Genomic DNA, 72,089 nt, shown 5'->3' on the forward strand with positions numbered 1-72,089 from the left:
CGTATTGGGCTGGGCCTATTTCAAATTTTCTTCTTTTCTTTAATTTTTCTGGTCTTTTTGCTTGTTACACCTCCAATTTTTATATCTGCAGCCAAAATTCAACAAAACATCAATTCTTTAATATTTAAGTGCAAATAACTGCTAAATAATTATTTTTAAAGATAATTTTTGCCTTATTTTCTATTATCAAAATACAATTATTTAGCAGTTATCAGTGTGGCTGGTTAACGGTCATGTGAGCAAATAATAGATTTTGACTAATGATAAGGATTTCAAACAAAACTTTTTAAATATTAGGAACCTATCCCAAAGCAAAAATTTATTAAAGATCAAATGCTATCCATTCTATTATGCCAACCTATGTTCCTTTTCCACTTCAGCTAGTGAAACTTGTACGGCTGATTCTTTCTGCTGTCATACACAAGCAGGTCTTGTTTCTGAGGCCCATTTGTCCTTTCTTTTTCTATTCCCCACCCCCTCTTTTCCCTATCCTTTTATATACCTTCATTATGGACCTATCAAGTTCTAACCAGGAAAATTCCAAAAACATTTCTAACCCAAATCTCCAAATTTACATGATGTCAAATCAGAAACAAACTAATAAATAAGAAAATGTGATTAAAAATAATATATAACACTACAGAGAAAAAAAATCAGAAAATTCATTTTCCATGCATACTATAAAGAGATTACAAAGTCAGAAAATATATATTTTCATGGGAGAAATGTTCATGTGAACACAATAATTACCTTGACTCCGTATAGTGATATTTTGTTGCATATCATTGCAGCAACTTTTTCAAGAGAATGACTTGAGTATTTCCCACCTCTAGCTTCTTCTTCAATTTTATTTGCAGAACTGTTGGAATTTGAATCAGTGGAACTTGCAGCAAGCAAGCAACAGAAGCAAGGGGGTGCAATTAGAAAACAAGACCAAGAGAGTAATTACAAGGCCCACTTACCTCAAGGATTAGGTGTGAAACAAGGAGGTGCATCATATCTGGAAGAATGATGCTGGTTGTGTAGGAGTAGACAAACTTAACCATTTCCTGATATTTTGTAGCACAAAAAGACAAATTCGATTATTGAGAAATCAATATAAATAATACTATGTAATAACAACATCAATCAATGGAATATACAATTGTTCCTCCCCTTATTCTTCTCATTCTTCTCTCCATGGAGGCCTTGGTCCTCGAAAACCAGCTTCTATCTTCTTCCCTATCAACAAGTATATAACATATATAATTATGTATGATAATTTTAAGAAAAAAAACAACACTAATATAAAATATATAGAATGGTAAAATACAAAAAAAAAAATCATATCTGCATTTCCAGAAGTATCTTATGGAATCTAGATTACCCAGGAAGAGAAATTAAAAACTTGAAAGAAGAAACAGAGAAAAAAGAAAATATTTTAAGATATGTTGTAACCCGGAATCAAAATAAAAGTTTATAAATAATTCAAGCACATATATATATTTTGGTGTCTTGATCTTATTGATGTATTTTGCAGACATTGATATACTTTTATTACCCTATAGAGCTGGAACAAGATCAACTAATTGAAGGTTTAGTGACATTGTCACAAAGCAAAGAAAATGCTCGACTTATGAATATTCACCTTGAATCTACGTGAGTCAGAACAATTTCGTTCACCAAAATATGCCATTGCAGTTGAGGTGGTCGGTCGTATGTGAAAGAGTCTGTTATGAGATGATGATCTTTTCATGCATTTCGGTATTGTTTTTTGCATTAACACTACCTGACAGTTTGTCAGTAGTGAAACCCTCCTTGTCCAACAATTCCATATGAGGAACACTACCTGACAACATTGCTGATTTCAAAAGCCTTGAATTCTTGGATATCTCTTATAAACTCTTTTCCTCATCCTTGCCATTGGGAATTGGTAAATTAGGGAGCTTGCAGAATCTCTCGTTGGCTGAAAATAACTTCTCCTGACTCTATTTCATAAATGGCCTCCATCAAGTCCCTCAACTTGACTTGCATGGGAATATGCTTCAAGGCAATTTGGATTAATAAATTACTCTAGAACCTGAAAGGTTAGTTAATTCACATTTTTTAAAAAAAAAAATTATTATTACCAACATTTTATGATATCATCGATGTTTATATTTTTATTTCTTGTATATATATATATATATAAATTATTACATTACTTAAAATTATTTATGAAAAGTAAATTTAATTAAATATAATATTCAGTAACTATTCAAGTATATATAAATATAATTATCAACTTGTATAACAGAGATATACTTTTAACTTCTTTTTTGAAAATATTACTATTAGCTTTAAAATGATTTATATATGTGTGATATTTTAAATTACATTTTTTGGTGAAATATTTTAAATTACTTTGTATCACAGTTATTATATATCTTAAATATTTTTTTAAAAAAATAGAAATAAAATTAAAACTTAAGATCGAGATCAATCCAGACTTATTAAATCATATTTAAATTTTAAACTACGTACATCAATTGAACAATGAATTAAGAAAACCAAAAATTGTATCAGATGATATTTCTCTTTTTCAAAACCAATCTAATCTACTCCATAAACTCCTCTTAATCGAACAACTATTAGGAAAGTGAAAAGGAAAATATAAAAAATTAAAAAAGTAAATAATTTGACTTTGTAGAAGTCATAACCACATTCTTTATCATCCTTCTCTTCTCCGTCCCCTCATTGTTGCACCTGACACATTTGTTTAACACGTTGCCGTATTGTCTGATCAATAGGAACATAATATATCGCCTCTTTATTTTCTGATCATGCAATTGCACTGATTTATTTTCTGTTCTTATCATGATTGGTTCCACATTATTATTATGTCATGCACTTCATCATGGTGCGTTGCACTAATATTAATGATCGTTCTACAAATCTTTGTTGTACCCCTTAAATTTCATTGGCTTCTGCCTTTTTTCTGATGGAAATTAATTAATTAACATTGGTTTTTGAAGGGCTTGTTAATTACAGCACCATGGAGGAAAGAGTGGGGCTTTTGTTTATGATTTTGTCATGCAAAAGAGGTAACAATTGTTAGATTGGCCTTTTTCTTATCTTTTTGCTTTTAAATTTAATTATCGTGCTAAGTGAGATGGATATAACGTAGTTACAACCTCACACCAAATTTACTGTACCATAATAAAGTTTATCTGGTTCTTGTAATAATATAAATAGTGATGAACCACTAGGGGTGGGTAAGCGGGCTGGTCCGTCCCACGTAAGGCCTGCCCGCATAAGCCCGCATTGGCAGTGGGCCGGGTTAGTCCGCCTCGCTTCTTGCATGGACCAAATAAATTGGTCTGCCCTCGTCCCGCGGACCCCGCGGGTTAAACGGACCAATCTGCAGGCCTAATTTTAAAAGAATTTCAATTTTAATAAAAATACAATACAATCAAATTAAGTTCAATACAGATGTAAATAAAATCTCAATAATTAGTCAATTACATCAATAAAATAAATAATGTCTTAACAAAAGAAAATCCAAACAATAAATCTAAAATATGAAATTTAAACATCTCCAACAACAAATGATTTCATATTTGAACTAACTTGAGTCTTCTCTATCTCCACATTTAAGAGTACAACAACAATGAATCAGCCCCAACAAAAATAGGATAAAAACAAATTCTAGATTGAGAAGAGATGTACTTTGCGTGGTGGCGCGGTGGTGGGCCGAGGCTGTGCCGCTATGGTGTGTCACGTGACTGCGTGAGTGTGAGTCGCGTTTTGTTTTCCTTGTAAGGAAAAGAGTCGTATGACTTGCGCGCGTGTGTGACTGTGTGGTGGAGAAAAATCATGAGGAGAAAAAGTGTTCTTAATCTGTTACAATAACTGCTAAATATGATGTGAACTATTTTTTATAATAAAAAAATATTGAAATATCTTTAAAAATATTTATTTAACAATTATTTTTAGCTTAAATGATAAGAATTAATATTTTTATTATTTATGGCTTGTAGATATGAAAATGATAGATTAAAAGAAAAAAAGATCGAGAAAATGTCAAAAAGGAAGATTTTTAGCATGTTATCACTTATCTTTTTATATCTTAATCTTTTATTTCTGTTATCTTTTATTTTTCTTATCTTATCTTTTTTATCTTTAAATCTTTATTTTATCTAAAGTGAAAAAGAGAAAATCAAACCTAATATAATTGAGTGAAGGTCACACAAATCAAACCTATTGTGAGTTGCGGGCAACCCGCGGACCCCGCGGGCTAAACCTGTATAGTTCGCGGGTTAAGCGGACGCGAGCCCAAATATATGACATAACCATGGATCATTTAAAAAAATTGGTTCCTAACCCGCACGGACTGTGGATCCCACGGGCCTGTCCATGGACCTGGGCCCGTTTACCCATCCCTATGAACCACATCCCTTCTAAAACCAAATACCCATACCTGTTTCATATACCTAGTACCTTAGAGATAGAATGCAAGGCTTGTATTATTCAATCTCCTATATATTTATTTACCAAACTTTGGTGGAAATTTTAAGGAGTGACAGGTTCATATTAGCTTTTAACCATCAATGGAAAACTGGAAAAAAGAAAAGGCTGGCACTAACAACCAGTTATTTGTCAATAGGAAAGGAAGCTTGGGCCCAATTGAAGGATGTTGTGGAAAATTAGTGTCTCTTTGATTTCAGAAGCTTTACTTTTTTTTTCCAATACTTACAAAAATATCATCTTATTTTTTTACCTCATGTCATGATTTGAAGAATGTGTTTTGCTACAAAGTATTGATACTTTAATTTGCTTCATGCATCTATATCTGATACCAATATATTGATATATTTCACTGGTACATATATGTGAAGTGACCAATTCTTTAAAAAAAAATTATGATAATCAAATATAGTGACATGTAACATAGAAGTAAGTATAATATAGAAATATAAAAAGTATTGTTTCTTGATGAACCAAATATGAAAATTGTTTTGTTTATAGATAATTTCAAGAAAGAAATGAGATTGATCATTGATAGTACCATTCTTATTTGTGATCAATAGGAAAAAATGATCTACAATTTTTTGATTTTATTTTTAGCAATGTCTAAGAAGTATGTATGTTCTTCAATTTACCGAATTGCAATTGTATATTTATTATGCTTTTATCAATTCTTACATATCTATCATATTTTTAGAATAATCATACCACTATTAATTTATAGTACAGGGGATAAGAGATAAGCTGAAATCATCCAATCTTCTGAAGTTCACTTGTACACCTTTTCATCCTTCACATTGTACCCAACGAAAAACCTCACAAATAAAAATTTAGCTATTGAGAAAGTGTCAATTTCACGTCAATTAAATCAAAAGTTACATTCAGCACTAGTTCAAATTTGAACTTAGATTCATGGGTAGGTACAGTTTCTCCGGGCCAATCAACCATATCTGAAAAACAAAAATAAGTTTCCCACTGTCATTTTCACTCTGGCCTCAATAATCTTAAGGAGAAATTAAGTTAGAATATAACAACACTGATGTGTAACATTTTTCCGGAGAATCATTATATTTAAGTATTTATCAATGTTGTTACTTAATACCTGTATGTTACTTCTTCGAAACATATATACAAGGTCAATTTCCACGTTGCCTTTGATAATTTGTTGATTCTCTGTAGATTCAGTAACATATATACAAGGTCAATTTCCATTTCAGAAACAATTGGATTTAGTAAAACGTAAAAGGAGAAAGACATGAAATGAAACATATCCTTGACAGAAATAGTTTTGTAGTTGGTTAGACTTAGAAGATACCTGTTGATCATCCTTGGTGGCTAAATCCATCTATCGTCAACCTTAATGCCAGGGATGTGACAAATTTTAGGCCAAATTTGATGGTGCTTCATGCGGCATAGTTTTTCCAGCAAAGGACAATTCTCTATGGTTAATTTTATTAGAGAGTCAGGAAGCCTTTCTCCCACCATATTTTCCAGCAAAGGACATCTCTGTATGGTTAATTGTTGCCCCGTGCAGTCCAACATCTCCAGATTTATTAACTTAATTAGATACAGAGACGTAAGGGAGGGAGGCAGCAAACCCTCCTTAGGGAAGGACTTGATGCCATCACATCGACCCCCAACATAGACATGGGTAACTGGTGGCCATGCTAGGCCGCTCAGTAGTTTCTCACAATTCTCAATCCCAACTGTTCTCAGGTTAGGTGGCATACCCCCTTCTGGAAACGACTCAATTTCTGGGCAGTTGGATATGTAGAGATATTCTAACTTTGGGAGAAGAGTACTCATCTCTTCAGGCAATCCTTCTCTCCCGAATGATACAAAGTTGGGGCATTGGTAAATACTCAAAGAACACAGACTCTTAAATGACTCTGCCCCTGAAACCAAAAGATATTCCATATTTTCACACTTTCCGATTGTGACAACTCTGAGATTTGGAAAGGTAACCAATGGAAGAGATGTGAGTGAATCACAACTGCTTTCTATTGACAGTGTTTCCAGTAACTCATGTTTGTGTTGCGTCGGGAATTCCAGTTTTTTAAGATCCTCGATATACAGAGTCTTCAGTGATTCAGGTAAACGACCACCCGGAAATGACACGGCTGACGAGCAATCCCTTAATGTTAAAGACCGGAGACAAGTTGGTTGGATGTTTGTGATGGCCTCTATCATAGACTCCACCATTGGGCTTCCTTCTACTTCTATAGTCTCTACTAAGAGAGGTAACGCATGCAGTGCTACTTTATTGCTTTTACATATCTCCAAACTTTGGGAAACATTCTCCAAGTTCCTAAGTTCAAGTTGACCACGAAGATTTGAAAGTGCTCCCAATTCTTTGATTCCATTCTCTTCGTGCTTGCCCACAACAAAGAAATCCAGATGTTGTAAATGATTTAATTTACTCATTCCTCTCGGCATCTCTTTTATAGGAGTTTCTTGTATCTCAAGATGACGCAAGTTAACAAGATTGCACATGTCACTAGGCAACTTAGTCAGCTTTCTGCAACTACAGAACTTCAAAGTTTGCAGATTGTATAAATTACACAATGACTTTGGCAGTGTTTCTACACTTGAATGAGAGAGATCTAAATAGCGCAGATGGATCAATTTACCTATTGAATCAGGCAAAGAATCCAGACTTCGGAAGTCATGAAATGATAAAACTCTCAAGTACATAAGCTTCGACACTATGATACATTGTGCCTCCTCATTCTTGAATGGAGAAGCTTCAAAATTGATAATGGACAAGAAAGTTCTCAGAAATTTTACTCTACCAACAACATCAGGGTTGTCCAAGAATGAAGAATTGAATTTGGAAAATGACAAATGACGAGTCTTGGTGTCGATCTTTGTTTCTTTCCCAAGTTCTTCTGATCTAAAGTAAAAATCTCCACCGAGTGACGTCGCTAGATCATGCATGAGGTCATGCATCACAAACCATTTCCGATCATGCTTGAGGTCAGGCATCAAAAACCATTTCCGATCAGACCAACTACTTCTATTTGAACGTTGGAAAAATGATCTCGAAACCAAATCATCAAAATACTCATGACCAACCTCTTCTAAAGTCCTACCATTTCTTGGTTTCTTCAAAAGATCTTCGGCCATCCACAACAAGATTAATTCATTTTTTTCAAACTCGTAATCTTGAGGATACAAGGAACAATAAACAAAGCACCGTTTTAAATGTGGAGGGAGGTAATGATAACTAAGTCTCAGTGCTGGAATAACTTTACACTCACTTTCAGAAAGTTCCCAAATGTCACTATTCAGAATATTATTCCAATCCACGATGTCATGCTTTCTTCTCAACATGCCTCCAAGCGACTCTGCTGCTAAAGGCAGTCCATCGCACTTTTTAACAATCTTCTTTCCAATTTTTTCTAGTGTTGTTGTGTTCCCGATCGATTCGGAGTAAAGACACGCATGGTTCGCAAACACTGACCAGCAATCTTCATTCGACAATTGGTTTAGATGATAGGTGTGAACAGTTTGGACTACAGATGCTGTTTTTTCACTGCGGGTTGTTAGAAGAATTTTACTTCTCCTAATAATCCCACGGTTAAATGGTTTCTTAAGAAGACGCCAATCAACATAATCCTCTGTCCAAACATCATCCAAAACAATTAAGAATTTTTTATCTTTCAGTTTGTCCATCAATTCAAGATGAAGTAAATTCAGATCATTCAAGTTACAAGGCTTTCCAGTCACCGCCTCTATTATAGTTTTTGTGACCTTCAGAACATCAAATTCTTGAGAAACACAAACCCATGCCTTAAAGTCAAATATCTGTTTCAAATTCTCATCATTGTACACCAATTGGGCCAAAGTAGTTTTTCCAACCCCACCCATGCCCACAATAGGAACCACAGACACTTCACTACCGTCACTGTTATCCTCCGACAACAACTTGATTATGGCCTCCTTATCTTTCTCCCTACCATATATATGAGATCCATCTTCCAGAGATGTTGATGGAGCTTTCCATGATAAGTTCTCCACTGCGCTCTCTTTCAAATCAAGATTCTCCTTGAGTTTTAAATGAGACTCAAGTGTGACAACTATGTCTTCCAACTTACTAACGATCTTCCTATCGGAAAAGCGAGAAATCAAGTCTCTTACCTTGTTTTGGGTGGCAGCTTTGGTGAAAACATGGTCGAGTAAGTCATCGGCTTCATAGACAGCATCTTTGAGATCATCGAGCCAGTGTTTGACATTGGTGTTTGTGATCTGTTTCTTCTCGGCATCATCAAGCACAGCTCCAACCACTCTGAGAGTGGTCTCCAACTTTTGAAGCAACTTCTTGCTAAGCTTCTTTCCACGGATCAGGTCAACAAAGTCAGGTGAAGCCAGCCTGTCGAAAAGCACATCAAGGAAAGCAGAGAGAAAGGCACCACCTACCACTGCTGCAGCCATTATCTCAAGAACAAAAGATGATCAGAGTAGAAAGACAAAGGCAAGGGAATTGGTTGCTATGAACTGGGTTGGTTCTTGGTAAGGTTAACTGATTTGATGAGATTTGGCTTAAGTCAACTCTCTTCACCTTCACTCGTTCTGCTGTGCAAGACAAAAGTATGGTCTTTTTTATTTTTATTATTTGTATTATTATGGTGGTGGGTGACTTCTCACGTTGGGAGTCTCTTTACTTTTGATCCCCACATGTTGCTTTCTTGATATTTCTATTTTGAATTTAGCTCCTCTAAACTAAACACTCAAGAGATTTAAAGAGTGATGATATTTCTACCGTTAATTTTAAAAAAATGGATTATATTTCTAAAATGCTATAATTAAAGTTAGTGATGGCCAGCTTTCTCGCTTTCCAAAACGTGTGGAGCAGTGGTGTGTGTTTTTTTCTTGGTGATATGTGTGGATGGCTGCAAGGTTACTGTGCTTAATTATGTTCCTGTGCTTTAATGTTGTGAGACAAGTTGTATTGAAGCAGTTTGCACATGTGTTTTGGATATTTTTATTTAAAAAATAAGTTAATAGTAAAATTGAAAATGAATTTTTTTTGTTAAATCCAAAAGTTATGTAAAGATCCTCAACTTAGAATTTTTTTCTAAAGTTAAAATTTAAAATCAATTTTTCAATGTGAAAGTAAATAGTGAAATATTTATTTAAATTCGTGTTAGTTTATATTTCAACCTAATCATTAAAATTGTCATAGAGATATGATATTTTATAAAGATTTAATACTGAATCATGATTTTATAAATTTAAAATAATTGATAATGATTTATGTTTTTTAATCAAGTGATAAAAGATTTAAATTTTTATTAATTCTTATATATAGAATAAATTTTGTTAGGAGGAAAATAAAAAAATGAGATTAAAAAATTATTAAGACAAAAAAAATGTTGAACAAATTAAAAGAGAAAGAATTAAAGAAAGGGCACATGCTAATTGATCCCTAAAAACATAATATTAATGAATTCAAGATTTGAATATCTTTATATGTACGTTAAAGATGTGTGCAAAAAGAAAAGTGTGTGATTTTTTATTAAATAAAATCAATAAAATAAATAATAGATACTAATAAAATAAAGAATATTGTGAAGATGTTATAATAATGATAATAATAATAATAATATAGAGTGATTAAAGTAATTTGGCATGAAAAATTATTATTCAATTCAACTCTTTTTTTATGTTATATATCTATTGTAATTATTTGATAAATACTTCCATAAAATTTTTTGGTTGGTGATTATCCTTTGAATCTTATCTATATAAAATTTTTATTATTAGTCAAGTAAAATATATTTAGTGAGATCATCTCAAACAACAATACTAAAATGAGAGATAAAGAAAATTTAAGTCCAACAAATGAAAATATTTTACTATATGTAAAAAATATTTTTCTCCTATCATATTTAATAAATATAATTTTTATAAAATATAATTTTATTTTAAATCAACAGGTATAAATTTTTATCAATAGTGAAAATAGATTTAAGTGAACTTTCTAGGAAAACTTTTTTATTTGTTTGTTTAAGTGTTGAAGATATTTATCCTCTAACTTATTTTTTCTCATCACAATTATTTTTTTCTTTTTAGTATCAAACAAAATCTTATAGGATTTTTTTACTCCACTACACTTGCTCTCTCCTCAATTTTTTTCAAAATACACCTGCCTCAAAATTGTTTCCTAAACAACACTCCTTTTTAGCTTGCAGAGAGAAGTCGGGGTTAGGGAACCCAACTTCTCTTTGCTCCTATTATTTTTTAATTTAAAAAAATTATTAAATTCATTTTTTATATATTTTTTAAAATAAAAACCCTTGAGCTTCCTTCTACTTCTATAGTCTCTACCAAGAGAGGTAACGAATGCAGTGCTACTTTATTGCTTTTAATTATCTCCAAACTTTGAATGGCGGGAGCCGTTGGGAGAGAAGAGACAAGCAGCTCGCAATTACTAATATAAAGTGATATTAGAGATTCATATAATAATTAATTAGTTTTAAGAAATATTTAATTTCAGTTTTTTGCATTTAATTTAATTAATTTATATGTAAAATTATTCAAAATATTATTTATAAACTTTAAATATTATAAAAATCAATTTTTATTTAAAAATTAAAGTATAATAATTGAATCATTTTATCATTCATATTTTAAAATTACCATAACATTTTAATTTAATATAATTTATGTGTTTAAATTTTTATACAAAAAATCCTCATATAATTTTATAAATACGCGCGTGAATTTATTATTAAATATATGTTTCGTGCATAACAAGAGAGTTGAATAAGTACCGAGTGTCATTGTTATTCTTTCAAAAATTAGAGTTCAACTCTTGACATCTTTCCATCACCTCACTTAGTCGCAGCATCTGACAATATTTAATTTATAAGTAATGTTTTCAGTATTCTAATTAATAAGAATTTTAGCTTATATAAATATTGGATTTAATAAATAGCATACAAATTTAAATATTTTAACCCAATAATTTAATTAAAATCGTATACAAATGACTCAAATCAACTCATTCTTAAGTCATAGGTATGATGAAACTCAATCCAAACTTACCTGCATACACCTCTATGTCGCTGGCTGAATTTTTAAAACAAAATTTTCTTGTATTTTAAAAGTGGATTTGTGCAATTCGTAAAAGGAAGGTTGTGTTAAATAATTGACGAAAAAGAATTCGTGGCGAATTATCTTTTGTCAAAACCCATTTTATATTTGTAATTAATATTTTATTTTAAAATTTATTGTTACAGTTCGTACGTATACAAGTTAGTGACTATATATAGTTTACAGTTCGTGTGTTTCATGCCAATATATAATTTTCGTAAATAAATTGCACGAATCCTTTGCATCACTCATATATACAAGTGCTGCAACTTGTTATCACCTACTTGACTAGTCACATATATTTAATTTTAACACCAATTTGAGGAAAAATAAATTGTAAGAATTCTTTTTTGTCAAATCTGCACGAGGTGTGATTATGTCAAAACCTATTTGGTATTTTTAATGAATATTAGTTTTTAAAAAGTTGTTAATAAGTCAGGTATACCCTTTAGAATCTATAGTTTACGGTTTGTGTATGGAAAATATAATGCTGTGTTAGGAAAGAGGATTTTGTAAAAGTCGCACGAAGTTTGATGTCTGTAAATCTCTTTTTACATGCTTTTTAAATTTTTTTAATCGATATTCATTTTATAAAATCATAACCGTCCATTCTATATTTCGTGTAATTCGTGTGGATTTACCTTTCATAACAGATAGCATCATTCTGTTTGTATTTTGTGCAAATAATTTTCGTACTAAGTAGCAACGTTGATAAATAAAACGAAAAAGAGATTATGATGATGATGATGATGATTGGTACAAATTGTATTGCATGAATCACAAATTAATTCCGTCACTAAACTGCATATTTTCGCCAGGTATGATTTTGTCAAAACCCATTTGTAATTATTATTATTATTATTATTATTAATGAAAAACATGTGTTGTCACGCTTTATATTTATATTTCTATTTTGCAAACACATTTTTATTATATTAAATTTAAAATTATATATTATAACAACATTTTTTATTTATGCTCTTACTAAATCTTTATAGTTACAAGTGAATAAGTGAATAAATATGTAAGTATTTAAAATCATATAGTTTGTCTCAAGTAAATCAACAAACTTGCATAATTCATCAAGGTATCAATATCCACTCCCAAGGCACCACAAAAGTCTTGATGGAAATTCATTTTGAGGCCCGAAACAAGTTCAAAGTCTCTCAAAACGCTTTTTATGGTAAGCACCTTAGAAAGGGTTGCTTCTCCTGTAAAGAGTGCGTCATGCGTCATTTGCATATTGAAGCAAGTTTACATCCTCTCTCCCACTACCCACTAAGAAATTAGAGAATTTGTTCCTTTCAAGTGCTTGCCTCATGTTTTTATGAGACATTCATCATCATAATATAATCTCAAAATAATATCTATTCCTTATCAGAAAAGGATACTACCAAGATACTTACAAAATTAACATTTAAATGTTGAAAATTGTCTCATATAAGATAATATATATTAATAATGATTGCCAACAAATAAGTAGCATGAAGTACATTAAGAAGAAAAAAATCCCTTCTTTTTATTCAATTTTTTTTCTCTCGTTCTAGTGACTAAATATTTTATATCGAAGCGTCTTGAATTAGACAACATTGTTTTCAAAGAAAATGAAGTATGGGAGAATATGTTGAGTTTAATTAGTGGAGGTACTTTACAAATTTTTTAGAAGGAAGGTAATTGTTTAGACATTTTTGTTAATGGGAGCGAGGAAATCTTTGGAGGTGATGATCCCCTCTCAATTTCGGAATAAATAACCGAAGAACAATTAAAACTATAGGAAAATCAAGATTCCTTAAGGAAGAACCCATAAATATTAAATGATAACTGAAATAAATCAAATAAAAAAAAGTTAAAGGACAAAAGTGAAACCAAGCCTTACATTAAAAGATAAAAATATTACTTTTACCTTCATGAATTTGATATAAATCTTTTTTAGTAAATTGAGTTTAATATTTTGTATAAAAAATCATATAAAATTGATTTATTAACTAAGAAATTCAAACCGAACTAATTGGTTTTGTTTCGATAAGCAAAACAATATAGCTTTTAAATAGGGTTTTCTAACTAAACCTAAGTAAAAATTTCACTGAAAAATTCAAACTTGCTTCTTATGATTTTTAATGAAATTCAAATAACATTCTAGAAAATATGTAGCGGTAAACATGGCAGGAGATAGGTAAGTACAGGAATATGTTGGGCCGTTCACAGCAGGAACTTGAGCCACTGATACAACTATTGAGGAAGAGCAAAGAGGTTGTTTACAAGTGTTCAAAAATAGGGAAATACAATTTTGTGGCTAATAATTCTTACCGTGGAAAACTAAAATTAAAGATCTTGCAGACTCAATTGAGAGGTTTTTCAATATTGAAATGCTAGCTCTTATTGCACGCGATCAACTTGAGATCTTGCTTAGGGTTAGTGAAATAGAATACTTCAATGATGAAAAGTTTTCCGATTCGGTGATCGCGGCATTAGCTATAGCTGCTGCTGTTACTGTTGCTATAGTTATTCAATTTCTTCTGTTCTAATTTTTGCATGATTAATTAGGGTTATTTGGATAGTCTGGATAAGGTTTTAGTTTCAAACTTTGTTGTCTTTATTGTATATTAGCAACCGATTTGTCACGCCTATTATGTTTTTGCTTTTTTATTGTACTTTCGCATTTCTATTAAGCTAATTAAATATGTTATATATATAGTTAAAAACAATCTCTTATTATATATATATATATATATATATATATATATATATATATATATTAGTTTCATATGTTTTTAAATTCATGTTTATCTTTAGAATTTTCTTTACTTCTTATACTCTACTATTTATGATAATATATAGTAATTCAATTTTATTTTGTATATTGCATGTAGGCTACCGTAGTTTTTTTTCCAACAAAATGATTTGTATTAAATGGTACCAAAAGTACCTAAGATCCAAAAACATATACACCAGTGACAGTAGAAAGAAAGCAAATTCCATGGTTAGATTATATTTCTATCTCGACAAAGATAGCTAGCTTCGAACATGGACCATTACACCCAAAGTCATGGTTTTAAAATGTAGTCAGCAACCATAATTGCAGTCATAACGCTAATGTATTTTGACTCTGTAATCACATCACAATTATAATTATGATCACATCAGTTTGTATTTTTCCATAATTATCCACAATGTAAGATTTTTAGGTTCGTTGCATGCAACGCAATCATAATTGCAATTTAAAATCATGTCTAAAGCCATGCAACATTGATGCGCATCACTAACCAGCCCCCACCATCGTGCACATAAACATCGGTTGCATTTGGGATGATCCCACTCGAAGAGCAGCTACCACCGAATCAAATTAACTTCACATTTCATTCAAAATTGTCTCTTCATGAAACAAGCTCCAGGTGCCATATATCATTAAGTAAAACAATAATTAAAATTAGGGACTCTGGCTTTTATTAATCCACGATCGTGCAAAGAATAATATATTCTGCGTAATTTTCTCAGCATTGAAAGAGCCATTAATTCCTTAGCATACACTCATTCCTAGCATTCCATACACACCAAAATTTCTGATGCCCACACCGCCCTCCATACATCTGCCTCCTTCTTTGAACTTACGAATACAGAATCTTGCCAAAAATGTGATTCTGGTCATTGTGGCAACACCACATTTACATGCAGCCAGCAGCCAAGAGTAACATTGCCTCCAAATTAGTACCAAGAATTTTTTGACATGAGAAGAAACAGTGAGATACCGACTCATCTACCTCAAGGCAAAAGGGACATAAGCACTCATGAGGATTATAAATGGTGTTTCTCCTTTTTAGATTATCCTTCGTTGGTAGTCAATCAATCAAGCATCACTCTCCAAATTAAGAAACACGCCTTAGGTTGTATATACCTTAGTGTAGTAGTATGAGAAAAAATATCCAAGTTAAATAGAAAATTATTTTTATAAATATGAACACTTTTTTTAAGGCAAAATGTAAAAAGAAAAGTTGCAATTTCTCCCCAATCTCTGCAAGAGGTACATGTGTTACCGTATTACATACATAAAAAAATGGTTTCTCCTAAGTTAACTTTCAGTCCTAAAAAATGCCACTGTTAACTTCTCTAACATCAATCACATTTGAAGTGGCTCCAAACACCAGCAAGAGAAGAAAGTTCATGGTTTTTTGCCTTATATAACAACCACTGCCATGAGATATGTTTTACGGCTGTCAAAATACCCCCTGGTTCACACTTTTTGCAACTAAAGGCTATCATATAAAATATTTCTGTTGGCCGAAATCGGTTACGTTTCTTTTGATCGACCTCGGTCGAAGTTATTTTTTGATCAATGTCGGTTAGAAATTTTTTTGTTAACCTTAGTCAATGATGTTTGTGATCGATATCAACCGATTATATTTTTTTACCAACATCTTGTCAGGACTATTTTTTGGTCAACGTCACCTTGGTTTTTTCGGTCAATGCGACAAAGCTTGTTACCAGGAACAACTTGAGGCACTTGCGGACTCGCTTGTCAGGTTTTTCATCATTGACATGCAAGCTCAGATGGCAAGAGACCAGAAGGAGATCCTGCTTAAGGTTAGGAGAATACTTAGCGCTGTTAATAAATTTCCCTCCCACACAGTTGATGCATCTAACCCTGAAGAAAATGCAATTCTAGTATGGAAGCAACAAATACAAGTTTGTCTTTGTCCTGCTATTCTGATCCTCTCTCTATCCAGATGTATATATGTTTGTTAGTGCATATATATATATATGCATCCATGTATATATGTTTGCATATACATACATATATGAATGTACGTAGATATATTCATATATATATATATATATATATATATATATATATATATATATATATATATATATATATATATATATATATACACACGTGCTTTGTGCATGTAACCATTTGCATTTAAAGAGTTTGTATCATTATCTTTGAAACATCTTTTTACGCTATTTTCAATCAATGCAAGAATTTTAGATCATTATCTTATTCGTTACTTCTCTTTAATTATATTTGTTAAGTTAAAAAATATTAATGCTTTAAGATGAATTAAGACTCCTAATTGTAACCACATCAGCCATACTTTCCTGTGATAATTCATTTCTGGTTTGGCAACATTTCCCACCTCAACTATCTGTGTCTCTTTTAGTAAATTCAGTAGGGATTGTAAGATTATGTGCTTAGTTTGCTTTGTTTTTTTAGTTTTATGATGTATAAAAAATTATAGATCAGTTAGTAGTTTGGTTTTAGGTTTTGTTCTGGTCTAGATCGGATCATGTTCCGATCTTCTACATCTTTAGCTTTTACGCACTGTGTGCTTGAAGCTAAGGGGTTATCTTTTGGTTCAGATTGGAATGTATTGGATTATGTTCCGATCTTCTATCACGCATCAAGCCCATAAAAGAGGCTTAGGTCAATTCACTTTCAAAGTTGGGCCTTGCCAAGCGGGATCAAACGACCACCTTAAGGGGGATTGACGAGAATCCGACTATTTCTGCAGAATAAGGGATTAACTGATTGTTTATGATATGCTGATTAGTCATGTATCATGAAGGGACAACTAACATAAACTTAATAGCACGAAACATTTGCGGGATATGATGGAATATTTTGATGCAGCATAAAGACCCCAACTTGTAAAAATTGTGGGGGGACTGAATGTGCTTCATTTTGAGGAGGCTTTTTCCGGAACAGGTTTGTTATATTTTTATTGCATGTTATTTAGAATTAAAATCTATTATGTCAGTTGTGCATATAGCTTGCGTCAAGTGAATCAATAAAGATTGAACTCGTAACATATTATATTGATTTGATAGTTATATTTCTTAAGTGGGAAAATATTGAGATTCTTAGAACATTTTTGTCAAAGAATCCATTTTAGGTTCTTGGATTATTTTTTGTGAGTCCCATGATGTTATATAGGATGCAAGAACTTCTATCATTTGTTATTCTAATAGTAGAATCCAATTTGGATTATTAGATTTTACTAGCACAAGAAAAAATAATATTTTTGTAAAAATAGTAGTTCTTTTCCTAGAACCCAATCTCCATCTTAAAAAACTCTTAATAAGAATAATAGTAGATCTAGTGGATAGTGTTCTTGAGTTCAAGAATCCCATTAAAGATGCTATTGGGCCTTTGACAAACTGTCCATGTTGTGCTACTCATTAACAAACCTGTGCTTACATTTCATAGGCTCTGGTGAAATAATAGATAAAAGTTATTTATATACAAATATTTCTAAACATTATTAAATGTATTACATAAAAACTATAGACCAATAATATCATTAAAAATGACGCATTTTAATATGTTAAGCAAATAAGATAATTTCAATCAATCTCGAACAGAAAATATATATAGAGAGAGATATCGAGTTTAATACTTATGTATTGATGATACATTATTATAAATTATTGTTTGAATTACTTTAAAATAATTATTTTAAAAGTCAACAAACTTATCACATAGTGAGTTGCAATTAGGTAATGGTTTAAATATATTTTTGGTCTCTGATAAATACTCATTTTTTGCATTTGGTCCCTAATAAATTTTTGCTTTGTGATGGGTCCCTAATATTTAAAAAGCTTTGTTCGAAGTTCCTGCCGTTAGTCAAAATCCATTATCTTCATATGTGATCGTTAACCGATCACGTAAGATTTTTTATTTTTTTATAGAAAAAAGTAAAAAAACGACATCATTAAGTCCCCGAATCCTCCAAACCACCCCGACCAGTCCCCAACCAACTCCTCCACTAGCTCCACACCACCGCTATTGTGTCTCCAAAACCCCCCAAACCTCCCTTGAAACCCCATGGCAGCAACACAACAATAATTCTAACCCATTTTCTTTTTTTCTTCTCTTGAACCATGGCTCCCCATGGCAACAACAAATCTCCTTCTCTAAAAAATCACTCATGGACCCCCCTTCCCCAAAGAAAACCCTCCTCTTTGTTTTCATCATTTCCTTCTCTTCACCTACGACACACAAGTGGGTTTGAGGGCCAAGTGTGAGAGAGAGACTGGGAGAGAAGTGAGGTTTGTGAGTTGAAGGAAGTTACTGGTGGTAGCTGGCGTTGGCACGAGCAGTGGCACGACTGGCAACACCAGTGGTGGCCGATGGCTGGGTTGGTCGTGACCTTTAAGAAGGGAGAACAAGAAGAGACAACCATGAAAGCAAGGGTTTGCAAAAAGAGCTCGCAACTATGAAAGGTCGACGACAAGTTCAGACATCGCTATCCCACTCATTTTTTCGTGCTCTATGCAATGGACCGAGCGGAATCGCATTTTAGGGTAAGGTTTTGTTGACCTTCTTCTACCCATGAAACTATTTTGATGTGTTCTCTTAGAAACCTTATCCATGTGAATTTCTTGAGTTGGGAGTTGGCTTGGTTTGATTTGAAAATGTAAAATTGATTGCAAGGTCCTAAAAATCGTTGGTGAGGACCACTTCACCTTGGATCTTCACGAGTGACGAAGTCATAGTGACAAATCCATAAGAAAGGTATAGAAGAAACTATAATGGGTTGTGTGAAAACGTAGAGGAATGCTGAAGAATGATTTTTTGATGCCCAAGGGATTTTGACTATAGTTTCTTATCATTAGTCAAAATCCGTTATTTGCTGAAGAATGATTCTTTTATGCCCAAGGGATTTTGACTATAGTTTCTTATCATTAATCCTAATCTCAGTCAGACAAAAATCACACATGACATGTCTGTGTGGCTGGTTAACGATCGTGTGAGCAAATAACAGATTTTGACTAATGATAAGTATTTCAAACAAAACTTTTTAAATATTAGGAACCTATTACAAAGCAAAAATTTATTAAAGATCAAATGCTATCCATTCCATTATGCCAACCTATGTTCCTTTTCCACTTCAGCTAGTGCAACTTGTACGGCTGATTCTTTCTGCTGTCATACACAAGCATGTCTTGTTTCTGAGGCCCATTTGTCCTTTCATTTTCTATTCCCCACCCCCTCTTTTCCCTATCCTTTTATATACCTTCATTATGGACCTATCAAGTTCTAACCAGGAAAATTCCAAAAACATTTCTAACCCAAATCTCCAAATTTACATGATGTCAAATAAGAAACAAACTAAAATAAGAAAATGTGATTAAAAATAATATATAACACTACAGAGAAAAAAATCAGAAAATTAATTTTCCATGCATACTATAAAGAGATTACAAAGTAAAAAAATATATATTTTCATGGGAGAAATGTTCATGTGAACACAATAATTACCTTGACTCCGTATAGTGATATTTTGTTGCATATCATTGCAGCAACTTTTTCAAGAGAATGACTTGAGTATTTCCCACCTCTAGCTTCTTCTTCAATTTTATTTGCAGAACTGTTGGAATTTGAATCAGTGGGAACTTGCAGCAAGCAAGCAACAGAAGCAAGGGGGTGCAATTAGAAAACAAGACCAAGAGAGCAATTACAAGACCCACTTACCTCAAGGATTAGGTGTGAAACAAGCAGGTGCATCATATCTGGCTGGTCGGGTAGGAATAGACAAACTTAACAATTTCCTGATATTCTGTAGCATAAAAAGACAAATTCGATTATTGAGAAATCAGTATAAATAATACTATGTAATAACAACATCAATCAATGGAATATACAATTGTTCCTTCCCTTATTCTTCTCATTCTTCTCTCCGTGGAGGCCCTGGTCCTTGAAAACCAGCTTCTATCTTCTTCCCTATCAACAAGTATATAGCATATATAATTATGTATGATAATTTTAAGAAAATAAACAACACTAATATAAAATATATAGAATAGTAAAATACAAAAAAAAACAAGATCATATCTGCATTTCCAGAAGTATCTTATGGAATCTAGATTACCCAGGAAGTTAAATTAAAAACTTGAAAGAAGAAACAGAGAAAAAAGAAAATATTTTAAGATAAGTTGTAACCCGGAATCAAAATAAAAGTTTATAAATAATTCAAGCACATATATATATTTTGGTGTCTTGATCTTATTGATGTATTTTGCAGACATTGATATACTTTTATTACCCTATAGAGCTGGAACAAGATCAACTAATTGAAGGTTTAGTGACATTGTCACAAAGCAAAGAAAATGCCTGATTTATGAATATTCACCTTGAATCTACGTGAGTCAGAACAATTTCGTTCACCAAAATATGCCATTGCAGTTGAGGTGGTCGGTCGTATGTGAAAGAGTCTGTTATGAGATGATGATCTTTTCATGCATTTCGGTATTGTCCTTTGCATTAACACTTACACAACATTCTCCAACTGAGGTAGCAGTTTGTCAGTAGTGAAACCCTCCTTGTCCAACAATTCCATATGAGGAACACTACCTGACAACATTGCTGATTTCAAAAGCCTTGAATTCTTGGATATCTCTTATAAACTCTTTTCCTCATCCTTGCCATTGGGAATTGGTAAATTAGGGAGCTTGCAGAATCTCTCGTTGGCTGAAAATAACTTCTCCTGACTCTATTTCAGAGATGGCCTCCATCAAATCCCTCAACTTGACTTGCATGGGAATATGCTTCAAGGAAATTTGGATTAATAAATTACTCTAGAACCTGAAAGGTTAGTTAATTCACAATTTTTTTTTAAAAATTATTATTACCAAAATTTTATGATATCATCGATGTTTATATTTTTATTTCTTTTATATATATATATATATATATATATATATATATATATATATATATTATTACATTACTTAAAATTATTTATGAAAAGTAAATTTAATTAAATATAATATTCACTAACTATTCAAGTATATATAAATATAATCATCAACTTGTATAACAGAGATATACTTTTAGCTTCGTTTTAGAAAATATTACTATTAGCTTTAAAATGATTTATATATATGTGATATTTTAAATTACATTTTTTGATGAAATATTTTAAATTACTTTGTATCACAGTTATTATATATCTTAAATATTTTTTTTTGAAAAAATAGAAATAAAATTAAAACTTAAGATTGAGATCAATGCAGACTTATTAAATCATATTTAAATTTTAAACTACATCAATTGAACAATAAATTAAGAAAACCAAAAATTGTATCAGATGATATTTCTCTTTTTCAAAACCAATCTAATCTACTCCATAAACTCCTTTTAATAGGAGAACTATTAGGAAAGTGAAAAGGAAAATATAAAAAATTAAAAAAGTAAATAATTGGACTTTGTAGAAGTCATAACCACATTCTTTATCATCCTTCTCTTCTCTATCCCTTCATTGTTGCACCGGACACATTTCTTTAACACGTTGTCCTATTGTCTGATCAATAGGAACATGATATATCGCCTCGTTATTTTCTGATCATGCAATTGCATTGATTTATTTTCTGTTCTTATCATGATTGGTTCCACATTATTATTATGTCTTGCACTTCATCATGGTGCGTTGCACTAATATTAATGATCGCTCTACAAATCTTTGTTGTAACCCTTAAATTTCATTGGCTTCTGCCTTTTTTTTCTGATGGAAATTAATTAATTAAGATTGGTTTTTTAAGTGCTTGTTAATTACAGGCACCATGGAGGAAAGAGTGGGACTTTTGTTTCTGATTTTGTCATGCAAGAGAGGTAACAATTGTTAGATTGGCCTTTTTCTTATCTTTTTGCTTTTAAATTTAATTATCGTGCTAAGTGAGATGGATATAAAGTAGTTACAACTCACACCAAATTTACTGTACCATAATAAAGTTTACCTGGTTCTTGTAGTAATAATATAAATAGTGATGAACCACATACCTTCTAAAACCAAATACTCATACCTGTTTCATATACCTAGTAACTTAGAGATAGAATGCAAGACTTGTAGTATTCACTCTCCTATATATTTATTTACCAAATTTTGGTGGAAATTTTAAGGAGTGACAGGTTCATATTAGCTTTTAACCATCAATGGAAAACTGGTAAAAAGAAAAGGCTGGCACTAACAACCAGTTATTTGTCAATAGGAAAGGAAGCTTGGGCCCAATTGAAGGATGTTGTGGAAAATTAGTGTCTCTTTGATTTCAGAAGCTTTACTTTTTTTTTCCCCAATACTTACAAAAATATCATCTTATTTTTTTACCTCATGTCATGATTTAAAGAATGTGTTTTGCTACAAAGTACTGATACTTTAGTTTGCTTCTTACATCTATATCTGATACCAATATATTGATATATTAATTTCACTGGTACATATATGTGAAGTGACCAATTCTTTTTAAAAAAATTATGATAATCAAATATAGTGACATGTAACATAGAAGTAAGTATAATATAGAAATATAAAAAGTATTGTTTCTTGATGAACCAAATATGAAAATTGTTTTGTTTATAGGTAATTTCAAGAAAGATATGAGATTGATCATTGATAGTATCATTCTTATTTGTGATCAATAGGAAAAAATGATCTACAATTTTTTTATTTTGTTTTTAGCAATGTCTAAGAAGTATGTATGTTCTTCAATTTACCGAATTGCAATTGTATATTTATTATGCTTTTATCAAATCTTACGTATCTACATATCTATCATATTTTTAGAATAATCATACCACTATTAATTTATAGGACAGGGGATATGAGATAAGCAGAAATCATCCAATCCTTCTGAAGTTCACTTGGTCCACCTTTTCATCCTTCACATTGTACCCAACAATAAATCTCACAAATAAAAATTCAGCTATTGAGAAAGTGTCAATTTGACGTCAATTAAATCAAAAGTTACATTTAGCACTAGTTCAAATTTGAACTTAGATTCATGGGTAGGTACAGTTTCTCCGGACCAATCAACCATATCTGAAAAACAAAAATAAGTTTCCCGCGGTCATTTTCACTCTGGCCTCAATAATCTTAAGGAAAAATTAAGTTAGAATATAACAACACTGATATGTAACATTTTTCCGGAGAATCATTATATTTAAGTATTTATCAATGTTGTTACTTAGTACCTGTATCGTTACTTCTTGGAAACATATATACAAGGTCAATTTCCACGTTGCCTTTGATAATTTGTTGATTCTCTGTAGATTCAGTAACATATATACAAGGTCAATTTCCATTTCAGAATGAATTGGATTTAGTAAAACGTAAAAGGAGAAAGACATGAAATGAAAGATATCCTTGACAGAAATAGTTTTGTAGTTGGTTAGACTTAGAAGATACCTGTTGGTCATCCTTGGTGGCTAAATCCATCTATCGTCAACCTTAATGCCAGGGATGTGGGAAATTTTAGGCCAAATTTGAGGGTGCTTCATGCGGCATCGTTTTTCCAGCAAAGGACATTCCACCATGGTTAATTTTATTAGAGAGAAAGGAAGACTTTCTCCAGCCATATTCTCCAGCTTTGGACATCCCAATATGGTTAATTCTTGCAGGGATGTGAGATGGAGAAGCCCCGTGCAGTCCAACATCTCCAGATTTGACAAGTCATATAGAGACAGAGTCGTAAGGGAGGGAGGCAGCAAACCCTCCTTAGGGAAGGACTTGATGCCATCACATGGACCCCAAACTGTGAGATGAGTAAGCATGCCCATGGATGGCCATGCTAGGCCGCTCAGTAGTTTCTCACAATTGTAAATCTCAACTCTTCTCAGGTTAGGTGGCATACCACGTTTTGGAAAGGACTCAATTTCTGGGCAGTGGGATATGAGGAGACGTTCTAACTTTGGGAGAAGACTACTCATCTCTTCAGGCAACGACTTCAACTTGTCAGAGCCCGAAACCGTGAATTCAATCAAGTTGGGCGCAGGCAATCCTTCTCTCCAGAATGATACAAAGTTGGGGCAGTGATAAATTGTCAAAGAACACAGACTCTTAAATGACTCTGCCCCTGAAACCAAAAGATATTCCATATTTTCACACTTTCCGATTGTGACATCTCTGAGATTTGGAAAGGTAACCAATGGAAGAGATGTGAGTGAATCACAACTGCTTTCTATTGACAGTGTTTCCAGTAACTCATGTTTGTGTTGCGTCGGGAATTCCAGTTTTTTAAGATCCTCGATACTCAGACTCTTCAGTGATTCAGGTAAACGACCACCCGGAAATGACACGGCTGACGAGCAATTCCTTAATGTTAAAGACCGGAGACAAGTTGGTTGGATGTTAGTGATGGCCTCTATCATGGACTCCACCATTGGGCTTCCTTCTACTGTTATAGTTTCTACCAAGAGAGGAAACGCATGCAGTGCTACTTTATTGCTTTTAAGTATCACCAAACTTTGAATGGCGGGAGCCGTTGGGAGAGAAGAGACAAGCAGCTCGCAATTACTAATATAAAGTGTTGTCAGAGCAGGAAGGTGATTCGGCAAACTTCCCTCTAGTTTGGGGCAGTCACCAATGTAAAGACTTTTAAGCACAGGAAAAGCTTCTGACTCGAAGGAACTCCACACCTCCCAACAAGGCATGTCATCAATGGACAGAGATTCAAGGGAGGGAAAGGACGTCCCAGAACGACATTCTTCATTCTTGTAGAAACCTGCATCAATAGTCTTCAGCCTATTCAATCTTGAAATTTCAAGGACCTTGAGAGAAGGTAGTTGTCCAAGTGAAGGAAGCATACTACAGTTGTCACAATCACGCAATTTTAGACTAATCATATTGCAGTAGGAAGAATTTCCCATCCAATCTGGAAATCTGGTTCCTTCATAACCTTTTATTTCCAACGATTCAATGTTAAAGTGAGGCTGTAACTTGCAAAGCACATCTATTTCAAGTTGGAAGTTGGTACTGTTGTTGTTACATCCAGACCATCCCAACTGTAAACTATTAATGTGTTTTTTATCCATCATCCTTGCCTCCAACGCTTCATCACTTTGGGAAACATTCTCCAAGTTCCTAATTTCAAGCTGACCATGAAGATTTGAAAGTCCTCCCAATTCTTTGATCCCATTCTCTTTGTGCTTGCCCACAACAAAGAAATCCAGATGTTGTAGATGATTTAATTTACTCATTCCTCTCGACATCTCTTTTATAGGAGTTTCACGTATCTCAAGATGACGCAAGTTAACAAGATTGCACATGTCACTAGGCAACTTAGTCAGCTTTCTGCAACTACACAACTTCAAAGTTTGCAGATTGTACAAATTACACAATGACTTTGGCAGTGTTTCTACACTTGAACGAGAGAGATCTAAATAGCGCAGATGGATCAATTTACCTATTGAATCAGGCAAAGAATCCAGACTTTGGAAGTCATGAAATGATAAAACTCTCAAGTACATAAGCTTCGACACAATGATACATTGTGCCTCCTCGTTGTTGAATGGAGCAGCTTCAAAATTGATAATGGACAAGAAAGTTCTCAGAAATTTTGCTCTACCAACAACATCAGGCTTGTCCAAGAATGAAGAATTGAATTTGGCAAATGACAAATGACGAGTCTTGGTGTTGATCTTTGTTTCTTTCCCAAGTTCTTCTGATCTAAAGTAAAAATCTCCACCGAGTGATGTGGCTAGATCATGCATGAGGTCATGCATCACAAAACATTTGCGATGAGGCCAACTACTTGAACTTGAACGTTGGAAAAACGATCTCGAAACCAAATCATCAAAATACTCATGACCAACCTCTTCTAAAGTCCTACCTTTCCTTGGTTTCTTCAAAAGATCTTCAGCCATCCACAACAAGATTAATTCATTTTTTTCAAATTCGTAATCTTGTGGATACAACGAACAATAAACAAAGCATCGTTTTAAATGTGGAGGGAGATAATGATAACTAAGTCTCAGTGCTGGAATAACTTTACACTCACTTTCAGAAAGTTCCCAAATGTCACTATTGAGAATATTATTCCAATCCCCAATGTCATGCTTTCTTCTCAACATGCCTCCAAGCGACTCTGCTGCTAAAGGCAGTCCGTTGCACTTTTTAACAATCTCCTTTCCAATTTTTTCTAGTGTTGCTGTGTTCTCGTTAGATTCCGTGGAAAGACATGCATGGTTCGCAAACACTGACCAACAATCTTCATTCGACAATTGGTTTAGATGATAGGTGTGAACAGTTTGGACTACAGATGCTGTTTTTTCACTGCGGGTTGTTAGAAGAATTTTACTTCTCCTAATAATCCCACGGTTAAATGGTTTCTTAAGAAGACGCCAATCAACATAATCCTCTGTCCAAACATCATCCAAAACAATTAAGAATTTTTTATCTTTCAGCTTGTCCATCAATTCAAGATGAAGTAGATTCAGATCATTCAATTTACAAGGCTTTCCAGTCACCGCCTCTATTATAGTTTTTGTGACCTTGAGAACATCAAATTCTTGAGAAACACAAACCCATGCCTTAAAATCAAAATCAAATATCTGTTTCAAATTCTCATCATTGTACACCAATTGGGCCAAAGTAGTTTTTCCAACCCCACCCATGCCCACAATAGGAACCACAGACACATCACTACCGTCACTGTTATCCTCCAACAACAACTTGATTATGGCCTCCATATCTTTCTCCCTACCATATATATGAGATCCATCTTCCAGAGATGTTGATGGAGCTTTCCATGACAAGTTCTCCACTGCACTCTCTTTCAAATCAAGACTCTCCTTGAGTTTTAAATGAGACTCAAGTGTGACAACTATGTCTTCCAACTTACTAACGATCTTGCTATCGGAAAAGCGAGAAAACAAGTCTCTTACCTTGTTTTGGGTGGCAGCTTTGGTGAAAACATGGTCGAGTAAGTCATCGGCTTCATAGACAGCATGTTTGAGATCATTGAGCCAGTGTTTGACATTGGTGTTTGTGATCTGTTTCTTCTCGGCATCATCAAGCACAGCTCCAACCACTCTGAGAGTGGTCTCCAACTTTTGAAGCAACTTCTTGCTAAGCTTCTTTCCACGGATCAGGTCAACAAAGTCAGGTGAAGCCAGCCTGTCGAAAAGCACATCAAGGAAAGCAGAGAGAAAGGCACCACCTACCAGTGCTGCAGCCATTATCTCAAGAACAAAAGATGATCAGAGTAGAAAGACAAAGGCAAGGGAATTGGTTGCTATGAACTGGGTTGGTTCTTGGTAAGGTTAACTGATGTGATGAGATTTGGCTTAATTCAACTCTCTTCACCTTCACTCGTTCTGCTGTGCAAGACAAAAGTATGGTCTTTTTTATTTGTATTATTATGGTGGTGGGTGACTTATCACGTTGGGAGTCTCTTTCCTGTTCCCCACATGTTTCTTTCTTGATATTTCTATTTTGAATTTAGCTCCTCTAAACTAAAGACTCAAGAGATTTAAAAAGTGATGATATTTCTACCGTTAATTTTAAAAAAATGGATTATATTTGTAAAATGCTTTAAGTAAAGTTAGTGATGGCCAGCTTTCTCGTTTTCCAAATCGTGTGGAGCAGTGGTGTGTGTTTTTTTCTTGGTGATATGTGTGGATGGCTGCAAGGGTACTGTGCGTAATTAAGTTCCTGTGCTTTAATGCTGTGAGACAAGTTGTATTGAAGCAGTTTGCACATGTGTTTTGGATATTTTTATTCCAAAAAAGTTGTATTGAAGCGGATTGCACATGTGTTTGGATATTTTTATTTAAAAAATAAGTTAATAGTAAAATTGAAAATAAATTTTTTTTTTAAATCCAAAAGTTATGTAAAGATGCTCAAGTTAGAATTTTTTTCTAAAGTTAAAATTTAAAATCAATTTTTCAATATGAAACTAAATAGTCAAATATTTACTTAAATTCATGTTAGTTTATATTTCAACCTGATTTTTTATAATCAAATATGAAATCAAACACACATCATTAAAGTTGTCATAAAGATATGTTATTTTATAAAGATCTAATACTGAATCATGATATTATAAATAATTAAAATAATTGGTGGTGATTTGTGTTTTCTAATCAAGTGGTAAAAGATTTAAATCTTTATCAATTCTTACATATAAAATAAATTTTGTTAGGAGAAAAATAAAAAAAATGAGATTAAAAAATTATTAAACCAAAAAAAATGTTGAACAAATCAAAAGAGAAAGAATTGAAGAAAAGACACATGCTAATTAATCCCTAAAAACATAATATTAATGAATTCAAGATTTGAATATCCTTATATGTACGTCAAAGATGTGTGCAAAAAGAAAAGTGTGTGATTTTTTATTAAATAAAATCAATAAAATAAATAATAAATACTAATAAAATAAAGAATATTGTGAAAAGTTATAATAATAATAATAATAATATAGAGGGAGTGATCAAAGTAATTCTTTCGAAATGGTGGTATGAAAAATTATTATTCAATTCAACTCTTTTTTTATATGTTATATATTTATTGTAATTATTTGATAAATACTTCCATGAAATTTATTGGTTGGTGATTATCCTTCTAATCTTATCTATATAAAAATGTTATTATTAGTCAAGTAAAATATATTTAGTGAGATAATCTCAAACAACAATAGTAAAATGAGAGATAAAGAAAATTTAAGTCAAGCAAATGAAAAGATTTTATTATATTTAAAAAATATTTTTTCTCCTATCATATTTAATAAATATAATTTCTATAAAATATAATTTTTATTTTAAATCAACAGGTATAAATTTTTATCAATACTTAAAATAGATTTAAGTGAACTTCCTAGAAAAACTTTTTTATTTGTTTGTTAAAGTGTTGAAGATATTTATCCTCTAACTTATTTTTTCTCATCACAATTTTTTTTTTCTTTTTACTACCAAACAAAACCTTACGAGAATACTGGATTTTTTTACTCCACTACACTTGCTCTCTCCTTATTTTTTTCCAAAATACACCTGCCTCAAAATTGTTTCCTAAACAGCACTCCTTTTTAGTTTGCAGAGAGAAGTCGGGGTTAGGCAACCCAACTTCTCTTTGCTCCTATTATTTTTTAATTTAAAAAAATTATTAAATTCTTTTTTTTATATTTTCTTTAAAATAATTTACTTGTTTTTTAAATATTATTTTCAGATAAAAAAATAACTAAAATTTTTAATATTATTATTTTTTTAAATAATGAGAATATTTTTTGTTTAATTATTTATTAATAGTTTGAAAATAATTAATTAATAATCTTAAAATAAATTTAAAAAACAAAGTGATTAAAAAAATAGATTGATTAAAAACACAGTTAATATATGATTATCACATCTTAATTATATTATATTAAGAAATTAGAATACTCAAATAACATAAAATACTAAAAATTAAAAAAACAAACATCATAAATAAAACATATAATAAAACAAAAATAGCAAAATGGACTAACAATAATAATTGAAACATGAAAATAATGAAAGCATAAACAACTAACACATGAATCATCCCCATTACCAACCTCATTTGATTATTAATCCTTGGGAAGGAAACATGTTACAACCTACCATAGTTTTTTACCTAACAACTATGGTATTCATATTAGAAAAAAAATGTGAGATTTTTCCGTAATAAAGACATAACAGAAAAAAGTATTCCAATATACTTTCATCTTCAATTTTTTCTTAGATAAATATTATTGTGCATGTATATTCTTTATGATGTAATGTATTTTAGTACAAATAAATTGTTAAAAAAATATATAATTAGTTGTTATACATCTTTTTAAAAAAATACTATAAAAAAAAATTAATTTATTAATTTAACTTGTTAAATAAAAATTTAATTTTTTTAAAAATAAAAATTAATTCCTTTATTTTTTAAATATTATTTTTACATTAAAAATAAATTAATTTTTTAATATTATTGTTTTATTAAATATATTTTTAATATAAAAATAATATTTTAAAACAAATAAAGGAATTAATTTTTCTTTTAAAAAATAACAAAAAGTTAAATTTTTATTTTAAATTTAAAAATAAAAGGGACCAAAGAGAAGTGAGATTCTCCAACCCGGACTTCTCTATCCGGACTTCTCTCTCTGGACTCAAAACAAATGTAGTTTAGGAAATACTTTCTCAATAGGTGTATTTTGAAAAAAAAAATGAAAAAATAGAAGGTGCAGTGTGAGAAAAAAACCCAACTAGATACTGGCTTAGTAGAATTCAGTTAAGTATCATCTCTCTCCTAAATATTTGTTAGAGTCTTGTTAATAAAAAAAATATTTTTTTAAATTTTTTTAATCAATACTTTTAAAACAAAGATGAAATACACTTAATAAAAGTACCTCATTTTTTTGTTTTATGAATAAGGAATATTAAAGTGTATTTCACTAAAAAAATTCAAAAATGAAATACACTAAATTTTTTAATAAGACGAAGAAAACCAAGTGGAAAAAAAAATCTATATATATCATTTTCATAAATTTAATAATAAAAAAAATGGAAGATTATTTACTCCTCATTCAATTCAATGATTCGAGTCTTATCATTGATGCAAGCAACACAACACGGGAAGGCTTTAACTGGCTGCCAATATTCACCCGCCACTTGTCGTTAGGTGTTTTAAAAAAGAGCAACTTATTTGAATGATAAATTAAAATTCAAACACTTTTAATATACTAATATTGTATTTTTATGTAATATTTTTAAGCTTTAAGATTTATTAATATTTAATAATATTTATTAACAAGACCTTAAAAGAATTTTATAGCTATTTTTTATGGAATAGCTAGTTTTTTTAACTAATGGGAATTTTGCATTTCCTTTCAATTACTATAATAATAATGATAACAATTGAGTTAAATTCAATTGAGACGGTTTTATATACGTGAGTGTAAATTAGTTTAATTAGTTGATCGGACTTTTCTTATCATTAACAAAGGTTGTTATAGAAATTCAATGTATCTAATTTAAGTATATTAATGCATTAAAATCTATTTTTATATATAAGATATATTTGTTAAATTCTAATCGTAAGAAAGATAAAGAAAAAATAAACAAGCATGCAAATATCAAATTAAATTCAGATTCTATCATTCATGAGAAAAATCTGCCCATCATAATATTGAAATCTCACGCGCGATTTTATTTGTGAGAAAGATTTTGTTACAATTTTACTTATTCAATACTACTATAAAGTGGATAGTGCAAAATTTCAAAACAATATAATACAATGTTTTAATACTACAAAAAGTAGATAATCAAATGTATTTTTATTGAAATTCAGAATCTTTTATTATTATGAAAATCCCCGTTATTAAATGTAACACGTATTTTACTTTATTATTTTAACATATACTAGTCAATGCTTAAATAACATTCAATAAAAAAAAATATTTATTATTTTGAACACATAAAGATAAAGAATATACCATACTATAATATTTGGTCTTTAAAATGATTAAACACATGCTTGAGACAACATTTTTATATCCTAATAAGGTGGGTAAGTGAAACAGCTTAGAAGTTAGAAGTAGAAGGTGTTAGAATATTCTCTTATGCTCTAATTTGTTAAACTTGACAGCAACTTCTCTGTCTTTTCTTCCTCTTTCTTAGTTATAACGCCTCCATCATCATCATTCCTCTCATAGCACCATAAAACAAATAACCAAAAGGCCTTTAAAAAAAAAAACACAAAGAGAAAGAGGATTTCTCAAATCATCTTACAAGTAAATTGAGACTTACCCATTTCAATTTTCATCTATATTTTTCCGAGTTTTTTTTTATCTTCATTCTTGTTCAAAAGTTTTGAAATCTGGATTCATTTCTTCCTTTAAAGTAGAAAGACAACTCCAAAAGTTAGCTCAAGAAGTGAGGGTTGTTCCTCATTTATATTCTAATGTAGTTTTATTTGTAGACAATATGAGACTTGGGTATTTTCCAATACTTCCGTTAATTTTAAAAACATGGATTATATTTCTAAAATGCTTTATTAAAGTTAGTGATGACCAGCTTGCTCACTTTAAATGTTTCCCTCACTTTAGACGAGTTTCATTTCTGTTTCCAAACGACCAGTGGTGTATGTTTTTATCTTGGTGATATGTGTGGATGGCTGCAAGGGTACTGTGCGTAATTAAGTTCCTGTGCCTTAATGCTCTGAGACAAGTTGTATTGAAGCAGATTAATTGCACATGTGTTTGGATATTTTTATTCCAAAAATTAATTAGTTGTAAGACTTGAATGAAATTTTTGGTCTAATCCAAAAGTTACCTAAAGATGCTTAACTTAGAATTAGTTCTAAACTTGAAAATTAAAATCAATTCCTCGATGTGAAAGGAAATTGTTGAATATTTACTTAAATTGATGTCTGTTTATATTTTCAGCTTGATTCTAGATAATCAAACATGAAATCAAATACAACACAATAATGTTGTCATAGAGATTTATTGTTCTAAAAGGGTCTAATCATGAATCACAATATATTTTACGAACACATAATATTTGATGAACACAAATTTTTACTCAATTTTCTACTCATAGAACTTAACAACACATAATGACATTAGCATGAACCGAGTGTTAAACATGTTCTCAAGAATTTGTTCGCATAAAATTAAAATCTTTTCAAATTTAACAAATTTTTCCTATGAAGAGGGAATAGAAATGAATTTTTTCCATGAATATACTCTCTCTCTCTTATTTTTTTTCTCAATGTACACCATTTTGTAATTTAATTTCCAATTTACACTACTTTAGATTTTGTGTTTTGATTCACATCACTTTGTAAATGAACGTGTTTTTTTTTTTTTTTTTAATTTAAAATATTATAAAATATAAATATTATATTATATAATTTTTTTAATTGGTTTTAAAATTATTTATTTATTAAATTAAATTCTATAAATATTTTTATTTTTTTAAAAGAAAATGATATTATTAAATATAATTATTTTTGTTTTATTATTTAATTTACTTAACATATTTTTTAGGTGAACATTTTTATTTAAAATATGAATTTTCTAATATAATTATTTTTAATATAATTATATTACTAAATATAATTAGTTTTTTTATGTCATTAGATTTAATTAAAAATGATAAGACTTTTTGTTTAACAATTTATTTATAAAAGAATATTATATTACATTATCAAAAAAATACTTAAACAATTACACTTGACTAAGAAAAAACTTAAGATGGAGATATGTTAGGACAATTGTTTCTATTATGATCATGTTATCGGTAAATTTTATATTTTTTTCTATTTTCCCATTAATTTTCTTCTTAGTAGGAATGCGAGTTGAAACGGGACAAACCCTTTGCAGTATTTAATAATACAAAAATAATATTATTTTCTTTAAGTAAAAAACAAAAATATGTTAAGTAAATTAAATAATTGTATTTAATAATATGTTAAGTAAATTAAATAATAAAAAAATAATTGTATTTAATAATATTATTTTCTTTAAAAAAATAAAAAATTTATACAATATAATATTTATATTTTATAATATTTTAAATTAAAAAAAAACAAAAAAAGTCACGTTCATTTGCAAAGTGATGTTAATCAAAGAACAAAGTCTAAAGAAGTGTACATTGGAAATGAAATTACAAACTGATGTATATTGGAAAAAAACATGAAAAAAAGTGTATTCAGAGAAAAAAAACCAAAGAAATGGACATGAGAAAAAAAAGGAGACAGAAAGAGAGAGTAATAAAGTTTACCTCGTTCTTGTAGTAATAATATAAATAGTGATGAACCATGTACCTTCTAAAACCAAATACCCATACCTGTTTCATATACCTAATAACTTAGAGATAGAATGCAAGGCTTGTATTATTCACTCTCCTATATATTTATTTACCAAACTTTGGTGGAAATTTTAAGGAGTGACAGGTTCATATTAGCTTTTAACCATCAATGGAAAAGTGGAAAAAAGAAAAGGCTGGCACTAACAACCAGTTATTTGTCAATAGGAAAGGAAGCTTGGGCCCAATTGAAGGATGTTGTGGAAAATTAGTGTCTCTTTGATTTCAGAAGCTTTACTTTTTTTTTCCAATACTTACAAAAATATCATCTTATTTTTTTACCTCATGTCATGATTTGAAGAATGTGTTTTGCTACAAAGTACTGATACTTTAATTTGCTTCATGCATCTATATCTGATACCAATATATTGATATATTTCACTGGTACATATATGTGAAGTGACCAATTCTTTAAAAAAAAAATTCTGATAATCAAATATAGTCATGTAACATAGAAGTAAGTATAATATAGAAATATAAAAAGTATTATTTCTTGATGAACCAAATATGAAAATTGTTTTGTTTATAGATAATTTCAAGAAAGAAATGAGATTGATCATTGATAGTACCATTCTTATTTGTGAACAATAGGAAAAAATGATCTACAAATTTTTGATTTTGTTTTTAGCAATGTCTAAGAAGTATGTATGTTCTTCAATTTACCGAATTTCAATTGTATATTTATTATGCTTTTATCAATTCTTACGTATCTACATATCTATCATATTTTTAGAATAATCATACCACTATTAATTTATAGGACAGAGGATAAGAGATAAGCTGAAATCATCCAATCCTTCTAAAGTTCACTTGGTATACCATTTCATCCTTTACATTGTACCCAACGAAAAACTTCACAAATGAAAATTCAACTATTGAGAAAGTGTCAATTTGACGTCAATTAAATCAAAAGTTACATTTAGCACTAGTTCAAATTTGAACTTAGATTCATGGGTAAGTACAGTTTCTCCGGGCCAATCAACCATATCTGAAAAACAGAAATAAGTTTCCCACGGTCATTTTCACTCTGGCCTCAATAATCTTAAGGATAAATTAAGTTAGAATATAACAACACTGATGTGTAACATTTTTCCGGAGAATCATTATATTTAAGTATTTATCAATGTTGTTACTTAGTACCTGTATCGTTACTTCTTCGAAACATATATACAAGGTCAATTTCCACGTTGCCTTTGATGATTTGTTGATTCTCTGTAGATTCAGTAACATATATACAAGGTCAATTTCCATTTCAGAATGAATTGGATTTAGTAAAACGTAAAAGGAGAAAGACATGAAATGAAACATATCCTTGACAAATAGTTTTCTAGTTGGTTAGACTTAGAAGATACCTGATGATCATCCTTGGTGGCTAAATCCATCTATCGTCAACCTTAATGCCAGGGATGTGGCAAATTTTAGGCCAAATTTGAGGGCGCTTCATGCGGCATCGTTTTTCCAGCAAAGGACATCCCCATATGGTTAATTTTATTAGAGAGACAGGAAGCCTTTCTCCCACCATATTTTCCAGCAAAGGACATCTCTCTATGGTTAATTCTTGCAGGGACGTGAGATGGAGAAGCCCCGTGCAGTCCAACATCTCCAGATTTGACATGTCATATAGATACAGATACGTAAGGGAGGGAGGTAGCAAACCCTCCTTAGGGAAGGACTTGATGCCATCACATCGACCCCCAACACAGAGATAAGTAAGAATGCCCATGGATGGCCATGCTAGGCCGCTCAGTAGTTTCTCACAATTCTCAATCCAAACTGTTCTCAGGTTAGGTGGCATACCCCCTTCTGGAAACGACTCAATTTCTCGGCAGTTGGATATGACGAGATCATCAGGCAACGACTTCAATTTGTCAGAGCCCCAAACCCTGAAATTAATCAAGTTGGGCGCAGGCAATCCTTCTCTCCAGAATGATACAAAGTTGGGGCATTGGTAAATACTCAAAGAACACAGACTCTTAAATGACTCTGCCCCTGAAACCAAAAGATATTCCATATTTTCACACTTTCCGATTGTGAGATCTCTGAGATTTGGAAAGGTAGCCAATGGAAGAGATGTGAGTGAATCACAACTGCTTTCTATTGACAGTGTTTCCAGTAACTCATGTTTGTGTTGCGTCGGGAATTCCAGTTTTTTAAGATCCTTGATACTCAGACTCTTCAGTGATTCTGGTAAACGACCACCCGGAAATGACACGGCTGACGAGCAATCCCTTAATTTTAAAGACAGGAGACAAGTTGGTTGGATGTTAGTGATGGCCTCGATCATGGACTCCACCATTGGGCTTCCTTCTACTTCTATAGTTTCTACCAAGAGAGGAAACGCATGCAGTGCTACTTTATTGCTTTTACATATCTCCAAACTTTGAATGGCGGGAGCCGTTGGGAGAGAAGAGACAAGCAGCTCGCAATTTCTAATCACAAGTGTTGTCAGAGCAGGAAGGTGATTCGGCAAACTTCCCTCTAGTTTGGGGCAGTCATTTATGTAAAGACTTTTAAGCACAGGAAAAGCTTCTGACTCGAAGGAACTCCACACCTCCCAACAAGGCATGTTATCAATGAACAGAGATTCAAGGGAGGGAAAGGACGTCCCAGAACGACATTCTTCATTCTTGTAGAAACCTGCATCAATAGTCTTCAGCCTATTCAATCTTGAAATTTCAAGGACCTTGAGAGAAGGTAGTTGTCCAAGTGAAGGAAGCATACTACAGTTGTCACAATCACGCAATTTTAGACTAATCATATTGCAGTAGGAAGAATTTCCCATCCAATCTGGAAATCTGGTTCCTTCATAACCTTTTATTTCCAACGATTCAATGTTAAAGTGAGGCTGTAACTTGCAAAGCACATCTATTTCAAGTTGGAAGTTGGTACTGTTGTTGTTACATCCAGACCATTCCAACTGTAAACTATTAATGTGTTTTTTATCCATCATCCTTGCCTCCAACGCTTCATCACTTTGGGAAACATTCTCCAAGTTCCTAAGTTCAAGTTGACCACGAAGATTTGAAAGTGCTCCCAATTCTTTGATTCCATTCTCTTCGTGCTTGCCCACAGCAAAGAAATCCAGATGTTGTAAATGATTTAATTTACTCATTCCTCTCGGCATCTCTTTTATAGGAGCATCAGCAATACCAAGATGACGCAAGTTAACAAGATTGCACATGTCACTAGGCAACTTAGTCAGTTTGATGCAACCATACAACTTCAAAGTTTGCAGATTGTATAAATTACACACTGACTTTGGCAGTGTTTCTACACTTGAACGAGAGAGATCTAAATAGCGCAGATGGATCAATTTACCTATTGAGTCAGGCAAAGAATCCAGACTTTGGAAGTCATGAAATGATAAAACTCTCAAGTACATAAGCTTCGACACTATGATACATTGTGCCTCCTCGTTGTTGAATGGAGCAGCCTCAAAATTGATAATAGACAAGAAAGTTCTCAGAAATTTTGCTCTACCAATAACATCAAAGTTGTCCAAGACTGAAGAATTGAATTTGGCAAATGACAAATGACGAGTCTTAGTATTGATCTTTGTTTCTTTCCCAAGTTCTTCTGATCTAAAATAAAAATCTCCACCGAGTGATGTGGCTAGATCATGCATGAGGTCATGCATCACAAAACATTTGCGATGAGGCCAACTACTTGTACTTGAACGTTGGAAAAACGATCTCGAAACCAAATCATCAAAATACTCATGACCAACCTCTTCTAAAGTCCTACCTTTCCTTGGTTTCTTCAAAAGATCTTCAGCCATCCACAACAAGATTAATTCATTTTTTTCAAATTCGTAATCTTGTGGATACAACGAACAATAAACAAAGCACCGTTTTAAATGTGCAGGGAGATAATGATAACTAAGTCTCAGTGCTGGAATAACTTTACACTCACTTTCAGAAAGTTCCCAAATGTCACTATTCAGAATATTATTCCAATCACCAATGTCATGCTTTCTTCTCAACATGCCTCCAAGCGACTCTGCTGCTAAAGGCAGTCCGTTGCACTTTTTAATAATCTCCTTTCCAATTTTTTCTAGTGTTGTTGTGTTCTCGTTCGATTCGGAGTAAAGACACGCATGGTTCGCAAACACTGACCAACAATCTTCATTCGACAATTGGTTTAGATGATAGGTGTGAACAGTTTGGACTACAGATGCTGTTTTTTCACTGCGGGTTGTTAGAAGAATTTTACTTCTCCTAATAATCCCACGGTTAAATGGTTTCTTAAGAAGACGCCAATCAACATAATCCTCTGTCCAAACATCATCCAAGACAATTAAGAATTTTTTATCTTTCAGCTTGTCCATCAATTCAAGATGAAGTAGATTCAGATCATTCAAGTTACAAGGCTTTCCAGTCACCGCCTCTATTATAGTTTTTGTGACCTTCAGAACATCAAATTCTTGAGAAACACAAACCCATGCCTTAAAATCAAAATCAAATTTCTCTTTCAAATTCTCATCGTTGTACACCAATTGGGCCAAAGTAGTTTTTCCAACCCCACCCATGCCCACAATAGGAACCACAGACACTTCACTACCGTCACTGTTATCCTCCGACAACAACTTGATTATGGCCTCCTTATCTTTCTCCCTACCATATATATGAGATCCATCTTCCAGAGATGTTGATGGAGCTTTCCATGACAAGTTCTCCACTGCACTCTCTTTCAAATCAAGACTCTCCTTGAGTTTTAAACGAGACTCTAGGGTGACAACTATGTCCTCCAACTTACTAATGATCTTGCTATCGGAAAAGCGAGAAAACAAGTCTCTTACCTTGTTTTGGATGGCAGCTTTGGTGAAAACATGGTCGAGTAAGTCATCGGCTTCATAGACAGCATGTTTGAGATCATTGAGCCAGTGTTTGACATTGGTGTTTGTGATCTGTTTCTTCTCGGCATCATCAAGCACAGCTCCAACCACTCTGAGAGTGGTCTCCAACTTTTGAAGCAACTTCTTGCTAAGCTTCTTTCCACGGATCAGGTCAACAAAGTCAGGTGAAGCCAGCCTGTCGAAAAGCACATCAAGGAAAGCAGAGAGAAAGGCACCACCGACCAGTGCTGCAGCCATGATCTCAAGAACAAAAGATGATCAGAGTAGAAAGACAAAGGCAAGGGAATTGGTTGCTATGAACTGGGTTGGTTCTTGCTAAGGTTAACTGATGTGATGAGATTTGGCTTAATTCAACTCTCTTCACCTTCACTCGTTCTGCTGTGCAAGACAAAAGTATGGTCTTTTTTATTTGTATTATTATGGTGGTGGGTGACTTATCACGTTGGGAGTCTCTTTCCTGTTCCCCACATGTTTCTTTCTTGATATTTCTATTTTGAATTTAGCTCCTCTAAACTAAAGACTCAAGAGATTTAAAAAGTGATGATATTTCTACCGTTAATTTAAAAAAAATGGATTATATTTCTAAAATGCTTTAATTAAAGTTAGTGATGGCCAGCTTTCTTGCTTTCCAAATCGTGTGGAGCAGTGGTGTGTGTTTTTTTCTTGGTGATATGTGTGGATGGCTGAAGGGTACTGTGCTTAATTAAGTTCCTGTGCTTTAATGCTGTGAGACAAGTTGTATTGAAGCAGTTTGCACATGTGTTTTGGATATTTTTATTCCAAAAAAGTTGTATTGAAGCGGATTGCACATGTGTTTGGATATTTTTATTTAAAAAATAAGTTAATAGTAAAATTGAAAATGAATTTTTTTGTTAAATCCAAAAGTTATGTAAAGATGTTCAATATGAAACTAAATAGTCAAATATTTACTTAAATTCGTGTTAGTTTATATTTCAACCTGATTTTTTATAATCAAATATGAAATCAAACACACATCATTAAAGTTGTCATAGAGATATGTTACTGAATCATGATATTATAAATAATTAAAATAATTGGTAGTGTTTTGTGTTTTCTAATCAAGTGGTAAAAGATTTAAATCTTTATTAATTCTTACATATAAAATAAATTTTGTTAGGAGAAAAATAAAAAAAATGAGATTAAGAAATTATTAAACCAAAAAAATTTTGAACAAATCAAAAGAGAAAGAATTGAAGAAAGGACACATGCTAATTGATCCCTAAAAACATAATATTAATGAATTCAAGATTTGAATATCCTTATATGTATGTCAAAGATGTGTGCAAAAAGAAAAGTGTGTGATTTTTTATTAAATAAAATCAATAAAATAAATAATAGATACTAATAAAATAAAGAATATTGTGAAAAGTTACAATAATAATAATAATAATATAGAGGGAGTGATCAAAGTAATTCTTTCGAAATGGTGGTATGAAAAATTATTATTCAATTCAACTCTTTTTTTATATGTTATATATCTATTGTAATTATTTGATAAATACTTTCATGAAATTTATTGGTTGGTGATTATCCTTCTAATCTTATCTATATAAAAATGTTATTATTAGTCAAGTAAAATATATTTAGTGAGATAATCTCAAATAACAATAGTAAAATGAGAGATAAAGAAAATTTAAGTCAAGCAAATGAAAAGATTTTATTATATTTAAAAAATATTTTTTCTCCTATCATATTTAATAAATATAATTTCTATAAAATATAATTTTTATTTTAAATCAAAAGGTATAAATTTTTATCAATAGTTAAAATAGATTTAAATGAACTTCCTAGAAAAACTTTTTTATTTGTTTGTTAAAGTGTTGAAGATATTTATCCTCTAACTTATTTTTTCTCATCACAATTATTTTTTTTTCTTTTTACTACCAAACAAAACCTTACAAGAATACTGGATTTTTTTACTCCACTACACTTGCTCTCTCCTTATTTTTTTCCAAAATACACCTGCCTCAAAATTGTTTCCTAAACAGCACTCCTTTTTAGTTTGCAGAGAGAAGTCGGGGTTAGGCAACCCAACTTCTCTTTGCTCCTATTATTTTTTAATTTAAAAAAATTATTAAATTCTTTTTTATATTTTCTTTAAAATAATTTACTTGTTTTTTAAATATTATTTTCAGATAAAAAAATAACTAAAATTTTTAATATTATTATTTTTTAAACAATGAGAATATTTTTTTTTTAATTATTTATTAATAGTTTGAAAATAATTAATTAATAATCTTAAAATAAATCTAAAAAACAAAGTGATTAAAAAAATAGATTGATTAAAAACACAGTTAATATATGATTATCACATCTTAATTATATTATATTAAGAAATTAGAATACTCAAATAACATAAAATACTAAAAATTAAAAAAACAAACATCATAAATGAAACATATAATAAAACAAAAATAGCAAAATGGACTAACAATAATAATTGAAACATGAAAATAATGAAAGCATAAACAATTAACACATGAATCATCCCCATTACCAACCTCATTTGATTATTAATCCTTGGGAAGGAAACATGTTACAACCTACCATAGTTTTTTACCTAACAACTATGGTATTCATATTAGAAAAAAAATGTGAGATTTTTCCGTAATAAAGACATAACAGAAAAAAGTATTCCAATATACTTTCATCTTCAATTTTTTCTTAGATAAATATTATTGTGCATGTATATTCTTTATGATGTAATGTATTTTAGTACAAATAAATTGTTAAAAAAATATATAATTAGTTTTTATACATCTTTTTAAAAAAATACTATAAACAAAAAAATTAATTTATTAATTTAACTTGTTAAATAAAAATTTAATTTTTTTAAAAAGAAAAATTAATTCCTTTATTTTTTAAATATTATTTTTACATTAAAAATAAATTAATTTTTTAATATTATTGTTTTATTAAATATATTTTTAATATAAAAATAATATTTTAAAACAAATAAAGGAATTAATTTTTCTTTTAAAAAATAACAAAAAGTTAAATTTTTATTTTAAATTTAAAAATAAAAGGGACCAAAGAGAAGTGAGATTCTCCAACCCGGACTTCTCTATCCGGACTTCTCTCTCTGGACTCAAAACAAATGTAGTTTAGGAAATACTTTCTCAATAGGTGTATTTTGAAAAAAAAAAAGAAAAAATAGAAGGTGCAGTGTGAGAAAAAAACCCAACTAGATACTGGCTTAGTAGAATTCAGTTAAGTATCATCTCTCTCCTAAATATTTGTTAGAGTCTTGTTAATAAAAAAAATATTTTTTTTAATTTTTTTAATCAATACTTTTAAAACAAAGATGAAATACACTTAATAAAAGTACCTCATTTTTTTGTTTTATGAATAAGGAATATTAAAGTGTATTTCACTAAAAAAATTCAAAAATGAAATACACTAAATTTTTTAATAAGACGAAGAAAACCAAGTGGAAAAAAAAATCTATATATATCATTTTCATAAATTTAATAATAAAAAAAATGGAAGATTATTTACTCCTCATTCAATTCAATGATTCGAGTCTTATCATTGATGCAAGCAACACAACACGGGAAGGCTTTAACTGGCTGCCAATATTCACCCGCCACTTGTCGTTAGGTGTTTTAAAAAAGAGCAACTTATTTGAATGATAAATTAAAATTCAAACACTTTTAATATACTAATATTGTATTTTTATGTAATATTTTTAAGCTTTAAGATTTATTAATATTTAAGAATATTTATTAACAAGACCTTAAAAGAATTTTATAGCTATTTTTTATGGAATAGCTAGTTTTTTTAACTAATGGGAATTTTGCATTTCCTTTCAATTACTATAATAATAATGATAATAATTGAGTTAAATTCAATTGAGACGGTTTTATATACGTGAGTGTAAATTAGTTTAATTAGTTGATCGGACTTTTCTTATCATTAACAAAGGTTGTTATAAAAATTCAATGTATCTAATTTAAGTATATTAATGCATTAAAATTTATTTTTATATATAAGATATATTTGTTAAATTCTAATCGTAAGAAAGATAAAGAAAAAATAAACAAGCATGCAAATATCAAATTAAATTCAGATTCTATCATTCATGAGAAAAATCTGCCCATCATAATATTGAAATCTCACGCGCGATTTTATTTGTGAGAAAGATTTTGTTACAATTTTACTTATTCAATACTATTATAAAGTGGATAGTGCAAAATTTCAAAACAATATAATACAATGTTTTAATACTACAAAAAGTAGATAATCAAATGTATTTTTATTGAAATTCAGAATCTTTTATTATTATGAAAATCCCCGTTATTAAATGTAACACGTATTTTACTTTATTATTTTAACATATACTAGTCAATGCTTAAATAACATTCAATAAAAAAAATATTTATTATTTTGAACACATAAAGATAAAGAATATACCATACTATAATATTTGGTCTTTAAAATGATTAAACACATGCTTGAGACAACATTTTTATATCCTAATAAGGTGGGTAAGTGAAACAGCTTAGAAGTTAGAAGTAGAAGGTGTTAGAATATTCTCTTATGCTCTAATTTGTTAAACTTGACAGCAACTTCTCTGTCTTTTCTTCCTCTTTCTTAGTTATAACGCCTCCATCATCATCATTCCTCTCATAGCACCATAAAACAAATAACCAAAAGGCCTTTAAAAAAAAAAACACAAAGAGAAAGAGGATTTCTCAAATCATGTTACAAGTAAATTGAGACTTACCCATTTCAATTTTCATCTATATTTTTCTGAGTTTTGTTTTTATCTTCATTCTTGTTCAAAAGTTTTGAAATCTGGATTCATTTCTTCCTTTAAAGTAGAAAGACAACTCCAAAAGTTAGCTCAAGAAGTGAGGGTTGTTCCTCATTTATATTCTAATGTAGTTTTATTTGTAGACAATATGAGACTTGGGTATTTTCCAATACTTCCGTTAATTTTAAAAACATGGATTATATTTCTAAAATGCTTTATTAAAGTTAGTGATGGCCAGCTTGCTCACTTTAAATGTTTCCCTCACTTTAGACGAGTTTCATTTCTGTTTCCAAACGACCAGTGGTGTATGTTTTTTTCTTGGTGATATGTGTGGATGGCTGCAAGGGTACTGTGCGTAATTAAGTTCCTGTGCCTTAATGCTCTGAGACAAGTTGTATTGAAGCAGATTAATTGCACATGTGTTTGGATATTTTTATTCCAAAAATTAATTAGTTGTAAGACTTAAATGAAATTTTTGGTCTAATCCAAAAGTTACCTAAAGATGCTTAACTTAGAATTAGTTCTAAACTTGAAAATTAAAATCAATTCCTCGATGTGAAAGGAAATTGTTGAACATTTACTTAAATTGATGTCTGTTTATATTTTCAGCTTGATTCTAGATAATCAAACATGAAATCAAATACAACACAATAATGTTGTCATAGAGATTTATTGTTCTAAAAGGGTCTAATCATGAATCACAATATATTTTACGAACACATAATATTTGATGAACACAAATTTTTACTCAATTTTCTACTCATAGAACTTAACAACACATAATGACATTAGCATGAACCGAGTGTTAAACATGTTCTCAAGAATTTGTTCGCATAAAATTAAAATCTTTTCAAATTTAACAAATTTTTCCTATGAAGAGGGAATAGAAATGAATTTTTTCCATGAATATACTCTCTCTCTTATTTTTTTTCTCAATGTACACCACTTTGTAATTTAATTTCCAATTTACACTACTTTAGATTTTGTGTTTTGATTCACATCACTTTGCAAATGAACGTGTTTCTTTTTTTTTTAATTTAAAATATTATAAAATATAAATATTATATTATATAATTTTTTTAATTGGTTTTAAAATTATTTATTTATTAAATTAAATTCTATAAATATTTTTATTTTTTTAAAAGAAAATGATATTATTAAATATAATTATTTTTGTTTTATTATTTAATTTACTTAACATATTTTTTAGGTGAACATTTTTATTTAAAATATGAATTTTCTAATATAATTATTTTTAATATAATTATATTACTAAATATAATTAGTTTTTTTATGCCATTAAATTTAATTAAAAATGATAAGACTTTTTGTTTAACAATTTATTTATAAAAGAATATTATATTACATTATCAAAAAAATACTTAAACAATTACACTTGACTAAGAAAAAACTAAAGATGGAGATATGTTAGGACAATTGTTTCTATTATGATCATGTTATCGGTAAATTTTATATTTTTTTCTATTTTCCCATTAATTTTCTTCTTAGTAGGAATGCGAGTTGAAACAGGACAAACCCTTTACAGTATTTAATAATACAAAAATAATATTATTTTCTTTAAGTAAAAAACAAAAATATGTTAAGTAAATTAAATAATTGTATTTAATAATATGTTAAGTAAATTAAATAATAAAAAATAATTGTATTTAATAATATTATTTTCTTTAAAAAAATAAAAAATTTATACAATATAATATTTATATTTTATAATATTTTAAATTAAAAAAAAAAACAAAAAAAGTCACGTTCATTTGCAAAGTGATGTTAATCAAAGAACAAAGTCTAAAGTAGTGTACATTGGAAATGAAATTACAAACTGGTGTATATTGGAAAAAAACATGAAAAAAAGTGTATTCAGAGAAAAAAAACCAAAGAAATGGACATGAGAAAAAAAAGGAGACAGAAAGAGAGAGTAATAAAGTTTACCTGGTTCTTGTAGTAATAATATAAATAGTGATGAACCACGTACCTTCTAAAACCAAATACCCATACCTGTTTCATATACCTAATAACTTAGAGATAGAATGCAAGGCTTGTATTATTCACTCTCCTATATATTTATTTACCAAACTTTGGTGGAAATTTTAAGGAGTGACAGGTTCATATTAGCTTTTAACCATCAATGGAAAACTGGAAAAAAGAAAAGGCTGGCACTAACAACCAGTTATTTGTCAATAGGAAAGGAAGCTTGGGCCCAATTGAAGGATGTTGTGGAAAATTAGTGTCTCTTTGATTTCAGAAGCTTTACTTTTTTTTTCCAATACTTACAAAAATATCATCTTATTTTTTTACCTCATGTCATGATTTGAAGAATGTGTTTTGCTACAAAGTACTGATACTTTAATTTGCTTCATGCATCTATATCTGATACCAATATATTGATATATTTCACTGGTACATATATGTGAAGTGACCAATTCTTTAAAAAAAAATTTCTGATAATCAAATATAGTCATGTAACATAGAAGTAAGTATAATATAGAAATATAAAAAGTATTGTTTCTTGATGAACCAAATATGAAAATTGTTTTGTTTATAGATAATTTCAAGAAAGAAATGAGATTGATCATTGATAGTACCATTCTTATTTGTGAACAATAGGAAAAAATGATCTACAAATTTTTGATTTCGTTTTTAGCAATGTCTAAGAAGTATGTATGTTCTTCAATTTACCGAATTTCAATTGTATATTTATTATGCTTTTATCAATTCTTACGTATCTATATATCTATCATATTTTTAGAATAATCATACCACTATTAATTTATAGGACAGAGGATAAGAGATAAGCTGAAATCATCCAATCCTTCTAAAGTTCACTTGGTATACCATTTCATCCGTCACATTGTACCCAACGAAAAACCTCACAAATGAAAATTCAACTATTGAGAAAATGTCAATTTGACGTCAATTAAATCAAAAGTTACATTTAGCACTAGTTCAAATTTGAACTTAGATTCATGGGTAAGTACAGTTTCTCCGAGCCAATCAACCATATCTGAAAAACAGAAATAAGTTTCCTACGGTCATTTTCACTCTGGCCTCAATAATCTTAAGGATAAATTAAGTTAGAATATAACAACACTGATGTGTAACATTTTTCCGGAGAATCATTATATTTAAGTATTTATCAATGTTGTTACTTAGTACCTGTATCGTTACTTCTTCGAAACATATATACAAGGTCAATTTCCACGTTGCCTTTGATGATTTGTTGATTCTCTGTAGATTCAGTTACATATATACAAGGTCAATTTCCATTTCAGAATGAATTGGATTTAGTAAAACGTAAAAGGAGAAAGACATGAAATGAAACATATCCTTGACAGAAATAGTTTTGTAGTTGGTTAGACTTAGAAGATACCTGTTGGTCATCCTTGGTGGCTAAATCCATCTATCGTCAACCTTAATGCCAGGGATGTGGGAAATTTTAGGCCAAATTTGAGGGTGCTTCATGCGGCATCGTTTTTCCAGCAAAGGACAACCCCCTATGGTTAAATTTATTAGAGAGACAGGAAGACTTTCTCCAGCCATATTCTCCAGCTTTGGACATCCCTTAATTTCTAATTGTTGCAGGGATGTGAGATGGAGAAGCCCTGTGCAGTCCAACATCTCCAGATTTGAGAATCCACATAGAAACAGAAACGTAAGGGAGGGAGGCAGCAAACCCTCCTTAGGGAAGGACATGATGCCATCACATCGACCCCAAAGATAGAGATCAGTAAGCATGCCCATGGATGGCCATGCTAGGCCGCTCAGTAGTTTCTCACAATTCTCAATCCAAACTGTTCTCAGGTTAGGTGGCATACCCCGTTTTGGAAAGGACTCAATTTCTGGGCAGTTGAATATGCCGAGATCTTCTAACTTTGGGAGAAGAGTACTCATCTCATCAGGCAACGACTTCAACTTGTCAGAGCCCGAAACAATGAATGTAATCAAGTTGGGCGCAGGCAATCCTTCTCTCCAGAATGATACAAAGTTGGGGCATTGGTAAATTCTAAAAGAACACAGACTCTTAAATGACTCTGCCCCTGAAACCAAAAGATATTCCATATTTTCACAGTTTTGGATTTCAAGATCTCTGAGATTTGGAAAGGTAACCAATGGAAGAGATGTGAGTGAATCACAACTGCTTTCTATTGACAGTTTTTCCAGTAACTCATGTTTGTGTTGCGTCGGGAATTCCAGTTTTTTAAGATCCTTGATACTCAGACTCTTCAGTGATTCTGGTAAACGACCACCCGGAAATGACACGGCTGACAAGCAATCCCTTAATGTTAAAGACCGGAGACAAGTTGGTTGGATGTTAGTGATGGCCTCTATCATGGACTCCACCATTGGGCTTCCTTCTACTTCTATAGTCTCTAGCAAGAGAGGAAACGCATGCAGTGCTACTTTATTGCTTTTACGTATCTCCAAACTTTGAATGGCAGGAGCCGTTGGGAGAGAAGAGACAAGCAGCTCGCAATTTCTAATCACAAGTTTTGTCAGAGCAGGAAGGTGATTCGGCAAACTTCCCTCTAGTTTGGGGCAGCCACGTATTTCAAGACTTTTAAGCACAGGAAAAGCTTCTGAATCGAAGGAACTCCACACCCCCCAACAAGACATTTCATAAATGAACAGAGATTCAAGGGAGGGAAAGGGCGTCCCAGAACGACAATCTTCGTTCTTGTAAAAACCTGCATCAATAGTCTTCAGCCTATTCAATCGTGCAATTTCAAGGTCCTTGAGAGAAGGTAGTTGTCCTAGTGAAGGAAGCATACTACAGTTGTCACAATCAAGTAAGGTTAGACTTGTCATATTGCAGTAGGAAGAATTTCCCATCCAATCTGGAAACCTGGTTCCTTCATAACCTTCTATTTGCAACGATTCAATGTTAAAGTGAGGCTGTAACTTGCAAAGCACATCTATTTCAAGTTGGAAGTTGGTACTGTTGTTGTTACATCTAGACCATTCCAACTGTAAACTATTAATGTGTTTTTTATCCATTATCCTTGCCTCCAACGCTTCATCACTTTGGGAAACATTCTCCAAGTTCCTAATTTCAAGATGACCACGAAGATTTGAAAGTCCTCCTAATTCTTTGATTCCATTCTCTTCGTGCTTGCCCACAACAAAGAAATCCAGATGTTGCAAATGACTTAATTTACTCATTCCTCTTGGCATCTCTTTTATAGGAGTTCCATCTATGTCAAGATGACGCAAGTTAACAAGATTGCGCATGTCACTAGGCAACTTAGTCAGCTTTCTGCAACTACACAACTTCAAAGTTTGCAGATTGTACAAATTACACAATGACTTTGGCAGTGTTTCTATACTTGAATCAGAAAGATCTAAATAGCGCAGATGGATCAATTTACCTATTGAATCAGGCAAAGAATCCAGACTTTTGAAGTCATGAAATGATAAAACTCTCAAGTACATAAGCTTTGACATTATGATACATTGTGCCTCCTCATTGTTGAATGGAGCAGCTGCAAATTTGATAATGGACAAGAAAGTTCTCAGAAATTTTACTCTACCAACAACATCAGGGTTGTCCAAGAATGAAGAATTGAATTTGGCAAATGACAAATGACGAGTCTTGGTGTTGATCTTTGTTTTTTTCCCAAGTTCTTCTGATCTAAAGTAAAAATCTCCACCGAGTGATGTGGCTAGATCATGCATGAGGTCATGCATCACAAAACATTTGCGATGAGGCCAAGTACTTGAACGTTGGAAAAACAATCTCGAAACCAAATCATCAAAATACTCATGACCAACCTCTTCTAAAGTCCTACCTTTCCTTGGTTTCTTCAAAAGATCTTCAGCCATCCACAACAAGATTAATTCATTTTTTTCAAATTCGTAATCTTGTGGATACAACGAACAATAAACAAAGCATCGTTTTAAATGTGGAGGGAGATAATGATAACTAAGTCTCAGTGCTGGAATAACTTTACACTCACTTTCAGAAAGTTCCCAAATGTCACTATTGAGAATATTATTCCAATCACCAATGTCATGCTTTCTTCTCAACATGCCTCCAAGCGACTCTGCTGCTAAAGGCAGTCCGTTGCACTTTTTAACAATCTCCTTTCCAATTTTTTCTAGTGTTGTTGTGTTCCCGTTCGATTCGGAGTAAAGACACGCATGGTTCGCAAACACTGACCAACAATCTTCATTCGACAATTGGTTTAGATGATAGGTGTGAACAGTTTGGACTATAGATGCTGTTTTTTCACTGCGGGTTGTTAGAAGAATCTTACTTCTCCTAATCCCACGGTTAAATGGTTTCTTAAGAAGACGCCAATCAACATAATCCTCTGTCCAAACATCATCCAAAACAATTAAGAATTTTTTATCTTTCAGCTTGTCCATCAATTCAAGATGAAGTAGATTCAGATCATTCAATTTACAAGCCTTTCCAGTCACCGCCTCTATTATAGTTTTTGTGACCTTGAGAACATCAAATTCTTGAGAAACACAAACCCATGCCTTAAAATCAAAATCAAATATCTGTTTCAAATTCTCATCATTGTACACCAATTGGACCAAAGTAGTTTTTCCAACCCCACCCATGCCCACAATAGGAACCACAGACACTTCTCTACCGTCACTGTTATCCTCCAACAACAACTTGATTATGGCCTCCTTATCTTTCTCCCTACCATATATATGAGATCCATCTTCCAGAGATGTTGATGGAGCTTTCCATGACAAGTTCTCCACTGCACTCTCTTTCAAATCAAGACTCTCCTTGAGTTTTAAATGAGACTCAAGTGTGACAACTATGTCTTCCAACTTACTAACGATCTTGCTATCGGAAAAGCGAGAAAACAAGTCTCTTACCTTGTTTTGGGTGGCAGCTTTGGTGAAAACATGGTCGAGTAAGTCATCGGCTTCATAGACAGCATCTTTGAGAGCATTGAGCCAGTGTTTGACATTGGTGTCTGTGATCTGTTTCTTCTCGGCATCATCAAGCACAGCTCCAACCACTCTGAGAGTGGTCTCCAACTTTTGAAGCAACTTCTTGCTAAGCTTCTTTCCACGGATCAGGTCAACAAAGTCAGGTGAAGCCAGCCTGTCGAAAAGCACATCAAGGAAAGCAGAGAGAAAGGCACCACCTACCAGTGCTGCAGCCATGATCTCAAGAACAAAAGATGATCAGAGTAGAAAGACAAAGGCAAGGGAATTGGTTGCTATGAACTGATGTGATGAGATTTGGCTTAAGTCAACTCTCTTCACCTTCACTCGTTCTGCTGTGCAAGACAAAAGTATGGTCTTTTTTATTTTTATTATTTGTATTATTATGGTGGTGGGTGACTTATCACGTTGGGAGTCTCTTTCCTTTTGTTCCCCACATGTTGCTTTCTTGATATTTCTATTTTGAATTTAGCTCCTCTAAATTAAAGACTCAAGAGATTTAAAGAGTGATGATATTTCTACCGATAATTTTAAAAAAATGGATTATATTTCTAAAATGCTATAATTAAAGTTAGTGATGGCCAGCTTTCTCGCTTTCCAAACCGTGTGGAGCCGTGGTGTGTGTTTTTTTCTTGGTGATATGTGTGGATGGCTGCAAGGGTACTATGCGTAATTATGTTCCTGTGCTTTAATGCTGTGAGACAAGTTGTATTGAAGCACTTTGCACATGTGTTTTGGATATTTTTATTTAAAAAATAAGTTAATAGTAAAATTGAAAATGAATTCTTTTTGTTAAATCCAAAAGTTATGTAAAGATCCTCAACTTAGAATTTTTTTCTAAAGTTAAAATTTAAAATCAATTTTTCAATGTGAAAGTAAATAGTGAAATATTTATTTAAATTCGTGTTAGTTTATATTTCAACCTAATCATTAAAATTGTCATAGAGATATGGTATTTTATAAAGATTTAATACTGAATCATGATTTTATAAATTTAAAATAATTGATAATGATTTATGTTTTTTAATCAAGTGATAAAAGATTTAAATTTTTATTAATTCTTATATATAGAATAAATTTTGTTAGGAGGAAAATAAAAAAATGAGATTAAAAAATTATTAAGACAAAAAAAATGTTGAACAAATTAAAAGAGAAAGAATTAAAGAAAGGACACAGGTTAATTGTTCCCTACAAACATAATATTAATGAATTCAAGATTTGAATATCTTTATATGTACGTTAAAGATGTGTGCAAAAAGAAAAGTGTGTGATTTTTTATTAAATAAAATCAATAAAATAAATAATAGATACTAATAAAATAAAAAATATTGTGAAGATGTTATAATAATGATAATAATAATAATAATAATGAGTGATTAAAGTAATTTGGCATGAAAAATTATTATTCAATTCAACTCTTTTTTATGTTATATATCTATTGTAATTATTTGATAAATACTTCCATAAAATTTTTTGGTTGGTGATTATCCTTTGAATCTTATCTATATAAAATTTTTATTATTAGTCAAGTAAAATATATTTAGTGAGATTATCTCAAACAACAATACTAAAATGAGAGATAAAGAAAATTTAAGTCTAGCAAATGAAAATATTTTACTATATGTAAAAAATATTTTTCTCCTATCATATTTAATAAATATAATTTTTATAAAATATAATTTTATTTTAAATCAACAGGTATAAATTTTTATCAATAGTGAAAATAGATTTAAGTGAACTTTCTAGGAAAACTTTTTTATTTGTTTGTTTAAGTGTTGAAGATATTTATCCTCTAACTTATTTTTTCTCATCACAATTATTTTTTTCTTTTTAGTATCAAACAAAATCTTATAGGATTTTTTTACTCCACTACACTTGCTCTCTCCTCAATTTTTTTCAAAATACACCTGCCTCAAAATTGTTTCCTAAACAACACTCCTTTTTAGCTTGCAGAGAGAAGTCGGGGTTAGGGAACCCAACTTCTCTTTGCTCCTATTATTTTTTAATTTAAAAAAATTATTAAATTCATTTTTTATATATTTTTTAAAATAAAAACCCTTGAGCTTCCTTCTACTTCTATAGTCTCTACCAAGAGAGGTAACGAATGCAGTGCTACTTTATTGCTTTTAATTATCTCCAAACTTTGAATGGCGGGAGCCGTTGGGAGAGAAGAGACAAGCAGCTCGCAATTACTAATATAAAGTGATATTAGAGATTCATATAATAATTAATTAGTTTTAAGAAATATTTAATTTCAGTTTTTTGCATTTAATTTAATTAATTTATATGTAAAATTATTCAAAAATATTATTTATAAACTTTAAATATTATAAAAATCAATTTTTATTTAAAAATTAAAGTATAATAATTGAATCATTTTATCATTCATATTTTAAAATTACCATAACATTTTAATTTAATATAATTTATGTGTTTAAATTTTTATACAAAAAATTCTCATATAATTTTATAAATACGCACGTGAATTTATTATTAAATATATGTTTCGTGCATAACAAGAGAGTTGAATAAGTACCGAGTGTCATTGTTATTCTTTCAAAAATTAGAGTTCAACTCTTGACATCTTTCCACCACCTCACTTAGTCGCAGCATCTGACAATATTTAATTTATAAGTAATGTTTTCAGTATTCTAATTAATAAGAATTTTAGCTTATATAAATATTGGATTTAATAAATAATATACAATTTTAAATATTTTAACCCAATAATTTAATTAAAATCGTATACAAATGACTCAAATCAACTCATTCTTAAGTCATAGGTATGATGAAACTCAATCCAAACTTACCTGCATACACCTCTATGTCGGCTGGCTGAATTTTTAAAACAAAATTTTCTTGTATTTTAAAAGTGGATTTGTGCAATTCGTAAAAGGAAGGTTGTGTTAAATAATTGACCAAAAAGAATTCGTGGCGAATTATCTTTTGTCAAATCTGCCCGAGGTGTGATCGATTTTGTCAAAACCCATTTTATATTTGTAATTAATATTTTATTTTAAAATTTATTGTTACAGTTCGTACGTATACAAGTTAGTGACTATATATAGTTTACAGTTCGTGTGTTTCATGCCAATATATAATTTTCGTAAATAAATTGCACGAATCCTTTGCATCACTCATATATACAAGTGCTGCAACTTGTTATCACCTACTTGACTAGTCACATATATTTAATTTTAACACCAATTTGAGGAAAAATAAATTGTAAGAATTATTTTTTGTCAAATCTGCACGAGGTGTGATTATGTCAAAACCTATTTGGTATTTTTAATGAATATTAGTTTTTAAAAAGTTGTTAATAAGTCAGGTATACCCTTTAGAATCTATAGTTTACGGTTTGTGTATGGAAAATATAATGCTGTGTTAGGAAAGAGGATTTTGTAAAAGTCGCACGAAGTTTGATGTCTGTAAATCTCTTTTTACATGCCTTTTAAATTTTTTTAATCGATATTCATTTTATAAAATCATAACCGTCCATTCTATATTTCGTGTAATTCGTGTGGATTTACCTTTCATAACAGATAGCATCATTCTGTTTGTATTTTGTGCAAATAATTTTCGTACTAAGTAGCAACGTTGATAAATAAAACGAAAAAGAGATTATGATGATGATGATGATTGGTACAAATTGTATTGCATGAATCACAAATTAATTCCGTCACTAAACTGCATATTTTCGCCAGGTATGATTTTGTCAAAACCCATTTGTAATTATTATTATTATTATTATTATTATTATTATTATTATTATTATTAACGAAAAACATGTGTTGTCACGCTTTATATTTATATTTCTATTTTGCAAACACATTTTTATTATATTAAATTTAAAATTATATATTATAACAACATTTTTTATTTATGCTCTTACTAAACCTTTATAGTTACATGTGAATAAATATGTAAGTATTTAAAATCATGTTTAATTAATTATCAACTTAATAATTTGTTGTTTCGTACTTAGTAAGTCAACTACCGTACTAGATTGAAGTAGCCTCCATTTTGAGGAAGCCTTTTCTGAAACAGGTTTATTATATATCTTTTTATTGCTATTTAGAATTAAAGTCCATTTTGTCAGTTGTGCATATAGTTTGTCTCAAGTAAATCAACAAGCTTGCATAATTCATCAAGGTATCAATATCCACTCCCAAGGCACCACAAAAGCCTTGATGGAAATTCATTTTGAGGCCCGAGACAAGTTCAAAGCCTCTCAAAATGCTTTTTATGGTAAGCACCTTAGAAATGGTTGTTTCTCCTGTAAAGAGTGCTTCAAGCGTCATTTGCATATTGAAGCAAGTTTACTTCCTCTCTCCCACTACCCACTAAGAAATTAGAGAATTTGTTCCTTTCAAGTGCTTGCCTCGTGTTTTTATGAGACAATTCATCATCATAATATAATCTCAAAATAATATCTATTCCTTATCAGAAAAGGATACTACCAAGATACTTACAAAATTAACATTTAAATGTTGAAAATTGTCTCATATAAGATAATATATATTAATAATGATTGCCAACAAATAAGTAGCATGAAGTACATTAAGAAGAAAAAAATCCCTTCTTTTTATTCAATTTTTTTTCTTGTTCTAGCGACTAAATATTTTATATCAAAGCGTCTTGAATTAGACAACATTGTTTTCAAAGAAAATGAAGTTTGGGAGAATATGTTGAGTTTAATTAGTGGAGGTACTTCACAAAAATTTTAGAAGGAAGGTAATTGTTTAGACATTTTTGTTAATGGGAGCGAGGAAATCTTTGGAGGTGATGATCCCCTCTCAATTTCCGAATAAATAACCGAAGAACAATTAAAACTATAGAAAAATCAAGATTCCTTAAGGAAGAACCCATAAATATTAAATGATCACTGAAATAAATCAAATAAAAAAAAGTTGAAGGACGAAAGTGAAACCAAGCCTTACATTAAAAGATAAAAATATTACTTTTACCTTCATGAATTTGATATAAATCTTATTTAGTAAATAAAGTTTAATATTTTGTAAAAAAAATCATATAAAATGGATTCAACAATAATGTAAAAACAAAAAAATATTAGATATTCTTTAAATAATAAGGTACTTCGGTTTGTAGAACACGTTCTCAAGTTTAAAGAGCTTCAACCCGACCTTTGAAACAATTAACTTAGGGTTAGCTCGATTTGGTTTAAGCCAGACTTGATTTAACTAAGAAATTCAAACCGAACTAATTGGTTTGGTTCCGATAAGCAAAACAATATAGCTTTAAATAGGGTTTGTCTAACTAAACCTAAGTAAAAATTTCACTGAAAAATTCAAACTTGCTTCTTATGATTTTTAATGAAATTCAAATAACATTCTAGAAAATATGTAGCGGTAAACATGGCAGGAGATAGGTAAGTACAGGAATATGTTGGGTCGTTCACAGCAGGAACTTGAGCCACTGATACAACTATTGAGGAAGAGCAAAGAGGTTGTTTACAAGTGTTCAAAAATAGGGAAATACAATTTTGTGGCTAATAATTCTTACCGTGGAAAACTAAAATTAAAGATCTTGCAGACTCAATTGAGAGGTTTTTCAATATTGAAATGCTAGCTCTTATTGCACGCGATCAACTTGAGATCTTGCTTAGGGTTAGTGAAATAGAATACTTCAATGATGAAAAGTTTTCCGATTCGGTGATCGCGGCATTAGCTATAGCTGCTGCTGTTACTGTTGCTATAGTTATTCAATTTCTTCTGTTCTAATTTTTGCATGATTAATTAGGGTTATTTGGATAGTCTGGATAAGGTTTTAGTTTCAAACTTTGTTGTCTTTATTGTATATTAGCAACCGATTTGTCACGCCTATTATGTTTTTGCTTTTTTATTGTACTTTCGCATTTCTATTAAGCTAATTAAATATGTTATATATATAGTTAAAAACAATCTCTTATTATATATATATATATATATATATATATATATATATATTAGTTTCATATGTTTTTAAATTCATGTTTATCTTTAGAATTTTCTTTACTTCTTATACTCTACTATTTATGATAATATATAGTAATTCAATTTTATTTTGTATATTGCATGTAGGCTACCGTAGTTTTTTTTCCAACAAAATGATTTGTATTAAATGGTACCAAAAGTACCTAAGATCCAAAAACATATACACCAGTGACAGTAGAAAGAAAGCAAATTCCATGGTTAGATTATATTTCTATCTCGACAAAGATAGCTAGCTTCGAACATGGACCATTACACCCAAAGTCATGGTTTTAAAATGTAGTCAGCAACCATAATTGCAGTCATAACGCTAATGTATTTTGACTCTGTAATCACATCACAATTATAATTATGATCACATCAGTTTGTATTTTTCCATAATTATCCACAATGTAAGATTTTTAGGTTCGTTGCATGCAACGCAATCATAATTGCAATTTAAAATCATGTCTAAAGCCATGCAACATTGATGCGCATCACTAACCAGCCCCCACCATCGTGCACATAAACATCGGTTGCATTTGGGATGATCCCACTCGAAGAGCAGCTACCACCGAATCAAATTAACTTCACATTTCATTCAAAATTGTCTCTTCATGAAACAAGCTCCAGGTGCCATATATCATTAAGTAAAACAATAATTAAAATTAGGGACTCTGGCTTTTATTAATCCACGATCGTGCAAAGAATAATATATTCTGCGTAATTTTCTCAGCATTGAAAGAGCCATTAATTCCTTAGCATACACTCATTCCTAGCATTCCATACACACCAAAATTTCTGATGCCCACACCGCCCTCCATACATCTGCCTCCTTCTTTGAACTTACGAATACAGAATCTTGCCAAAAATGTGATTCTGGTCATTGTGGCAACACCACATTTACATGCAGCCAGCAGCCAAGAGTAACATTGCCTCCAAATTAGTACCAAGAATTTTTTGACATGAGAAGAAACAGTGAGATACCGACTCATCTACCTCAAGGCAAAAGGGACATAAGCACTCATGAGGATTATAAATGGTGTTTCTCCTTTTTAGATTATCCTTCGTTGGTAGTCAATCAATCAAGCATCACTCTCCAAATTAAGAAACACGCCTTAGGTTGTATATACCTTAGTGTAGTAGTATGAGAAAAAATATCCAAGTTAAATAGAAAATTATTTTTATAAATATGAACACTTTTTTTAAGGCAAAATGTAAAAAGAAAAGTTGCAATTTCTCCCCAATCTCTGCAAGAGGTACATGTGTTACCGTATTACATACATAAAAAAATGGTTTCTCCTAAGTTAACTTTCAGTCCTAAAAAATGCCACTGTTAACTTCTCTAACATCAATCACATTTGAAGTGGCTCCAAACACCAGCAAGAGAAGAAAGTTCATGGTTTTTTGCCTTATATAACAACCACTGCCATGAGATATGTTTTACGGCTGTCAAAATACCCCCTGGTTCACACTTTTTGCAACTAAAGGCTATCATATAAAATATTTCTGTTGGCCGAAATCGGTTACGTTTCTTTTGATCGACCTCGGTCGAAGTTATTTTTTGATCAATGTCGGTTAGAAATTTTTTTGTTAACCTTAGTCAATGATGTTTGTGATCGATATCAACCGATTATATTTTTTTACCAACATCTTGTCAGGACTATTTTTTGGTCAACGTCACCTTGGTTTTTTCGGTCAATGCGACAAAGCTTGTTACCAGGAACAACTTGAGGCACTTGCGGACTCGCTTGTCAGGTTTTTCATCATTGACATGCAAGCTCAGATGGCAAGAGACCAGAAGGAGATCCTGCTTAAGGTTAGGAGAATACTTAGCGCTGTTAATAAATTTCCCTCCCACACAGTTGATGCATCTAACCCTGAAGAAAATGCAATTCTAGTATGGAAGCAACAAATACAAGTTTGTCTTTGTCCTGCTATTCTGATCCTCTCTCTATCCAGATGTATATATGTTTGTTAGTGCATATATATATATATGCATCCATGTATATATGTTTGCATATACATACATATATGAATGTACGTAGATATATTCATATATATATATATATATATATATATATATATATATATATATATATATATATATATATACACACGTGCTTTGTGCATGTAACCATTTGCATTTAAAGAGTTTGTATCATTATCTTTGAAACATCTTTTTACGCTATTTTCAATCAATGCAAGAATTTTAGATCATTATCTTATTCGTTACTTCTCTTTAATTATATTTGTTAAGTTAAAAAATATTAATGCTTTAAGATGAATTAAGACTCCTAATTGTAACCACATCAGCCATACTTTCCTGTGATAATTCATTTCTGGTTTGGCAACATTTCCCACCTCAACTATCTGTGTCTCTTTTAGTAAATTCAGTAGGGATTGTAAGATTATGTGCTTAGTTTGCTTTGTTTTTTTAGTTTTATGATGTATAAAAAATTATAGATCAGTTAGTAGTTTGGTTTTAGGTTTTGTTCTGGTCTAGATCGGATCATGTTCCGATCTTCTACATCTTTAGCTTTTACGCACTGTGTGCTTGAAGCTAAGGGGTTATCTTTTGGTTCAGATTGGAATGTATTGGATTATGTTCCGATCTTCTATCACGCATCAAGCCCATAAAAGAGGCTTAGGTCAATTCACTTTCAAAGTTGGGCCTTGCCAAGCGGGATCAAACGACCACCTTAAGGGGGATTGACGAGAATCCGACTATTTCTGCAGAATAAGGGATTAACTGATTGTTTATGATATGCTGATTAGTCATGTATCATGAAGGGACAACTAACATAAACTTAATAGCACGAAACATTTGCGGGATATGATGGAATATTTTGATGCAGCATAAAGACCCCAACTTGTAAAAATTGTGGGGGGACTGAATGTGCTTCATTTTGAGGAGGCTTTTTCCGGAACAGGTTTGTTATATTTTTATTGCATGTTATTTAGAATTAAAATCTATTATGTCAGTTGTGCATATAGCTTGCGTCAAGTGAATCAATAAAGATTGAACTCGTAACATATTATATTGATTTGATAGTTATATTTCTTAAGTGGGAAAATATTGAGATTCTTAGAACATTTTTGTCAAAGAATCCATTTTAGGTTCTTGGATTATTTTTTGTGAGTCCCATGATGTTATATAGGATGCAAGAACTTCTATCATTTGTTATTCTAATAGTAGAATCCAATTTGGATTATTAGATTTTACTAGCACAAGAAAAAATAATATTTTTGTAAAAATAGTAGTTCTTTTCCTAGAACCCAATCTCCATCTTAAAAAACTCTTAATAAGAATAATAGTAGATCTAGTGGATAGTGTTCTTGAGTTCAAGAATCCCATTAAAGATGCTATTGGGCCTTTGACAAACTGTCCATGTTGTGCTACTCATTAACAAACCTGTGCTTACATTTCATAGGCTCTGGTGAAATAATAGATAAAAGTTATTTATATACAAATATTTCTAAACATTATTAAATGTATTACATAAAAACTATAGACCAATAATATCATTAAAAATGACGCATTTTAATATGTTAAGCAAATAAGATAATTTCAATCAATCTCGAACAGAAAATATATATAGAGAGAGATATCGAGTTTAATACTTATGTATTGATGATACATTATTATAAATTATTGTTTGAATTACTTTAAAATAATTATTTTAAAAGTCAACAAACTTATCACATAGTGAGTTGCAATTAGGTAATGGTTTAAATATATTTTTGGTCTCTGATAAATACTCATTTTTTGCATTTGGTCCCTAATAAATTTTTGCTTTGTGATGGGTCCCTAATATTTAAAAAGCTTTGTTCGAAGTTCCTGCCGTTAGTCAAAATCCATTATCTTCATATGTGATCGTTAACCGATCACGTAAGATTTTTTATTTTTTTATAGAAAAAAGTAAAAAAACGACATCATTAAGTCCCCGAATCCTCCAAACCACCCCGACCAGTCCCCAACCAACTCCTCCACTAGCTCCACACCACCGCTATTGTGTCTCCAAAACCCCCCAAACCTCCCTTGAAACCCCATGGCAGCAACACAACAATAATTCTAACCCATTTTCTTTTTTCTTCTCTTGAACCATGGCTCCCCATGGCAACAACAAATCTCCTTCTCTAAAAAATCACTCATGGACCCCCCTTCCCCAAAGAAAACCCTCCTCTTTGTTTTCATCATTTCCTTCTCTTCACCTACGACACACAAGTGGGTTTGAGGGCCAAGTGTGAGAGAGAGACTGGGAGAGAAGTGAGGTTTGTGAGTTGAAGGAAGTTACTGGTGGTAGCTGGCGTTGGCACGAGCAGTGGCACGACTGGCAACACCAGTGGTGGCCGATGGCTGGGTTGGTCGTGACCTTTAAGAAGGGAGAACAAGAAGAGACAACCATGAAAGCAAGGGTTTGCAAAAAGAGCTCGCAACTATGAAAGGTCGACGACAAGTTCAGACATCGCTATCCCACTCATTTTTTCGTGCTCTATGCAATGGACCGAGCGGAATCGCATTTTAGGGTAAGGTTTTGTTGACCTTCTTCTACCCATGAAACTATTTTGATGTGTTCTCTTAGAAACCTTATCCATGTGAATTTCTTGAGTTGGGAGTTGGCTTGGTTTGATTTGAAAATGTAAAATTGATTGCAAGGTCCTAAAAATCGTTGGTGAGGACCACTTCACCTTGGATCTTCACGAGTGACGAAGTCATAGTGACAAATCCATAAGAAAGGTATAGAAGAAACTATAATGGGTTGTGTGAAAACGTAGAGGAATGCTGAAGAATGATTTTTTGATGCCCAAGGGATTTTGACTATAGTTTCTTATCATTAGTCAAAATCCGTTATTTGCTGAAGAATGATTCTTTTATGCCCAAGGGATTTTGACTATAGTTTCTTATCATTAATCCTAATCTCAGTCAGACAAAAATCACACATGACATGTCTGTGTGGCTGGTTAACGATCGTGTGAGCAAATAACAGATTTTGACTAATGATAAGTATTTCAAACAAAACTTTTTAAATATTAGGAACCTATTACAAAGCAAAAATTTATTAAAGATCAAATGCTATCCATTCCATTATGCCAACCTATGTTCCTTTTCCACTTCAGCTAGTGCAACTTGTACGGCTGATTCTTTCTGCTGTCATACACAAGCATGTCTTGTTTCTGAGGCCCATTTGTCCTTTCATTTTCTATTCCCCACCCCCTCTTTTCCCTATCCTTTTATATACCTTCATTATGGACCTATCAAGTTCTAACCAGGAAAATTCCAAAAACATTTCTAACCCAAATCTCCAAATTTACATGATGTCAAATAAGAAACAAACTAAAATAAGAAAATGTGATTAAAAATAATATATAACACTACAGAGAAAAAAATCAGAAAATTAATTTTCCATGCATACTATAAAGAGATTACAAAGTAAAAAAATATATATTTTCATGGGAGAAATGTTCATGTGAACACAATAATTACCTTGACTCCGTATAGTGATATTTTGTTGCATATCATTGCAGCAACTTTTTCAAGAGAATGACTTGAGTATTTCCCACCTCTAGCTTCTTCTTCAATTTTATTTGCAGAACTGTTGGAATTTGAATCAGTGGGAACTTGCAGCAAGCAAGCAACAGAAGCAAGGGGGTGCAATTAGAAAACAAGACCAAGAGAGCAATTACAAGACCCACTTACCTCAAGGATTAGGTGTGAAACAAGCAGGTGCATCATATCTGGCTGGTCGGGTAGGAATAGACAAACTTAACAATTTCCTGATATTCTGTAGCATAAAAAGACAAATTCGATTATTGAGAAATCAGTATAAATAATACTATGTAATAACAACATCAATCAATGGAATATACAATTGTTCCTTCCCTTATTCTTCTCATTCTTCTCTCCGTGGAGGCCCTGGTCCTTGAAAACCAGCTTCTATCTTCTTCCCTATCAACAAGTATATAGCATATATAATTATGTATGATAATTTTAAGAAAATAAACAACACTAATATAAAATATATAGAATAGTAAAATACAAAAAAAAACAAGATCATATCTGCATTTCCAGAAGTATCTTATGGAATCTAGATTACCCAGGAAGTTAAATTAAAAACTTGAAAGAAGAAACAGAGAAAAAAGAAAATATTTTAAGATAAGTTGTAACCCGGAATCAAAATAAAAGTTTATAAATAATTCAAGCACATATATATATTTTGGTGTCTTGATCTTATTGATGTATTTTGCAGACATTGATATACTTTTATTACCCTATAGAGCTGGAACAAGATCAACTAATTGAAGGTTTAGTGACATTGTCACAAAGCAAAGAAAATGCCTGATTTATGAATATTCACCTTGAATCTACGTGAGTCAGAACAATTTCGTTCACCAAAATATGCCATTGCAGTTGAGGTGGTCGGTCGTATGTGAAAGAGTCTGTTATGAGATGATGATCTTTTCATGCATTTCGGTATTGTCCTTTGCATTAACACTTACACAACATTCTCCAACTGAGGTAGCAGTTTGTCAGTAGTGAAACCCTCCTTGTCCAACAATTCCATATGAGGAACACTACCTGACAACATTGCTGATTTCAAAAGCCTTGAATTCTTGGATATCTCTTATAAACTCTTTTCCTCATCCTTGCCATTGGGAATTGGTAAATTAGGGAGCTTGCAGAATCTCTCGTTGGCTGAAAATAACTTCTCCTGACTCTATTTCAGAGATGGCCTCCATCAAATCCCTCAACTTGACTTGCATGGGAATATGCTTCAAGGAAATTTGGATTAATAAATTACTCTAGAACCTGAAAGGTTAGTTAATTCACAATTTTTTTTTAAAAATTATTATTACCAAAATTTTATGATATCATCGATGTTTATATTTTTATTTCTTTTATATATATATATATATATATATATATATATATATATATATTATTACATTACTTAAAATTATTTATGAAAAGTAAATTTAATTAAATATAATATTCACTAACTATTCAAGTATATATAAATATAATCATCAACTTGTATAACAGAGATATACTTTTAGCTTCGTTTTAGAAAATATTACTATTAGCTTTAAAATGATTTATATATATGTGATATTTTAAATTACATTTTTTGATGAAATATTTTAAATTACTTTGTATCACAGTTATTATATATCTTAAATATTTTTTTTTGAAAAAATAGAAATAAAATTAAAACTTAAGATTGAGATCAATGCAGACTTATTAAATCATATTTAAATTTTAAACTACATCAATTGAACAATAAATTAAGAAAACCAAAAATTGTATCAGATGATATTTCTCTTTTTCAAAACCAATCTAATCTACTCCATAAACTCCTTTTAATAGGAGAACTATTAGGAAAGTGAAAAGGAAAATATAAAAAATTAAAAAAGTAAATAATTGGACTTTGTAGAAGTCATAACCACATTCTTTATCATCCTTCTCTTCTCTATCCCTTCATTGTTGCACCGGACACATTTCTTTAACACGTTGTCCTATTGTCTGATCAATAGGAACATGATATATCGCCTCGTTATTTTCTGATCATGCAATTGCATTGATTTATTTTCTGTTCTTATCATGATTGGTTCCACATTATTATTATGTCTTGCACTTCATCATGGTGCGTTGCACTAATATTAATGATCGCTCTACAAATCTTTGTTGTAACCCTTAAATTTCATTGGCTTCTGCCTTTTTTTTCTGATGGAAATTAATTAATTAAGATTGGTTTTTTAAGTGCTTGTTAATTACAGGCACCATGGAGGAAAGAGTGGGACTTTTGTTTCTGATTTTGTCATGCAAGAGAGGTAACAATTGTTAGATTGGCCTTTTTCTTATCTTTTTGCTTTTAAATTTAATTATCGTGCTAAGTGAGATGGATATAAAGTAGTTACAACTCACACCAAATTTACTGTACCATAATAAAGTTTACCTGGTTCTTGTAGTAATAATATAAATAGTGATGAACCACATACCTTCTAAAACCAAATACTCATACCTGTTTCATATACCTAGTAACTTAGAGATAGAATGCAAGACTTGTAGTATTCACTCTCCTATATATTTATTTACCAAATTTTGGTGGAAATTTTAAGGAGTGACAGGTTCATATTAGCTTTTAACCATCAATGGAAAACTGGTAAAAAGAAAAGGCTGGCACTAACAACCAGTTATTTGTCAATAGGAAAGGAAGCTTGGGCCCAATTGAAGGATGTTGTGGAAAATTAGTGTCTCTTTGATTTCAGAAGCTTTACTTTTTTTTTCCCCAATACTTACAAAAATATCATCTTATTTTTTTACCTCATGTCATGATTTAAAGAATGTGTTTTGCTACAAAGTACTGATACTTTAGTTTGCTTCTTACATCTATATCTGATACCAATATATTGATATATTAATTTCACTGGTACATATATGTGAAGTGACCAATTCTTTTTAAAAAAATTATGATAATCAAATATAGTGACATGTAACATAGAAGTAAGTATAATATAGAAATATAAAAAGTATTGTTTCTTGATGAACCAAATATGAAAATTGTTTTGTTTATAGGTAATTTCAAGAAAGATATGAGATTGATCATTGATAGTATCATTCTTATTTGTGATCAATAGGAAAAAATGATCTACAATTTTTTTATTTTGTTTTTAGCAATGTCTAAGAAGTATGTATGTTCTTCAATTTACCGAATTGCAATTGTATATTTATTATGCTTTTATCAAATCTTACGTATCTACATATCTATCATATTTTTAGAATAATCATACCACTATTAATTTATAGGACAGGGGATATGAGATAAGCAGAAATCATCCAATCCTTCTGAAGTTCACTTGGTCCACCTTTTCATCCTTCACATTGTACCCAACAATAAATCTCACAAATAAAAATTCAGCTATTGAGAAAGTGTCAATTTGACGTCAATTAAATCAAAAGTTACATTTAGCACTAGTTCAAATTTGAACTTAGATTCATGGGTAGGTACAGTTTCTCCGGACCAATCAACCATATCTGAAAAACAAAAATAAGTTTCCCGCGGTCATTTTCACTCTGGCCTCAATAATCTTAAGGAAAAATTAAGTTAGAATATAACAACACTGATATGTAACATTTTTCCGGAGAATCATTATATTTAAGTATTTATCAATGTTGTTACTTAGTACCTGTATCGTTACTTCTTGGAAACATATATACAAGGTCAATTTCCACGTTGCCTTTGATAATTTGTTGATTCTCTGTAGATTCAGTAACATATATACAAGGTCAATTTCCATTTCAGAATGAATTGGATTTAGTAAAACGTAAAAGGAGAAAGACATGAAATGAAAGATATCCTTGACAGAAATAGTTTTGTAGTTGGTTAGACTTAGAAGATACCTGTTGGTCATCCTTGGTGGCTAAATCCATCTATCGTCAACCTTAATGCCAGGGATGTGGGAAATTTTAGGCCAAATTTGAGGGTGCTTCATGCGGCATCGTTTTTCCAGCAAAGGACATTCCACCATGGTTAATTTTATTAGAGAGAAAGGAAGACTTTCTCCAGCCATATTCTCCAGCTTTGGACATCCCAATATGGTTAATTCTTGCAGGGATGTGAGATGGAGAAGCCCCGTGCAGTCCAACATCTCCAGATTTGACAAGTCATATAGAGACAGAGTCGTAAGGGAGGGAGGCAGCAAACCCTCCTTAGGGAAGGACTTGATGCCATCACATGGACCCCAAACTGTGAGATGAGTAAGCATGCCCATGGATGGCCATGCTAGGCCGCTCAGTAGTTTCTCACAATTGTAAATCTCAACTCTTCTCAGGTTAGGTGGCATACCACGTTTTGGAAAGGACTCAATTTCTGGGCAGTGGGATATGAGGAGACGTTCTAACTTTGGGAGAAGACTACTCATCTCTTCAGGCAACGACTTCAACTTGTCAGAGCCCGAAACCGTGAATTCAATCAAGTTGGGCGCAGGCAATCCTTCTCTCCAGAATGATACAAAGTTGGGGCAGTGATAAATTGTCAAAGAACACAGACTCTTAAATGACTCTGCCCCTGAAACCAAAAGATATTCCATATTTTCACACTTTCCGATTGTGACATCTCTGAGATTTGGAAAGGTAACCAATGGAAGAGATGTGAGTGAATCACAACTGCTTTCTATTGACAGTGTTTCCAGTAACTCATGTTTGTGTTGCGTCGGGAATTCCAGTTTTTTAAGATCCTCGATACTCAGACTCTTCAGTGATTCAGGTAAACGACCACCCGGAAATGACACGGCTGACGAGCAATTCCTTAATGTTAAAGACCGGAGACAAGTTGGTTGGATGTTAGTGATGGCCTCTATCATGGACTCCACCATTGGGCTTCCTTCTACTGTTATAGTTTCTACCAAGAGAGGAAACGCATGCAGTGCTACTTTATTGCTTTTAAGTATCACCAAACTTTGAATGGCGGGAGCCGTTGGGAGAGAAGAGACAAGCAGCTCGCAATTACTAATATAAAGTGTTGTCAGAGCAGGAAGGTGATTCGGCAAACTTCCCTCTAGTTTGGGGCAGTCACCAATGTAAAGACTTTTAAGCACAGGAAAAGCTTCTGACTCGAAGGAACTCCACACCTCCCAACAAGGCATGTCATCAATGGACAGAGATTCAAGGGAGGGAAAGGACGTCCCAGAACGACATTCTTCATTCTTGTAGAAACCTGCATCAATAGTCTTCAGCCTATTCAATCTTGAAATTTCAAGGACCTTGAGAGAAGGTAGTTGTCCAAGTGAAGGAAGCATACTACAGTTGTCACAATCACGCAATTTTAGACTAATCATATTGCAGTAGGAAGAATTTCCCATCCAATCTGGAAATCTGGTTCCTTCATAACCTTTTATTTCCAACGATTCAATGTTAAAGTGAGGCTGTAACTTGCAAAGCACATCTATTTCAAGTTGGAAGTTGGTACTGTTGTTGTTACATCCAGACCATCCCAACTGTAAACTATTAATGTGTTTTTTATCCATCATCCTTGCCTCCAACGCTTCATCACTTTGGGAAACATTCTCCAAGTTCCTAATTTCAAGCTGACCATGAAGATTTGAAAGTCCTCCCAATTCTTTGATCCCATTCTCTTTGTGCTTGCCCACAACAAAGAAATCCAGATGTTGTAGATGATTTAATTTACTCATTCCTCTCGACATCTCTTTTATAGGAGTTTCACGTATCTCAAGATGACGCAAGTTAACAAGATTGCACATGTCACTAGGCAACTTAGTCAGCTTTCTGCAACTACACAACTTCAAAGTTTGCAGATTGTACAAATTACACAATGACTTTGGCAGTGTTTCTACACTTGAACGAGAGAGATCTAAATAGCGCAGATGGATCAATTTACCTATTGAATCAGGCAAAGAATCCAGACTTTGGAAGTCATGAAATGATAAAACTCTCAAGTACATAAGCTTCGACACAATGATACATTGTGCCTCCTCGTTGTTGAATGGAGCAGCTTCAAAATTGATAATGGACAAGAAAGTTCTCAGAAATTTTGCTCTACCAACAACATCAGGCTTGTCCAAGAATGAAGAATTGAATTTGGCAAATGACAAATGACGAGTCTTGGTGTTGATCTTTGTTTCTTTCCCAAGTTCTTCTGATCTAAAGTAAAAATCTCCACCGAGTGATGTGGCTAGATCATGCATGAGGTCATGCATCACAAAACATTTGCGATGAGGCCAACTACTTGAACTTGAACGTTGGAAAAACGATCTCGAAACCAAATCATCAAAATACTCATGACCAACCTCTTCTAAAGTCCTACCTTTCCTTGGTTTCTTCAAAAGATCTTCAGCCATCCACAACAAGATTAATTCATTTTTTTCAAATTCGTAATCTTGTGGATACAACGAACAATAAACAAAGCATCGTTTTAAATGTGGAGGGAGATAATGATAACTAAGTCTCAGTGCTGGAATAACTTTACACTCACTTTCAGAAAGTTCCCAAATGTCACTATTGAGAATATTATTCCAATCCCCAATGTCATGCTTTCTTCTCAACATGCCTCCAAGCGACTCTGCTGCTAAAGGCAGTCCGTTGCACTTTTTAACAATCTCCTTTCCAATTTTTTCTAGTGTTGCTGTGTTCTCGTTAGATTCCGTGGAAAGACATGCATGGTTCGCAAACACTGACCAACAATCTTCATTCGACAATTGGTTTAGATGATAGGTGTGAACAGTTTGGACTACAGATGCTGTTTTTTCACTGCGGGTTGTTAGAAGAATTTTACTTCTCCTAATAATCCCACGGTTAAATGGTTTCTTAAGAAGACGCCAATCAACATAATCCTCTGTCCAAACATCATCCAAAACAATTAAGAATTTTTTATCTTTCAGCTTGTCCATCAATTCAAGATGAAGTAGATTCAGATCATTCAATTTACAAGGCTTTCCAGTCACCGCCTCTATTATAGTTTTTGTGACCTTGAGAACATCAAATTCTTGAGAAACACAAACCCATGCCTTAAAATCAAAATCAAATATCTGTTTCAAATTCTCATCATTGTACACCAATTGGGCCAAAGTAGTTTTTCCAACCCCACCCATGCCACAATAGGAACCACAGACACATCACTACCGTCACTGTTATCCTCCAACAACAACTTGATTATGGCCTCCATATCTTTCTCCCTACCATATATATGAGATCCATCTTCCAGAGATGTTGATGGAGCTTTCCATGACAAGTTCTCCACTGCACTCTCTTTCAAATCAAGACTCTCCTTGAGTTTTAAATGAGACTCAAGTGTGACAACTATGTCTTCCAACTTACTAACGATCTTGCTATCGGAAAAGCGAGAAAACAAGTCTCTTACCTTGTTTTGGGTGGCAGCTTTGGTGAAAACATGGTCGAGTAAGTCATCGGCTTCATAGACAGCATGTTTGAGATCATTGAGCCAGTGTTTGACATTGGTGTTTGTGATCTGTTTCTTCTCGGCATCATCAAGCACAGCTCCAACCACTCTGAGAGTGGTCTCCAACTTTTGAAGCAACTTCTTGCTAAGCTTCTTTCCACGGATCAGGTCAACAAAGTCAGGTGAAGCCAGCCTGTCGAAAAGCACATCAAGGAAAGCAGAGAGAAAGGCACCACCTACCAGTGCTGCAGCCATTATCTCAAGAACAAAAGATGATCAGAGTAGAAAGACAAAGGCAAGGGAATTGGTTGCTATGAACTGGGTTGGTTCTTGGTAAGGTTAACTGATGTGATGAGATTTGGCTTAATTCAACTCTCTTCACCTTCACTCGTTCTGCTGTGCAAGACAAAAGTATGGTCTTTTTTATTTGTATTATTATGGTGGTGGGTGACTTATCACGTTGGGAGTCTCTTTCCTGTTCCCCACATGTTTCTTTCTTGATATTTCTATTTTGAATTTAGCTCCTCTAAACTAAAGACTCAAGAGATTTAAAAAGTGATGATATTTCTACCGTTAATTTTAAAAAAATGGATTATATTTGTAAAATGCTTTAAGTAAAGTTAGTGATGGCCAGCTTTCTCGTTTTCCAAATCGTGTGGAGCAGTGGTGTGTGTTTTTTCTTGGTGATATGTGTGGATGGCTGCAAGGGTACTGTGCGTAATTAAGTTCCTGTGCTTTAATGCTGTGAGACAAGTTGTATTGAAGCAGTTTGCACATGTGTTTTGGATATTTTTATTCCAAAAAAGTTGTATTGAAGCGGATTGCACATGTGTTTGGATATTTTTATTTAAAAAATAAGTTAATAGTAAATTGAAAATAAATTTTTTTTTAAATCCAAAAGTTATGTAAAGATGCTCAAGTTAGAATTTTTTTCTAAAGTTAAAATTTAAAATCAATTTTTCAATATGAAACTAAATAGTCAAATATTTACTTAAATTCATGTTAGTTTATATTTCAACCTGATTTTTTATAATCAAATATGAAATCAAACACACATCATTAAAGTTGTCATAAAGATATGTTATTTTATAAAGATCTAATACTGAATCATGATATTATAAATAATTAAAATAATTGGTGGTGATTTGTGTTTTCTAATCAAGTGGTAAAAGATTTAAATCTTTATCAATTCTTACATATAAAATAAATTTTGTTAGGAGAAAAATAAAAAAATGAGATTAAAAAATTATTAAACCAAAAAAATGTTGAACAAATCAAAAGAGAAAGAATTGAAGAAAAGACACATGCTAATTAATCCCTAAAAACATAATATTAATGAATTCAAGATTTGAATATCCTTATATGTACGTCAAAGATGTGTGCAAAAGAAAAGTGTGTGATTTTTTATTAAATAAAATCAATAAAATAAATAATAAATACTAATAAAATAAAGAATATTGTGAAAGTTATAATAATAATAATAATAATATAGAGGGAGTGATCAAAGTAATTCTTTCGAAATGGTGGTATGAAAAATTATTATTCAATTCAACTCTTTTTTTATATGTTATATATTTATTGTAATTATTTGATAAATACTTCCATGAAATTTATTGGTTGGTGATTATCCTTCTATCTTATCTATATAAAAATGTTATTATTAGTCAAGTAAAATATATTTAGTGAGATAATCTCAAACAACAATAGTAAAATGAGAGATAAAGAAAATTTAAGTCAAGCAAATGAAAAGATTTTATTATATTTAAAAAATATTTTTCTCCTATCATATTTAATAAATATAATTTCTATAAAATATAATTTTTATTTTAAATCAACAGGTATAATTTTTATCAATACTTAAAATAGATTTAAGTGAACTTCCTAGAAAAACTTTTTTATTTGTTTGTTAAGTGTTGAAGATATTTATCCTCTAACTTATTTTTTCTCATCACAATTTTTTTTTTCTTTTTACTACCAAACAAAACCTTACGAGAATACTGGATTTTTTACTCCATACACTTGCTCTCTCCTTATTTTTTTTCCAAAATACACCTGCCTCAAAATTGTTTCCTAAACAGCACTCCTTTTTAGTTTGCAGAGAGAAGTCGGGGTTAGGCAACCCAACTTCTCTTTGCTCCTATTATTTTTTAATTTAAAAAAATTATTAAATTCTTTTTTTATATTTTCTTTAAAATAATTTACTTGTTTTTTAAATATTATTTTCAGATAAAAAAATAACTAAAATTTTTAATATTATTATTTTTTAAATAATGAGAATATTTTTGTTTAATTATTTATTAATAGTTTGAAAATAATTAATTAATAATCTTAAAATAAATTTAAAAAACAAAGTGATTAAAAAAATAGATTGATTAAAAACACAGTTAATATATGATTATCACATCTTAATTATATTATATTAAGAAATTAGAATACTCAAATAACATAAAATACTAAAAATTAAAAAAAAAAC

General features: G+C 31.4%; 3 protein-coding genes and 1 pseudogene across 7 annotated transcripts; all 4 read right to left on the minus strand.

Annotated features, from left to right (window-relative positions):
* Positions 1 to 5,225: 5,225 nt before the first annotated feature.
* On the minus strand, positions 5,226 to 27,780 carry LOC114405953 (putative disease resistance protein At3g14460). Of its 4 annotated transcripts, none has more exons than XM_028368484.1 (3): positions 23,763 to 27,780; positions 5,588 to 5,658; positions 5,226 to 5,435 (listed from the first exon to the last, which is right to left on the minus strand). In XM_028368484.1, the coding sequence occupies exon 1, from the start codon at positions 27,530 to 27,532 to the stop codon at positions 23,783 to 23,785; it is 3,750 nt and encodes a 1,249-aa protein (XP_028224285.1). In that variant the 5' UTR covers positions 27,533 to 27,780; the 3' UTR covers positions 5,226 to 5,435; positions 5,588 to 5,658; positions 23,763 to 23,782. The 4 variants fall into 4 exon arrangements, with proteins under 4 accessions (XP_028224285.1, XP_028224287.1, XP_028224288.1 ...); XM_028368486.1 differs by lacking the exon at positions 23,763 to 27,780 and adding an exon at positions 5,801 to 9,173; XM_028368483.1 differs by lacking the exons at positions 5,226 to 5,435; positions 5,588 to 5,658 and adding exons at positions 23,180 to 23,396; positions 23,549 to 23,620 and having other exon boundaries at positions 23,763 to 27,779.
* A 7,172-nt stretch (positions 27,781 to 34,952) lies between these two features.
* Positions 34,953 to 39,520, minus strand: LOC114405956 (putative disease resistance RPP13-like protein 1). Its single transcript, XM_028368489.1, has 3 exons — positions 35,524 to 39,520; positions 35,312 to 35,383; positions 34,953 to 35,159 (listed from the first exon to the last, which is right to left on the minus strand). Exon 1 carries the CDS (start codon positions 39,261 to 39,263, stop codon positions 35,544 to 35,546), a length of 3,720 nt encoding a protein of 1,239 aa, XP_028224290.1. The 5' UTR covers positions 39,264 to 39,520; the 3' UTR covers positions 34,953 to 35,159; positions 35,312 to 35,383; positions 35,524 to 35,543.
* A 7,090-nt stretch (positions 39,521 to 46,610) lies between these two features.
* Positions 46,611 to 51,129, minus strand: LOC114405957 (putative disease resistance RPP13-like protein 1). 2 transcript variants are annotated; one of them, XM_028368490.1, is made up of 3 exons: positions 47,189 to 51,127; positions 46,975 to 47,046; positions 46,611 to 46,822 (listed from the first exon to the last, which is right to left on the minus strand). In XM_028368490.1, exon 1 carries the CDS (start codon positions 50,947 to 50,949, stop codon positions 47,209 to 47,211), a length of 3,741 nt encoding a protein of 1,246 aa, XP_028224291.1. In that variant the 5' UTR covers positions 50,950 to 51,127; the 3' UTR covers positions 46,611 to 46,822; positions 46,975 to 47,046; positions 47,189 to 47,208. The 2 variants fall into 2 exon arrangements, with proteins under 2 accessions (XP_028224291.1, XP_028224292.1); XM_028368491.1 differs by lacking the exons at positions 46,611 to 46,822; positions 46,975 to 47,046 and having other exon boundaries at positions 47,470 to 47,681; positions 47,710 to 51,129.
* A 14,390-nt stretch (positions 51,130 to 65,519) lies between these two features.
* LOC114405958 lies at positions 65,520 to 70,118 on the minus strand (annotated as a pseudogene).
* Between the last annotated feature and the right edge of the window lie 1,971 nt (positions 70,119 to 72,089).

The sequence above is a fragment of the Glycine soja genome, chromosome 3 (assembly GCF_004193775.1).
Source record: "Glycine soja cultivar W05 chromosome 3, ASM419377v2, whole genome shotgun sequence".
Lineage (NCBI taxonomy): Eukaryota > Viridiplantae > Streptophyta > Magnoliopsida > Fabales > Fabaceae > Glycine > Glycine soja.

Excerpts from the sequence above, each read along its gene's own strand:
- LOC114405957 (XM_028368490.1), bottom strand. The coding sequence starts at position 50,949 with ATGGCTGCAGCACTGGTAGGTGGTGCCTTTCTCTCTGCTTTCCTTGAT.
- LOC114405956 (XM_028368489.1), bottom strand. The coding sequence starts at position 39,263 with ATGGCTGCAGCACTGGTCGGTGGTGCCTTTCTCTCTGCTTTCCTTGAT.
- LOC114405953 (XM_028368484.1), bottom strand. The coding sequence starts at position 27,532 with ATGGCTGCAGCACTGGTAGGTGGTGCCTTTCTCTCTGCTTTCCTTGAT.